Raw genomic sequence first — 70675 nt, forward strand, 5'->3', positions numbered from 1 at the left:
ATGTTTTTCGTTCGCTTTTATATTATTATTCTTACTCCGCTCCTTTGAACTGGATTTTGACCCCCTAAACATGCTCAAAAACTCACCAAAATCGGCACGTATGTCAGGTCTGGCGAAAAATTTGATAAAATCAAAAAATTAACCCCATAGGTGCCAAAATGTGCTCTCTAGTGCCACCTATGTGAAAAAAAAACCTTAATGGCCCTAGTGACCAGTAGGAATGTCGTAGAGACATGGAACCAGTGCCAAAATGTTTGTTGGATGATGCACTACAAATGATGTACTGACATCAGTGACCCAACTCCAACAGGAAGTTCGCAATATGCCTTTCAAAATAAAATTTCTGAAACTAACTCATCTGACACCGTTTGTCCTATTGACTTGTAAATAGCACCAAAAGATAGAGTGAACCCTTCTCAAAAAAGTGATCTTGCCACTTTTTCAGATCTGCCTTAGTTTGTTTGTTTGTTGTTTTTTTTTTACAAGCCCGGAAAGTTGCAATGTCTGGAACTCATTTTTCACCTTGTACTTTTTCCCCACATGTAATATATCTATCTGTTCAGGGGACTCACCACAACTCTCGCATGCTAAAATTTTTGAGATAGGATGTACGGTTATTGATTTATTACAATTTGTTTATTTTCATACTTTTTCCACTTTAGACTGCCATTTGACCCCCTTAACATGCTCCAAAACTCACCAAATTTGCCATGTATGTCATGGCCGGTGAGCACTTTCCTACAATATAAAAACTAATCCCTTGGGTACCAAAATGGGCTCTGTAGCGCCACCTATGTACTAAAAAACACACAAAAACTGTCCTTGCGGCCAGTAGGAATGTCACAGAATCATGAAACAAATGCCAAAATGTTGGTGTGATTGAGCCCGACAAATCATACACTGACACTCATGAGCTAACTCCAACAGGAAGTTGGCAATCTGCCTTTGAAAGTTACTCCGACTTCCTGCAATTACTGCTTATTCATTTAATTTTTTCAAAAAAGTTATACATCATTAAATTTCCACAAGTCTGCAGAATCGATAAGTGAAAGAATGTTAGAGATAGGACCTACGGTTATGGAATAATCACAATTTTTTGAAGAGTACTTTTATGTTCACTTTTCACTTTGAAAAAAATCCCAATGAAAGTCTTAGTGGTGCATGTTTGCAAGTGTCTGGGGATGGAGTAGTGGTGAGAGATACTGACTGTTGTACAGGAGGTTGCAGGTTCAAATCCTGGCCAATCCACCCCCCCCACCCCCCTCCCCCGCACACTTTACAACAGGTTTTGCTGCATTGTATTGTGGATATTTGACATTTTGCACACATTACAGAGTACACAGAGTACAGTTTTTCAAAATAAAAGCCTTTTTAAAAATACTACATGAGTATTAAATAACTTCTCCATTTTTTTGCCAGAAGCTCAACTGTTTCCACAGTTTTAGTTCATTAAAAATTATTATTATTATTATTATTATTATTATTATTATTATTATTATTATCACAGACACACACACACACAATAGGGTTTTCCAAAATAAAAGCCTTAAATGTGGTAAATTGTGACTTTTATGCTCAAGTGTTTATATAATTTCAATTCATTCAGACTGATTCGGTCTCTCTAACACACACACATACACACAGCAGGGTTTTTCCAAAATAAAAGCCTCATTAAAAAGTGATGGTGGTTTCAGCAGAGGGTCACTGGTGTTCTGTAGGGAGGTAAGGAGGACGGACACAAAAGGGTGGGAGCTGGTATCGAGATGGAGAGGTGTGAGTGGAGCTGAGGTGTTGACGGTCACTGGAGGCGGAACACGCTGTGCGAGGTCCCGCCCAATGCTGCTTGCAGCTTTAATTGTACTTAATTTGTTTGATTGTCTTTTATTGTAAAATGTTAAGATTAGAGGAGGAGGGACAGGTTGGGTTTAGGTTGGGGGTTAAGGGTTAGGGTTAGGTGGACAAGTAGACACAACCCTCCTGGAGGAGGGCTCTGAGGGACTGGGACTCTGAGGGACTGGGACTCTGAGGGACTGGGACTCTGAGGGACTGGGGCTCTGAGGGACTGGGACTCTGAGGGACTGGGGCTCTGAGGGACTGGGACTCTGAGGGACTGGGGCTCTGAGGGACTGGGGCTCTGAGGGACTGGGACTCAGAGGGACTGGGGCTCTGAGGGACTGGGGCTCTGAGGGACTGGGACTCTGAGGGACTGGGGCTCTGAGGGACTGGGGCTCTGAGGGACTGGGACTCAGAGGGACTGGGGCTCTGAGGGACTGGGGCTCTGAGGGACTGGGACTCTGAGGGACTGGGGCTCTGAGGGACTGGGACTCTGAGGGACTGGGGCTCTGAGGGACTGGGACTCAGAGGGACTGGGGCTCTGAAGGGCTCTGTGAGGGGGGGTTAGGGTTAGGGTTGGAGATAGGTTAACTACATCTGCATGAAGTGAACACATTTATACAAACTGTGTTAGGAACAGGGTCAGGGTTAGGAACGGGGTCAGGGTTAGGAACAGGATCAGGGTTAGGAACAGGATCAGGGTTAGGAACAGGGTTAGGGTTAGGAACAGGGTAAGGGTTAGGAACAGGGTTAGGGTTAGGAACAGGGTCAGGGTTAGGAACAGGATCAGGGTTAGGAACAGGATCAGGGTTAGGAACAGGGTTAGGGTTAGGAACAGGGTCAGGGTTAGGAACAGGGTTAGGGTTAGGAACAGGGTCAGGGTTAGGAACAGGGTTAGGAACAGGGTTAGGAACAGGGTCAGGGTTAGGAACAGGGTCAGGGTTAGGAACAGGGTGAGGAACAGGGTTAGGAACAGGGTCAGGGTTAGGAACAGGGTTAGGAACAGGGTCAGGGTTAGGAACAGGGTCAGGGTTAGGAACAGGGTGAGGAACAGGGTTAGGAACAGGGTCAGGGTTAGGAACAGGGTCAGGGTTAGGAACAGGGTCAGGGTTAGGAACAGGGTTAGGAACAGGATCAGGGTTAGGAACAGGATAAGGGTTAGGAACAGGGTTAGGGTTAGGAACAGGGTCAGGGTTAGGAACAGGGTCAGGGTTAGGAACAGGGTCAGGGTTAGGAACAGGGTCAGGGTTAGGAACAGGGTCAGGGTTAGGAACAGGGTTAGGAACAGGGTCAGGGTTAGGAACAGGGTTAGGAACAGGGTCAGGGTTAGGAACAGGGTCAGGGTTAGGAACAGGGTTAGGAACAGGGTCAGGGTTAGGAACAGGGTCAGGGTTAGGAACAGGGTGAGGAACAGGGTTAGGAACAGGGTCAGGGTTAGGAACAGGGTCAGGGTTAGGAACAGGGTGAGGAACAGGGTTAGGAACAGGATAAGGGTTAGGAACAGGGTTAGGGTTAGGAACAGGGTCAGGGTTAGGAACAGGGTCAGGGTTAGGAACAGGGTCAGGGTTAGGAACAGGGTCAGGGTTAGGAACAGGGTTAGGAACAGGGTCAGGGTTAGGAACAGGGTCAGGGTTAGGAACAGGGTTAGGAACAGGGTCAGGGTTAGGAACAGGGTCAGGGTTAGGAACAGGGTGAGGAACAGGGTTAGGAACAGGGTCAGGGTTAGGAACAGGGTCAGGGTTAGGAACAGGGTGAGGAACAGGGTCAGGGTTAGGAACAGGATCAGGGTTAGGAACAGGATCAGGGTTAGGAACAGGGTCAGGGTTAGGAACAGGGTTAGGAACAGGATCAGGGTTAGGAACAGGATAAGGGTTAGGAACAGGGTCAGGGTTAGGAACAGGGTCAGGGTTAGGAACAGGGTCAGGGTTAGGAACAGGGTTAGGAACAGGGTCAGGGTTAGGAACAGGGTCAGGGTTAGGAACAGGGTTAGGAACAGGGTCAGGGTTAGGAACAGGGTCAGGGTTAGGAACAGGGTGAGGAACAGGGTTAGGAACAGGGTCAGGGTTAGGAACAGGGTCAGGGTTAGGAACAGGGTGAGGAACAGGGTCAGGGTTAGGAACAGGATCAGGGTTAGGAACAGGATCAGGGTTAGGAACAGGGTCAGGGTTAGGAACAGGGTTAGGAACAGGATCAGGGTTAGGAACAGGATAAGGGTTAGGAACAGGGTCAGGGTTAGGAACAGGGCCAGGGTTAGGAACAGGGTCAGGGTTAGGAACAGGATAAGGGTTAGGAACAGGGTTAGGGTTAGGAACAGGGTCAGGGTTAGGAACAGGGTTAGGAACAGGATCAGGGTTAGGAACAGGATAAGGGTTAGGAACAGGGTCAGGGTTAGGAACAGGGCCAGGGTTAGGAACAGGGTCAGGGTTAGGAACAGGATAAGGGTTAGGAACAGGGTTAGGGTTAGGAACAGGGTCAGGGTTAGGAACAGGGTCAGGGTTAGGAACAGGGTTAGGAACAGGGTCAGGGTTAGAAACAGGGTTAGGAACAGGGTCAGGGTTAGGAACAGGGTCAGGGTTAGGAACAGGATCAGGGTTAGGAACAGGGTCAGGGTTAGGAACAGGGTTAGGAACAGGATCAGGGTTAGGAACAGGATAAGGGTTAGGAACAGGGTCAGGGTTAGAAACAGGGTTAGGAACAGGATCAGGGTTAGGAACAGGGTTAGGGTTAGGAACAGGGTTAGGAACAGGATCAGGGTTAGGAACAGGATCAGGGTTAGGAACAGGATAAGGGTTAGGAACAGGGTCAGGGTTAGAAACAGGGTTAGGAACAGGATCAGGGTTAGGAACAGGATAAGGGTTAGGAACAGGGTCAGGGTTAGGAACAGGATCAGGGTTAGGAACAGGGTCAGGGTTAGGAACAGGGTTAGGAACAGGATAAGGGTTAGGAACAGGGTCAGGGTTAGGAACAGGGTTAGGAACAGGATAAGGGTTAGGAACAGGGTCAGGGTTAGGAACAGGGTTAGGAACAGGATCAGGGTTAGGAACAGGGTCAGGGTTAGGAACAGGGTTAGGAACAGGATCAGGGTTAGGAACAGGATCAGGGTTAGGAACAGGGTCAGGGTTAGGAACAGGGTTAGGAACAGGATCAGGGTTAGGAACAGGGTCAGGGTTAGGAACAGGGTTAGGAACAGGATCAGGGTTAGGAACAGGATCAGGGTTAGGAACAGGGTCAGGGTTAGGAACAGGGTTAGGAACAGGATCAGGGTTAGGAACAGGATCAGGGTTAATAATACATTTTTTTTATTTATAGGTGCCTTTCTTGGCACTCAAGGACACCATACTGTAAAAACAGGAGAATATAAAACAAACAGTTAAACAGAGTCAAATAAATAAATAAATAAATAAATGGTAGAATCAGTGTGTGTTCAGATGGTTCTTGGTCCAGTCCTGATGGTTCCTCTTCTGGTTCTGGTTCTGTGCTGCTCTATTCCAGCCTTTCTCACCTGGACCCTGTCTCTGAGGCCTGAACATGTTCTCCTTCTGGACCCTCCAGGTCAGTTCTGGTTCTGGAACATAGTGGTTCTGCAGGTCCATGTGTTCCTGCTCCTTTCCCTCTGGATTCTGTTCAGATCTTTTTCTGTTCATTTGTGTGTTTTCTTCTCTTTGCATATTTTATGACCCTGTCGACTGTTTGCTCTAAAACAGGATCATCTTGTGGTCGTGCTTCAATAGTTGAACTGTTTCCACATCCTTTCATCTGAACGTTTTTTTTTTTTACTCTTCACTGTTACTTAATCTGTGTTTTTGATCTGTTTCAGCTGAAGTACAGAAGCTTCCTTCTAATTCTGCACACCTTCATATGGGCTGGGAACATTTGAGGCCGTACTCTCTGCTCTTACAAATATATATCAACTGGGAATGACTAATTCCAACCACAAATGTCATTTATATAGTTTGGAGGATAAAATGGGCATAAATAGGATGATTTGGTCAAAATACTCATGTGCCTAACAAGGTTCTAATAGTTTTGGATTTTTCATTCTAGTTTAGCTTTGACTTTTTTTCTCTAATTCAGTTCATTTTAATTCATTTTTAGAGCAAGTTTGACAGTTTTTATTAGTTTTCATTTTTTCTAAATGCTTAGTTTTAGTTTAGTTTTAGGTTTTTTTTTAATACCTTTTCTCTTCTTCTCTGTCATCGTATTCAAATAAATCCCAGACAGGACTCTCCTGCTTTCTCCCAACTTTAGTCTCCATGTTTCCAGGTAGAGTGGGGACCAGAAGACGACTGGAAACCACAAGTGAACACAAGTGACGGACCCTTAAATATCATATGGAGACAGCAGAGAAAATTGCTCAAGTGAAATAAATCGATGTAGTATCAATCCGACGTTGACAAAGACGAAAACGAGGGGAATTTTATCCATAATTTTTATCCGTTTCAGTTAGTTTTATAAACACACAATACAGTTTCAGTTGGTTATCGTTTTTTTCTTTAATTATAGTTTTTATTTATTTCAGTTAATGAAAATGTTTTTTCAATTCTAGTTTTCCTCATTTCGTTGGTTTGCGTCAACGATAATAACATTGGTGCCTAATAACTGTGCACATGGTGTATAAGCCAATATAAAAATAACAAATAAAAGTAAATCAATTGTGATGGACAGATCCTCCAAAAGAAACAAACGATAATAGTGTGATTCAAGTCATCTGTCCTGGTGCAGTGGTGCATTGTGGGTGTTGAGCCTGCAGTTGGACTGACCACAGTTGGACCTAGTAGCCAAGGTTATTATTGTCAACGAAAACTAACGAAATAACGAAAACTAGAATTGTAAAAATAAATAAAAACTATAATTAAAAGAAAAAAACATAACTAACTGAAACTGTATTGTGTGTTTACAAAACTAACTAAAACGGATAAAAATTATGGATAAAACTCCCTTCGTTTTTGTCTTTGTCAATGTTGGATTGATATGAAAGCGATTTATTTTGCTCTAGCAATTTTCTCTGCTGGCACCATATTAGAGCCTGACCGATTAATCGGCCGGCCGGTTAATCGGGCCGATTATAGCGTATCACCAATTAATCAATATCGGCCAATATATAGCCGATATATTAACTTTTCTGCTGCGCGGAGATTCTGTCGCTCACTGCTCCTATGTGTGTGTGTGTGTGTGTGTGTGTGTGCATGTACACTGCCCGGAGAATGAGAGGAACTTCAAAGCAAGTTAGTTTCACTTTCACTCCTGCTTTGACAATGACGCTATCACCCCCCCCACACACAATCACATAATCACGGAGCTACACCCCCCACCCCCACCCCCTGCTCGCGCACTTTGACAAGGATGGACTGGATATCCCCTCGCACACGACTTCCCACCCCGGCAAAAATCACGGACCACTACCACGTGCTCTGACGAAGAGGAACCGCTACCACCCCCCCCCCCCCCCCCCCCCGTCTTATGATAGTATTCATCCCTCCCACACACCCCCATGCCCGTGCACTTCCTGTCTACCTCACAGTTTCATTCTGCAGGCATGCCTGGGTATTACTAGTGTAGGGGAGACTGGGGACAGGTATAACACAGGCCAGTTTTAACTCTTGCTATTGCTCCAATCAGGAACAACTTAGGGCTCACCTAATTCACTCTGCACATGCTTAGTTTAGTCCTTAGTCCACATAAGAAGTTGTCGTGCTGTGAGGCAGACACATCCAAATTTGTGAGTGAAAACATAATTTTGTGGTCAGTCCTATTTTTTGCTCTAATTATTTTTGTGATTGCATAGTTTACATTTGAAAGTTGTGTCAATTATATTTGTGAGATAAACAAAGATTTATGCAACTGTTAATCCACCTGTTCACAATTATCTAATATGAGATTATTATACCCTGTGTAGATCAGTGTTCTTATTTCATATATCGGCCAATATATCGGTTATCGGCCAATATCGGATATCGGCTGATATAGTGGATATCGGCTTTTTTAGCCCCCAGTATCGACATCAGCATCGGCCCCAAAAGTCCCATATCGGTCGGGCTCTACACCATATATTTTATGATAGTTATGTTTTTTTTCCATTAATTATTGTTTTTATTTATTTCAGTTAACGAAAATGTTTTTTCAGTTCTAGTTTTTGTCATTTCGTTAGTTTCGTTAACGATAATAACCTTGGCTGGGACCCTCCCTCTATATCTGTCCGACTGCGGTGGACTAGATGTGACCGGTGGTATCGTCTCTATGTTGTGTTTCTTATATTATTATTATATTATATATTATATTCTTATATTAGTGGTGTGATGTAGAATGGACCCACAGGACACAATGTTGGGATTGGAGGAGGAAATAGTACTCACACTCCGTTTATTCTGGCAATGTGCAAATTCAAAGACAATTAGTCCTGACTGTGGTCCAGCCCCAAACTATAATGAAAAAGACACCAGTTAGCATGCTCTGACACCAAGGTTATTATCGTTAACGAAAACTAATGAAATGACCAAAACTAGAATTGTAAAAACATTTTCGTTAAATGAAATAAATAAAAACTATAACTTAAAAAAAAACAAAACAACGTAACTAACTGAAACTGTGTTGTGTGTTTATAAAACTAACTAAAACAGATAAAAATTATGGATAAAATTCCTGAAAACTAATGAAAACTAATAAAAACTATCAAACTTCCTCTAAAAATGAATTAAAACTAACTGAATTAGAGAAAAAAAGTCAAAACTAAACTGTTAGAACTTTGTTAGTAGCAGTAGATGAGTTCCTTCAACCACTCTGTTTCCATCCACACTCATATGTGACCAGAACTCCACATTAGACGGTTGGATTGTCGGTGGAGAGTCCTTGCCCCAAGTGGAGGAGTTCAAGTATCCCGGGGTCTTGTTCACGAGTGAGGGAAGGATGGAGCGTGAGATTGACAGACGGATCGGTGCAGCGTCTGCAGTGATGCGGTCGCTGTACCAGTCAGTTGTGGTGAAGAAGGAGCTGAGCCAAAGCTCTTGATTTACCGGTCAATCTATGTTCCTCCCCTCACCTATGGTCATGAGCTTTGGGTCATGACCGAAAGGACAAGATCCCGGATACAAGCAGTCGAAATAAGTTTCCTCCGTAAGGTGTCTGGGCGCACCCTTAGGGATAGGGGGAGGAGCTCAGTCACCAGGGAGGAGCTCGGAGTAGAGCCGCTGCTCCTCCACATCGAGAGGGACCAGCTGAGGTGGCTCGGGCATCTGTTTCGGATGCCTCCTGGACGCCTCCCTGGGGAGGTGTTCTGGGCATGTCCCACTGGGAGGAGACCTCGGGGAAGACCTAGAACACGTTTGAGAGACTATGTCTCTGGGCTGGCCTGGGAATGCCTTGGGGTCCCCCCGGAAGAGCTGGAGGAGGAGTCTGAGGAGAGGGAAGTCTGGCCGGCCCTGCTTAGACTGTTACCCCCGTGACCCGGCCTTGAAAGAAGCGGAAGATAATGGATGGATGGATGGATTTTCTACATTCAACGTTTTTGTAAATGATTGAATTGCGTCCAGAAAACAGCGGTTGGGACTCATAGTGGAATATATCTGCTCAAATTTGTGAAGGTGTGTGACGTAGAAGCCCAACCGCAGCAGAGGAGATGAGATAAGAATGAGGAGGGACTGACTGATCAAAGATAGAGACAGAGAAGAGGACGACTCAGAGAAGAGATGAGCAGAGCATTGGACTGGACATGGAGCACAGACTGATGATCATCTGTATGTCCTTCTGGATGCAAGGTACACACACACACACACACACACACACACAGCTGTAAGGCTTCACCTCTGTCTGACAGGTTTATCTCTGTGGTTACGCACCTGTCATGTGTGTGTTTGATATCAGTCATAATGTGTGCTGATGGTCATGTGACTGTCCTAATGGTAAACAGGGGCGTAGAATTGCGTATGGACACTAGGGACACGTCTCTACCAATATCCATCCACTACTGTGTACTCACTATCAGTTCAACCGCTGTCCATAGTGTTTAGTCAATGATTATGGCACACAAAGGGTTAACAGTCGGTCTCTGCTAGAAGTCCCGCCTCTAACCTAAATGTCACTCTGCAATTGGCTCTGTGGTTTTGCTAACTTACATATGATTGGCCGTCCCCGCTGTCACTCCATCTACTTGTCAAAGGAACCTGCTAGTTGGAGCGCTAACGTCAGTTGTCAGTATTTTTGTATTTGTTCTGTCTGAGTCACGTCAGCTAGACGGATTTGAATATCAGTGGAGTCATTTACATGTACTTTTGTACATGCGTATGTTTGTGTGTGCGTGTGCTCGGTAATTAGGATGTAAAGGATGTCAAAGAAAAGAAAACCGGTCATAAGACACTTCTGTAGGAGTCCCAGTGTGAGTTAGTTCAAGGGTCTAGAACTGTAGAGGCTCAACACAGATACTGAAGAAAAGACTCTATTTAATGACAAACAGAAACACTTTGAAAAGTTACTTTACTTATTATTTTAATGCATTTCTATGGAAGAGCAACTGTTTTAAAAAACACAAATAAAGAACATTTCTGGGGAAAATACAATAAAACCTCAGATTCTAGATGTGATTCTAGATGTGATTTTATCCATATTTTGGGGAATAAATTACATGCAATAATTGAAAGTAAAAGCCTTTTTTGTGCAGGCAGTAACTGTACCATGAAACTGTACGAACAGTGGATCCACAATCTGTTCATATGTCATGAATCAACATATTTATGTCAGGAGACAGAGAGGAGAGAGGAGGAGGAGGAGGAGGAGGAGGAGGAGAAAGGAGGAGAGGAGGAGGAGGTAGAGGAGGAAAGAGGAAGGAGGTAGAAGAGGAGAGGAGGAAGGAGGAGAGGAGGGAGGAGGAGGTAGAGGAGGAGGAGGTAGAGGAGGAGAGGAGGAAAGAGGAAGGAGGTAGAGGAGGAAGGAGGAGAGGAGGGAGGAGGAGGTAGAGGAGGAGAGGAGGAGAGGAGGAAGGAAGGAAGGAGGAGAGGAGGGAGGGGCGGTAGAGGAGGGGGTAGAGGAGGAGAGGGAGAGGAGGGAGGAGGTAGAGGAGGGAGGAGGGGGTAGAGGAGGAGAGGGGAAGAGGAGAGGAGGTAGAGGAGGAGAGGAGGGAGGAGGAAAGGAGAGAGGAAGTGGAGGAGAGGGGAAAGAGGAGGTAGAGGAAGAGAGGAGGGAGGAGGAAAGGAGGGAGGAAGTGGAGGAGAGGGGGAAGAGGAGAGGAGGTAGAGGAAGGAGGAGGTAGAGGAAGAGAGGAGGGAGGAGGAAAGGAGAGAGGAAGTGGAGGAGAGGGGGAAGAGGAGAGGAGGTAGACGAAGGAGGAAGAAGGAGGAAAGGAGGGAGGAAGTGGAGGAAGAGTAGAGGGAGGAGGAAGAGGAGGAGAGGAAGAGAAGGAGAAGAGGTAGAGGAGTAGAGTCTGTAAATTCTCAGGTGCAGTTCAATAATAATGCATATGTTCGTCATTAGAATAACTTTGCAGAATGCATTAAATTCTTGTTTAGTCCTTAAATATTCACATATACTTTATAAACTTGTCAATTAGCAAATTTTTCTCTGATTATTATTGTTTGTTTGTTTGATCAGCTCGACATGATGTGAAATTATGATCGCAAATGCAAAACAAAATCAACTTTCAGGAGTTCTGCCTGGGAGTACTGTAGTGTCCACACCAGTGTCAGAATCACACCTACTGCTGTGGTGTGTGTGTGTGTGTGTGTGTGTGTGTGTGTGTGTTTGATATCAGTCCTAGCATGTGCTGATGGTCATGTGACTGTCATGATGGTACCTGAGTGTCCAGCTCAGATCAGTGTGAATCCAGTCAAATGTTGCTTTGTTGAATCCTGTCTGTTCCAACAGTGACAGTGTCAGAGCTGAGTTAGAAGGAGGAGCTGACTGGGTCCGTTACTGCCTTCTGTCATAGATACCCTGGGATAAACCAGTGCACATGTGTGTGGTGTTTTCATCAGCCTCAGGTTCTGTCTTTAACTGGTCTGTGTTGGATTTATGGATCAGGATCAAACACATACATGTTGTGCTTCCTCTCAACACACACCAGTACATGAAGAGTCTGAAGCACCTTCACTGATCCACTTCCTGTTTGCCACAGCAGCTGCTGATTCCAGCTCTGTGATTGTATTTGTATTTGAACCTTCATCTGTGTCTCATGTGCTGCTTTGGTATTTAGACGCCGTTTGTCAAAGTCAAAGCACAAACACAGTTCAGACAGATTTGGATCCAACCTGATCAGCCTCAGTTTCCTGTTTGGTTCCTCATGTGGACTGTTGGAGTTCTAATCCCAGTCTTGTCCTGTTTTCATGGCTGTCCTTTTTGTTTTTCTTGCAGGGCTCCTGTCTGAAAACAACAGCACTTCAACAGGTAAGAAATGCAGGAAGGAGGGATGTGAACTGGGCTGAAGCTGAACATCCTGGTTCAGGTGGTTTTCATCTGAACAAACTGGAGCCAATGCAGAGGATTCAGGAAGGATGGGTTTACAGAAGCTCCACTGAGCACGCTCAGCTCCTGTTCCTGACATTTGGACAAGTGTGGCTTTAAAGATCCACAAGTGAAGGAAACACTGACAAACAGGAGCAGACTGAGCCATTCAATTCACTGACTGAATGAATGAGGGATGAACTGAGTCCGTTTGGACACAAAATCTGTCAGTGGGACTGAAAACACTGTTCACACATGGAAACCACATGTGCTCAGTAATCCAGTCCATGTGGTCCACATGGGCTGGGCTGGTTCTGGACTGGACTCTGACTGGTCTATCTTATTTCTACAGAGTCGGTCCACTTCAGGTGGGTGGGAGGAGCCAGTCGTTGTCATGGTGACCTGGAGATGAAACGACAGGATGGAAACTGGAAACCAGTGGAAGGGTTATACTGGTACAGGAAGTTAGGAAACAGAGTTTGTGCAGAACTGGACTGTGGATCTGCAGTTTCACTGAGAGGCAGAGACACTAGTTCAGAAATAGATAATTGGTCGATCAGATCAGACTGTGATGAATCTGAACTGAGGGACTGTTTCACATCTGATTCATTTCTTGATTCACCCCTGGAGCTGACTTGTTCAGGTAAGAGCATGAACACTGAACCCTAACCCTTCCACTGTCACTGTGGGCTCCAGACTCTGTGGACTCTCAGATCCGGGTCGGTCCAAGACTTCAACTCACATTTAATGTGAACTCACACAAACTGATCAATACAATCAATCAACCAATAATATCCACGTCCACAAACAAACAGCTGATGAACATCATGCCACACAGAAGAAACAAACACAAACACATATGAATGTGAGTCCACTACAGTCCACTACAGTCCAGTAAAATCCACTATATAGTCCAAGCCCCAGACCCTGGTCTACTCCAGTCCACTACAGTCCACTATATAGTCCAAGTCCCAGACCCTGGTCTACTCCAGTCCACTAGAGTCCAATAAAATCCACTATATAGTCCAAGCCCTAGACCTTGGTCTACTCCAGTCCACTACAGTCCAGTAAAATACATTATATAGTCCAAGCCCCCAGACCCTGGTGTACTCCAATTCACTACAATCCACTATATAGTCCAAGCCCCAGACCCTGGTCTACTCCAGTCCACTACAGTCCAATAAAATCCACTATATAGTTCAAGCCCCAGACCTTGGTCTACTCCAGTCCACTAGAGTCCCTTAGAGTCCACTTCAGACTCTAGTCTTATTCCAGTCTTTTCCATCTGTGTCCACAGACTCGGTCAGACTGGTCAATGGGTCCAGTGTGTGTTCAGGCAGACTGGAGGTCCGGTCTAACCAGTCCGGGTCCTGGTCCTCAGTGTGTGAAGGACACTTGGACCTTCGTGGTGCCCAGGTGGTCTGTAGGGAGCTGGGCTGTGGGGCTCCTGGGCTCCTCCAGGGGGCGCTCTCTGGAGCAGCGGAGGCTCCTGTGGTGCAGACGTTCACCTGTGAAGGCCATGAGTCTGCTCTGCTGGACTGTGGAAGCTCAGGGGCACAGACCTGCTCATCTGGAACAGCTGTGAACCTTACCTGCACAGGTGGGCGGAGCTTTGACTGACACCAGCTGACATCAGTTCACTCACTTTGAGCTCATTTATCTGTCACTTGTATTTGATCAGATCCTGATGATGTCAGACTGGTGGGAGGAGCCAGTCGCTGTAACGGTGAAGTACAGATCAAACATCATGGAAAATGGAGAGACGTGAGATATGGTTATTATTATTCTGACCCCTGGACCCTGAAGGCAGCAGATGTCATATGTCGTCGACTGGACTGTGGATCTGCTGTTTCTGTGAGAAGGCCTAATTCATCTGGTTCATCTGATCCTCTGTGGTCCGTCAGCCCCATCTGTCTTCTCTCTACACCTGCACTGATGGACTGTGTGAGAGAAGAGCCTTACACTGACTACACATCGACTCTCACCTGTTCAGGTAAGTCTACTGATGATGGTCCTGATTCTGTCCCAGTTCTTCCATGAGTCCATTCAGGTGTGTTTGATCTGAGCTGGGTCAAACCAGACCCAGTCAGACCAGGTCCACACATTGGACAGTTGGACTGAACCATCAAACACATGCAGCTGAATTCAGTTCCAGTCCATGAACGTGGTCACATGACTCTGCTTTCCAACAGGCTGTTGAACAGCTCAGAAGGACTGAGTCCATTAGTTTGAACTGGACTTTGTGTTGGTCCATGTGCTCTTTTTCCAGCTCTATGTGGGTCTGCTGGACTCTGAGGACACCATGGAAACATCACTGACACTAAAGCATGTCCTTAAATGCAGATGTTTGACATGAGCCACATGTTTCCAGTGGTCTGAGATGAACCAGTGCACAGGTCACTGATCAAACCCACTGCATTATGGTGCATTCACTGACCACTGGGATTCTGTGTGTCTTTGAACAGACCCCACTCACACATATTGAATGTTCAGTCTGACTTCAGAATGACTGTGTGTCCACCAGCGCTGACGTTCAACTAACTCTAACCTGTGACTGAGGATCCACAGAGTGGACCTGAGGCCTGTTTGAGTCCAGTCTGAATGTAGACAGCGCCCTCTGTTGGAATCCAGGTCAACTACAGCACACACTCACTGTGTCCTTCAGCTCCACATTCAACACTAAAGGGCCTTTTATTGGTGTGTTCTGTGTTCTGCTGTTTTCTTTGAGGACGTTGTGTCTCTGCTTGAACTGGTCCATGAGTCCAGTTTAGTTCCTGTGTCACTAATGACTGACAGGAGGCTTTGACAGAGTCCACCCTCACACCCCCGTCTGTCCAGGGGCTTTTGTGTCTTTAAACATGTGTGTGTGTTGTTGTGGGTCCACAGACTCTGTCAGACTGGTCCATGGTTCTAGTCGGTGTTCAGGCAGACTGGAGGTCCGCTCCAACCAGTCCTGGTTCTCAGTGTGTGAAGAGGATTTGGACCTGAACGACACCCAGGTGGTCTGTAGGGAGCTGGGCTGTGGGGCTCCTGGGCTCCTCCAGGGGGGGCTCTATGGAGAGGGGGAGGCTCCAGTCTGGACCAGTGAGCTCCAGTGTGAAGGAAATGAGTCTGCGATCCTGGACTGTAGAAGGTCCAGCTCAGCTGGGAAAACCTGCTCACCTGGAACAGCTGCAGGACTCACCTGTACAGGTACCAAGGGGGCGTGGCTTTCATATGACAGTGTGTTTCTGTGACTCATGTCTTTGTGTCTCTGCTCAGATCCAGGTGGGGTCAGGTTGGTGGGACAGCCGAGCCGCTGTGCTGGTACTTTGGAGATCCAACACCAGGGACACTGGAGACCAGTAGCAGACAATGATAAACGCTGGGACCTGAAGTCTGGATCTGCTGTGTGTCAGTATCTGGACTGTGGATCAGCTGTTTCAGTCAACAGAACAGATAATTCTACACGCAGACCTGTGTGGAGGGTCTCAGCTCCTTGTGTAAAGCTGACATCTGGACTGAGGGACTGTGTTGAACTACATGATGACTATAAACGCTCATCTGGTGTGGACGTGGTGTGTTCAGGTACAAACGGACACAAACTGTGTCTGAACTGAATTCTCAGTGACCAGATGGTTCTGACTCTGACGTTTAAAGTTCCATCGAATGAATCTGTTCATTTCATCAGTTGATTATTTTGTCTCAGTTCATTGTTTTTTGGGTCAAATGTGTCAAATATTGACCTTTGACCTTTGGAACGTCCAGATCCCAAATGAACGTCTTCATTTGGACCAGATGAGGCTGAAAACACAAACAGATTTCACATTAGTCTCATTTAGGACCAAAGGACCAAATGTTGACATGTGAGACTGTAAAAGCACCACGTGTGTCCTTTTTTACCCATAATGCCTTTGAAGGTCAGCTGTGCTCTAAATGAGCCATACCTCATGTTTTCATTGGTCAGTGTTCATCCCATCCCAAACTCCTGTGGATCAGATCCATCTGTGTCTCTGAGGAGGATGGATTCTCTGACTGCTTGTTTGTGCTCATGTGTGCTGCTTGGTCCAATCATGTCTCTGTGTGTGGACAGATCTGCTGCCTCAGCCCAACATCTCCCTGTCTGACGGGGTCTTTGAGGTCTACCAGCAGGGGTTCCGGGTGCTGGTGTTCTCCGACTTCACCATCACATGCTCCGTCCGACCACAGTACCCAGGAGGCTCCTTCCAGCTGATCTCTGACACTGAGAAGCTGCTGAACCTCACCCTGCCGGCTGTCAATCACTCCGCCCACTTCCTGTTGTCCTCCATGGGCTACGCCCACCGAGGGAACTACACATGTGTTTATCACGTGGACGTTTATAACCACAGCTTCACGTCGTCTCAGAGCCCCGCCCTCTATCTGACTGTGGGAGGTAGCGTCAGGACAAACACACACAAAACACCCACAATGCATTTGGGTCAAATCAGATTTTTCTATGTTGGTTCATATTCACATTAAATGTGACTGAATGTGACCCTGAAGTGACCCACATGGACAAAAGAGGTCCTGAATTGACCCACATGCACTAAAGAGGTCCTGAAGTGACCCGCATGGACTAAAGAGGTACTGATGGAATACCAGACCACACAGACACACACTGTGTTTACAGAAGGAAATATGGTTTTCCTCCGCTCTGACTGACAACTGGGACATTTGTCACATTTCAATGATGGAAAGGTCGGATAAATGTGACCTGGACGTTCAGACTGAAGTCACATTGAAAATTTGGATCTGATTTAGGACCACACATGAAAGTGGTCTGGGTCAGTTTTAGGACTACATATGACAGTGGTCCGGGTCAGATTTAGGACCGCATATGACAGTGGTCCGGGTCAGATTTAGGACCGGATGTGAAAGTGGTCCGGGTCAGATTTAGGACCGCATATGATAGTGGTCCGGGTCAGATTTAGGACCGCATATGACAGTGGTCCGGGTCAGATTTAGGACCGGATATGAAAGTGGTCCGGGTCAGATTTAGGACCGCATATGACAGTGGTCCGGGTCAGATTTAGGACCGCATATGACAGTGGTCCGGGTCAGATTTAGGACCGGATATGAAAGTGGTCCGGGTCAGATTTAGGACCGCATATGACAGTGGTCCGGGTCAGATTTAGGACCGCATATGACAGTGGTCCGGGTCAGATTTAGGACCGCATATGACAGTGGTCCGGGTCAGATTTAGGACTGCATATGACAGTGGTCCGGGTCAGATTTAGGACTGCATATGACAGTGGTCTAAATGTTCCACTGGTAGAACCTGTCCAGTCCATGTGTTGTCATGTGCAGACAGTGTTTACAGTCGATCTGACTCTAATATTCATCTGGACTTAAACCCATTCTCTGCTTAATTTTCCATTTTCACATTTGGAGCCCAGACCTGATGGTTGGTGTTGTTGTGTTTCAGACTTGGTGACAAACCTGATCATCAGGGTGGTTGTGGTCCACTTCCTCCTGATCATGGGGACCATCTCCCTCTTCTTCTACTGTCGGGTCAGTTCACTACTTTATTTAACTCACTCACACACTTCAATGCTGACATGGGACCAGGGATGGACACTGTTCATCCACCAGCAGTCCACTGTTCAGAAGAATTTGATTGACTAAATTATTAATTGTCTCTTAATCGTCCTTTTCCATGGTGGGATTTGTGCTGTCCACAGTAGGGGGACTGCCTTGAACGAAACTAGACTGTCCACACCTGTCCACACCTGTCCAGACCTCTGGTTTGTCCACACTGTGGCTGGGATATCCGGTCACTGAACCAGATCCTGGTGTTGATGAGTTTGAATGTCTTTATGGACATGGTGGAGACAAACACAGACTGACCTGTCTGTCGGTGGGAACGGTGCCCCCCCCGTGCTTTCCGAGCCGTCCCATGTCAGCATTATTTCATTGATCAGCTGGATTGGGTTCAGTGATTGAATGGACTGTACATGGACTCACACATGATGATGACATGTTTGTTCCAGGCCAGTGGGGGGCGCTTCAGACTGAAGGCACGCAACACACCATGAGAGACACCACCACGGACACATCCACACCAGTGTCCATCCTGCAGAATAGTTGTGTGTTGTTTGTGTCCCAGTCCCAGTTCTGGTCCTGGAGTCCTGCTCCAGTCTGAATGTTCAGTGTGTTTATGTTTCAGCAGTTCCTGGTTCTTCTTGGACTTGGACCTATTCAGTCCTGGGTTAGGGTTGGGGTTCTTGGACTTGGACTCAGACCTGTTCAGTCCTGGGTTATGGGAAATGCATACAAGTGTGTGTAAATAATGCTAATCCATTTGTGCACAGACTACTGATATTCTTTGACAGTGGAAGCTCTATTTTCATAAATATTGGATTTGGAATAGCACGTGGATGTGAAAACTTTTGCTGGTGGAAGGACGTGACATTACCCATGATGCTCTGGTCAGTCCCAGTACTTTATTAGGAATAAACTTCTAGACTTCCTATTGCTAATTGTGCTCTTCTTCATAAATGTTGGTATTGTGGATCTAAAACAATCCCAGCTGACACAAAAACACTAAATGTGTCAGTGGACGGATGTGACATGGTTGTTGTGGATCCCATCATACTGATGCTCTGCAGCCATGTCAGCGTTTACACCAGGGGTCACCAATCCTGGTCCTCGAGGGCCAGTATCCTGCATGTTTTAGATGTTTCCCTCTTCCAGCACACCTGACGGTCATTATCAGGCTTCTGCAGAGCTTGATGATAGGCTTATCATTTGAATCAGGTGTGTTGGAAGAGGGATACATCTAAAACATGCAGGATTCCGGCCCTCGAGGACCAGGATTGGTGACCCCTGGTTTACATTAATGATCCCTGTGCAAAAACTAGGAGCACTATTATTTATTGGATAGTTTATCATCAGACTAAAGAGGAAAGAACAATAACAATATAGAATTGTTCTTTGTGTCTAAAAATGCTTCTTATTGTAAAAGTGTTGATGTAAACAGTGCTGTGTGCCATTCTTCATGTATGTATTGGTGGAACAGAAGCAGGATGGATCAGCACCATACTCCAGATTGAACCTGTACAAATAAAACATGTGATATGGAGGAGAGAATCTGGGAAGAAAAACTGGGGAATCCAAAAGAAGAGAAGATTTGTTTTTCAGCTCAATTCAGTTCAAATAGAACTTGTGCATTTGTGACATGAAAATATAGCATTAATTGTGCTGAAATGGTTGATTTTGGAGCTGAAAACATAGTTCATATGAGCATCAACATGTTGAACAGAACTGAAATCCTGTCCATTTGAACAACTGTCATTTACCAACACAAAGTTCCTTTGGATTCACTGAGACTGATTTAATATGAACACAGACACACAGAAGAGCTCTGACCATATTTTAGCCGTTTGGTAATCCGACAATCCCAACTCGTGCTGCGCTTGAGATTCACAGAAGAGTTCTTTTACCTTTAGGTCCCTTTACTGTCCATTTGTACTAGGACGAATGGCAAATTGGGCAGCTCAGACATGTGGCAGGTCTGGGTTCAGGTAGTTCTTCATCAACTTGTTCTTTTTTCAGATAATAAGCCTGTTTGTCATGGTACCTGGTAAACCGTTCAACATGTAAATAAGAAAACCTCCCTGTTTTCTACAACTTTGCTTGTATGTTATCCAGGAGTCTGTCCTCCGAAAAAAAAGCATTTCTCTATGATGTTTTCTGAAGTCTCTACTTAAACCTTGGTTGGTGTGTAGTGATGGATGTGTTCATCAGTCTGTCTGTCATCGTATATTCTAAGTGATCAATGAATGATCAACAGGGAGGACATGTAGTGGCAAGTTACATCTATTCCATATATCTCTACATACATTCCATATGTTACATAAGGGTGGATGACTTTGTAGTTTATGAGACGGGTTAACCTTTCCAGTGTGTTGTGTCGAAGGTGGAAGGCCAGTCTGACACCTGTGTGGAATTAAAAGGATTCCTCACAGCCTCAGACCTTATCTCTGTTCTGGGACTCCCCGGCACCAGTTCGACACCAGCTCGACACAACATATTTCATTCATTCTTTTCATATAACAGACGCAGACCCAGTGTGATTCCTTGTCTTCTCCTGCAGACTGCTCTAGCCTCTGTTTGACTTTGTACCTTTTGGAGCTCCAATTAAAATTATACTTAAAAGACACTGAACGCCTGAATGACCTTTTCTTCTTTTGAGGACAAATGAGTAGAGTATTATTTTTTCCATAACAACCTACAACCAACACATCATTTCTGTACTGTCTGTGGAGACGCAAATCACCATCTTCCAAACAGTCCAGTTCAAAGTGGGACCGTTTGCTGGTGCAGTGGTCAGACCCCTGGCCACAGCACTTTCTTTCAGCGTCTGTAGCCTTTTTCCCTGCAGTTTCCACAGGTGCACCATGGAAGAGCAGCGGCAGGCGGGAGAGTGGGTGTGCCTTGGAACCAAATTAGGGCATCCAAAACTAATCCAGGTTCCCAGGTGAAGAGCTGGGTTGTTAATTGCCGTAGCTCCTGAGCGCCTAAAGTAAACACACCACAAAAGAAAGCATTTTGGCATTTAGTTTAGATTTGGTTCAAAGTAAAAAACAAAAAAGATGCTGACATTTTAAATCAGATGGTAAGATTTTACTTCAAGCCATGAAGTTACTGCAGTCTAAAATGTTTTGCATACTTTTGTAAAATCTCAGGGTAAAAGCAGACCTGTCTGTATCCTTCTGTCATTTTGGAGAACCTGAATTCTGTCCTCCTCTGCTGCATCTCTGCCTCCTCTCCCTCTCCTCTGTCTTCCTCCACCTCCTGCATTATTTCCTCCTCTTGCACCTCTGTGGACTCCACCACCTGAAACAGGACCTGCACTTTCTCTTCCTGCTCTGTGGACTCCTCCCCTGGTCCATCTCCTCCCCTGGTCTCTCTCCTCCTTCTCTCTGCTCTTTGTCTCCTGTACGCTCTCTTCCTCTTGTCCTTCTCCCTTTTTCTTTTCTTTTCCTTGGTCTGTGCCTCCTCTCTCCTGCCCAGCTCTCATCAGCCTCTCTCAGGACAACGGGCACCTCAGAACTGAGGTCTGCATCAGGCTGAAACAGTGAGAATAGTACAAGTGTTAGCCCCAAATGAACAGGAAGTAACCTGATCTGTTCAGTTTGTAAATACTCTATGCATATTCCACCTATTGCGGCAACTCAGCGTTGTTTTAGAAGCACAAGGTGGAATTCCACGGAAAATGAAGTTTTTGTCGCATCCGTAATGCCAGTGAAATGCCATGGTAAAATAGAATAGAATCTTTATCACATGACACTGACAAGCCCAGATTGTGCAAAACATGGTGTAGATATAATAAAAAATAAAAATAGGCATCTTTAATATAAATAATAGTAAAAAATTCATTCCTTTTCTGAACCCCGCTTTATCCTCACTAGGGTCACGGGGGTCTCTTGGAGCCTATCCCAGCTACATAGAGGTGAAGGCGGGGTTCACCCTGGACAAGTCTCCAGTTCATCTCAGGGCTGAACATACAGAGACAAACAACCACTGTCACATTCACACCTATGGGCAATTTAGATTAACCAATTAACCTATTAGTGCATGTGTTTGGATGGTGGGAGGAAGCCGGAGTACCAGAGAGAACCCACGCAGACACGGGGAGAACATGCAAACTCCACACAGAAAGGTCCCACCCCCCTCGACTGGTGTTGGAATCGAACCCAGGACCTTCTGTCTGTGAGGCACCAGTGCTAACCACTGCACCACCGTGTCGCCCTAGTAAAAAAAAACAACAACACAATATGCAAGGAAAGATAGAAATGCAAAAAAGACAGTGTTCCCTGATTGTGTGTTTGTGGGGAGGGGTTAGTGGTGGTGGTGGTGGTGGGGGGGGGGATAACGGGCCTTGATTGTTGGAGTGGGGGGATTAGCATTCCATGATGGTTGGACTGGTGGGGGGCTGGGGGGTAGCAGTCCCTTATATTACTGTAATTGCCATATGAGCCCCAGACAGAGGTGGACAGAAGTGGACAGAGGTGGACAGAAGTGGACAGAAGTGGACAGAGGTGGACAGAGGAGGACAGAAGTGGACAGAGATGAACAGAGGAGGACAGAGGTGGACAGAGGAGGACAGAGGAGGACAGAAGTGGACAGAGATGAACAGAGGAGGACAGATGAGGACAGAGGAGGACAGAAGTGGACAGAGGAGGACAGAGGTGGAGAGAAGTGGACAGAGGTGGACAGAAGTGGACAGAGATGAACAGAGGAGGACAGAAGTGGACAGAGATGAACAGAGGAGGACAGAGGTGGACAGAGGAGGACAGAAGTGGACAGAGATGGACAGAGGAGGACAGAGGAGGACAGAGGAGGACAGAGGTGGACAGAAGTGGACAGAGGTGGACAGATGAGGACAGAGGTGGACAGAAGTGGACAGATGAGGACAGAGGTGGACAGAAGTGGACAGAGGAGGACAGACGAGGACAGAAGTGGACAGAGATGGACAGAGGTGGACAGATGTGGACAGATGAGGACAGAGGTGGACAGAGGAGGACAGATGAGGACAGAGGTGGACAGAAGTGGACAGAGGTGGACAGAGGAGGACAGAGGTGGACAGATGAGGACAGAGGTGGACAGAGGTGGACAGATGAGGACAGAGGTGGACAGATGAGGACAGATGAGGACAGAGGAGGACAGATGAGGACAGAGGAGGACAGATGAGGACAGAGGTGGACAGAGGTGGACAGATGAGGACAGAGGTGGACAGATGAGGACAGAGGAGGACAGAGGTGGACAGATGAGGACAGAGGTGGACAGATGAGGACAGATGAGGACAGAGGAGGACAGATGAGGACAGAGGTGGACAGAGGTGGACAGATGAGGACAGAGGTGGACAGATGAGGACAGAGGAGGACAGAGGAGGACAGATGAGGACAGAGGTGGACAGATGAGGACAGAGGTGGACAGAGGTGGACAGATGAGGACAGAGGTGGACAGATGAGGACAGAGGAGGACAGATGAGGACAGAGGTGGACAGATGAGGACAGAGGTGGACAGAGGTGGACAGATGAGGACAGAGGTGGACAGATGAGGACAGAGGAGGACAGATGAGGACAGAGGAGGACAGATGAGGACAGAGGTGGACAGATGAGGACAGAGGAGGACTGAACCTCATGGAACATTTCCTGGACAGATAAAACATCAGCTAACTCCCTCCTAACAGCAGAAACACAGATCTCCGTTTGAATGCAGCCAGACTGTGGACTGGTGATGATCAGAATGTGTTCAGTGGTAGAAGTACACAAATGTGTCACATGTCCTGCTTTAAACCCAGTACTTACACCACTACCATCACCAGCTCTGGAAGGCAGCGCCTGCACTGCTCTGTAGGTGGAGCGCTCAGTCTGAATCGAAGAAAGGGGGAGGGACGGGGAGGATCCAACCATTTTTGAGACAAGGTGTGTGTGTGTGTGTGTGTGTGTGTGTGTGTGTGTGTGTGTGTGTGTGTGTGTGTGGGTAATCACTGCCCCCGCAGGCTTAGATTGTAGACACTAGGCATGATGGGTAATCACTGCCCCCGCAGGCTTAGATTGTAGACACTAGGCATGATGGGTAATCACTGCCCCCACAGGCTTAGACTGGAGACACTAGGCATGATGGGTAATCACTGCCCCCACAGGCCTGTACTGGAGGCACTAGGCATGATGGGTAATCACTGCCCCCACAGGCCTGTACTGGAGGCACTAGGCATGATGGGTAATCACTGCCCCCACAGGCCTGTACTGGAGGCACTAGGCATGATGAACAGTTTAATCCAGTTTTTTTCCAGTTTTTTTTCAGCTTGTCCTTTTTCTTCTTGGTTCAGGCCAATGATTGGACGCCTCTGAAACAGTTCCATCTGTTCCACGACCTCAGGACATGTTTTATCTCATGGTTGTTTCAGACGTGAGAAGTTGCTCATTGCCTCAGTTGGTCTTAAATTGCTTGCTGCAGCTCAAACCCATGGGTCAGTGATGTAATTGAGATCAGGTAAAGCCGGTCCAGTTGAACCTGTCAGAGACTGGGCTGAACCAACAAACACTCCTTTAATCTGAGCTCAGTTCAAAGCACAGTTGAGTTTAAACCCAGGTTTAAACCCAGTCAGTGTCCACAGTTCAAGGTGCATCTGTACGTGTGTGTGTGGTCCACATGTCCAGGGTCTAGAGGGCGTCCACTGGTATCAGTCAGTCTATGAGCTGCAGCAGATGGAGGTCTGGACCAACACAGTTGGACACATGCACTGGAGTCAAATCTGTCCAATAGGACGAGTCCACTTCAACAACATCAACCAGCACTTTCAAATCAAATTAAATTTTATTTATATAGTGCCAAATCATAACAAAAGTTATCTCATGACACTTTACACATTGAATTGGTCGAAACCAAACTCTATTTTGAAGTCAACTTCAGCTCAGAACTCAACTCATGGTATCTACAAACCTGTCCGACTAAAACCTGTGTGTCTGAGGGTCCAGAATGTCCACAGATTAAAGTCCAACCTAAACTGGTCTGTATCTGACCAGTTGGAGACATTGGTCTTGTTGTTTCATTCTGTCTGGTGTGTCCACAGAGACACATTCTGTCTGAAAAACACAAATGTCTGAACCAGGATTTTATTCGTACTAGTTCAGATCTGTCTATAGGTTCAGGGCAGGGGTCTCAGACTTGTGTCCTGGGGGCCAAATGTGGCCCACCAAAGGTTCCAGTCCGGCCCCTGGGATGAATTTACAAAGTGTCAAAGCTGTGGAACTCATTTTAGTGTCGGTTCCACATCCAGACCAATCTGATCTACAGTCAAATAATAATTTAATACCTACAAAAAAGAATGACTGCAGATTTTCTTCTTGGTTTGATGTGAAAAAATAATCTTACATTATGTCTGTAAATAATGACAACTTCAAATTTTTGTCTTTGTTTTAGTGCAAAAAATAACATTAAATCCTGAAAAAGTTTACATTTACAAACAACAAAGAGGACTGATTTATAAACAAAATGATCTGTTTTTTTACTGACACTGACTGTCTTTTGCTCTCAAATCTCTTTTTTAGTTTTGAATCTTTTCTTTTTAATCGATGAATAAAGACACAAATGTGTGTCCACAGCTGAAAGGGTTAACTGCTGTTTGACAGGTTCATCTCCATGGTTACAGACTCGTCATGCGTGCATTTGATCTCCATCCCAGTGTGTGCAGATGGTCATGTGACTCCTGATGCTAAGTGAGTGTCCAGCTCAGATCAGTGTGAATCCAGTCAAATATTGTTGGTTTGTTGAATCCTGTCTGTTCCAACAGTGACAGTGTCAGAGCTGAGTTAGAAGGAGGAGCTGACTGGGTCCGTTACTGCCTTCTGTCATAGATACCCATGGGATAAACCAGTGCACATGTGTGTGGTGCTTTCATCAGCCTCAGGTTCTGTCTTTAACTGGTCTGTGTTGGATTTCTGGATCAGGATCAAACACATCCATGTTGTGTTTCCTCTCAACACACACCAGTACATGAAGAGTCTGAAGCACCTTCACTGATCCACTTCCTGTTTGTCACAGCAGCTGCTGATTCCAGCTCTGTGATTGTATTTGTATTTGAACCTTCATCTGTGTCTCATGTGCTGCTTTGGTATTTAGACGCCGTTTGTCAAAGTCAAAGCACAAACACAGTTCAGACAGATTTGGATCCAACCTGATCAGCCTCAGTTTCCTGTTTGGTTTTACCTTTTTTTACATATTACAGATTTCTTCATTGTCATTTGACAGCACAGTGTACATACAGCACAGAGTACATCAAATGAGATTGCGTTCGATGACTAGGGACATCGGGCCGCTGCTCCTAACTGGTGCGCCACCACTGAACCCTTTTCTTCAAAATTTGCAGTGAAGAACAAGACAAAGCAAAGCACAAAGACGTGGACACATGTTGGAATGTTTTCATGGATTTGGAAGGAATACGGGGGATAGGGAAAAAAAAGGAAAAGGCAGACAGCAGATGAGATTTGGGGTTTGGGGCAAGGAAAAGGGTATGTGTGTGTGTGTGTGTGTGTGTGTGTTGTGTATTTGTGGAATGTGTGTGCAAGATAAGAGACACCAGTGGGTCATTCTGTCCTTCAGTTGGTACCAGTTCTTATCAGTTCACTCCTACTGCTGTCCTGACCATGGAAGATGTTTGGACTGCAGGGGGAGTTGATTAGAGAAGAATCTGCCGCTTCCTCAGCTCCCAGGGGAAAACAATTTATGCCATGGGGGAAACTTGATTTCTGCTTTAATTTAGTATAACTTACATTTTGTTCTACCTGGCCTCAGCATTTCTCACTTCCGAGCAGTGAGGTCTCTACACAGTTCGTCTACTTTCTCCTTCAGTCCTGCAGATTGACGGAGCCCCTCCACATTGGCTCTCAGTTCTTCTGCAGTCTGACCCGCGATGGAATCCAACTTCTTATACAAGTCCGCAGCTCATCCGTCCAGGTCTCGCCTCTGACTGCGTCACCGCCCGTTGGAATTCCTTCACATTGTCGCTCACCGCTCTGAAGTGCTTCTCAATTTCGACCGACAGCAGTGGGGTCTCTTTGCATGCTGCTGTTTTACTGATTTTGCGATAGATCAGGGCCATTCCAAGACCAATCAGAAGGTGTCCCGCTATCATAAATCCAAATAAGTAGATGTCTTTGATGTCCTCCACCGACAGAGCAGACAGACAGACCACCCTCCACTTGTCCCAAGTGTCCCAGGTGTATCCGGCTCCAAATGTTCCATCAGGGCAGGCGGGCTCCCTGGGGCCATTCTTCCTGGGTGAAAAAATCATGTCAATTGCGTTGAGTGACCAGTTGATCCACTTCCTGTTTGTCACAGCAGCTGCTGATCCCAGCTGTTTCTGCGCTGTGGTGGGGGCGGAAACCAGACCGGAAAGGCTCATGGAGGCTATTGGTCATTACATGTGTGGAGTTGAGTGGCAACTATTTTTTCAACAATTTTGGAAATGAAAGGTAGGTTAGAGATGGGGCAGGGGTTATTGAAATTGTTGGGGTCTAGACCAGGTTTTTTGAGGATGGGGGTGACGACTGCAGTTTGAATTGTGGAGGAACAGTTCCAGTAGTCAGGGAAAAGTGAGTGATGGCAGATGGAGAGAGGGAAGGCAGGATTTGACTGGAGGCGTGTGTGTGTGTGTGTGTGTGTGTGTGTGTGTGTGTGTGTGTGTGTGTGTGTGTGTGTGTGTGTGTTTGGGGGTGGGGGGGTTGAGACCAGAACAGCAGACTAGATCCAGGGTATGTCCTTTCTTATGTGTTGGAAAGTCTATGGCTTGATGAAATCCAAAACTGTCCGAACAGGAAGAGAAGTCTGTGGTGGGGTTAAGTTTCGATAGTCCATGTGGACATTGAAGTCCCCCAGCAGTATTATGTAATATACATATCTATGTATCCAAACAGTAAAAATAAAACAGGGTAACGGCTGAGACGACGAAACCTAGAGACTGGAAACAGGATCTGGGTGGAGTCGCCCAGCCAGAATTCTTTTTTAACCTGTGAACGAACACCTGGACACTGATAAAAAAAAAAAAAATAGATATTACAACAAAACAGTGGAAAACACCCAAATGATGTAAGATAAGGGAAAGGGCTCTGGGTGGAGATACCACCAAGCCCAAAAAGTATAAAAGCTGGAGACGTGAGGATGCTCTTCAGAGTTAGCCCCGGGGTTTTTCTCAAAGTGTTTCATTTGTGTTCTATGAATAAACACCTGTTTGGCTCTGAAGACTGACTGTCTCAACTTGTCCTTGACTCTACGTGTGAGTTCTCAGTATTTTGTAGGACTTAGTTTATAAGAGTCTGTGGTTCTCCGACTGATGTAGGTCTGAAGGTAGGATGGGAGCAGACCTAGAATAGACTTTTGATATATTGAGATTGATGTTATTAATGTAAATTATGAACAAAAGTGGCCCCAGGACTGACCCTTGTGGTACACCTTTTGTCACGGTGAGTAAACTGGAAGTACAGCCGTCTACCTGCACACTCTGCTTCCTGTCTGTCAGGTAATTTTGAAACCAGCCAACTGCGTGTTTCGATATTTCTGATTTAAATAATCTATGTAAAAGAATATGGTGATCCACAGTGTCCAAAGCTTTTACAAATCAGTAAAAAGGGCTGCACAGTGCAGTCTGTTATCAATAAAATCTATAAAATCATTAAAAACATTAAGTGCTGCTGTAACTGTGCTGTGTCTTTTTCTAAAACCAGATTGAAAGTCAGATAAAATACTATTCTCATTTAAAAAGTCCTTCAGCTGATCACTAACCAGAGACTCCAGAACTTTGGCCAGGGCGCAGAGCTTGGAGATGGGCCTGGAACTGTTTAAAACCATGGGGTCTCCCCCCTTGAGCAGAGGTGTAACTAGGGTAGACTTCCAGATGGAAGGTATGGTGTCAGTGACCACGGATAAGTTAAAAATATGAGTCAAGGGTGGGGCAATAAAATCAGATGCTAACTTTAAAAAGTAAGGCTCCAGTTTATCAGGGCCTGCAGCTTCTGCTGTGTCTAAGAGCCTGAGGGCTTTATGCACCTCAGAAACTAAAATGGGGTTAAAATTAAAAGAAAGTCTTGACAGAACCTGATACTCAGATTTAGTGGAAAAAGGGTTAAGAGTGGGCTTTAAATTTGTAGGGTTTAAAGACTCGAATAAATGCCCTGAGGCAATAAAATGTTCATTAAAACAAATAAGTATTTGAGCTTTATCTGAGATTTTTTCAGAGTCTTTAACAATGCATGGTGGTAGCTCAGAACCTTTACTATTTTCAGAAATGGATTTGATGGTTTTCCAGAATTTAGAGGGGTGATTTAGATTCTGTGTGGTTTGTGATAAGAAACAATAGGCTTTGGCTTTCTTGATTTTGACAGTACAAGTATTGCATAGTTGCCTAAAGGCTAACCAGTCTGAGTTTATATCTGTTTTCCTGGCTTTAGCCCAGGCCAGGTTGTGCTGGTGGAGGAGATCTGAAAGGTCTGGGGTGAACCATGCATTATTTCTGCCCTTAACTCCATACCACCTAAATGGAGCGTGCTTATTAGCAATGTTATAAAAACCATCATAGAGACACTTCCAGGCAATATCAACATCGGCTCTAAGATCAATTTTGGCCCAGTCAAAAAGAAATAAATCATGAGAGAAACCTTGCTCTGAAAAGTGCTTCATGTCACGTTTATAAATGACACGTGGCCTGGTTTGAGGTGTTTTTATATTTCTCACTGTTGCAACAACACAGTGGTCACTGACGTCGTTGGCAAATATTGAGGCAGTTGTGTATTTATGAGGAGCATTTGTTAGAATGAGATCGATTAAAGAGGATTTTTCTGGATTTTTCTGGTTTAGTCGAGTTGCACTGCCTACCAATTGGAAGATGTTCAGGGAGTCGCAGTGGGATCGAAATTCATCATTCATTCATTTAACTCTATTTAACTCAATTTAACTCTATTTAATCCTATTTAACTCTGTTTAATCCTATTTAACTCTAGTTAATCCTGATAAAATTGGTTGTTTTTTGTAAATATTCCCTCATTTTGAATTGAATTGAATTGATCAGATTCCTTTGAGGTCTGGACTTTAACTCCACAGAGTGAAGGTCATGAATCCTTCAGATGTAATGAGGCCTTTAAATGAACATCAGTCCTGCCTGGTTCAGTGACCCTGACCCTAACCCTATCCCAGACCCTAACCCTGACCTCTGTTTTCCTCTTTCAGGTGTTAGGTCCATCTCAGCCGGTGTTGGAGATGATGTCACACTGCCATGTAACACTTCAGATGTTGTGAACTTTGAAGACGTTGCTGTAGAGTGGACCAGACCAGACCTGGGTCCAGATCACTGCGTCTTCTTCTACAGAGATGATATGCCTTATCCAGATATCCAGCACTCATCCTATGAGGACCGGGTGGATCTGGTCCACAGTCAGCTGACGGGTGGAGACCTGTCAGTGGTTCTGAAGAACGTGACGACAAACGACTCTGGAACGTTTGAGTGTCGTCTGAGCCAGGCGTCTGACAACCCAACAAAGGGACCCATCAGCACCATCATCATCCTGAAGGTCTCAGATCCAGGTGAGTTCAGTGTTTCCTCTGAGTCTGATCAAACATCAGCTGATACTGTGACCTCTGACCTCTGACTGATCAAACACCTGGATGTTCTGCAGGTTCCTCTGGAAACAGGAAGGAGACAGGAGACGAGGGAGGACATGAGGACAGTGGTAACCTCGGACTCACCACTGGTCTGCCGGTCACTGTGGTCATCGGGGTCACTGTGGTCATTGGGGTCATGGGGGTCATCGGGGTGGTTCTTCTGGTGTACAGCAGAAGACGAGACATGAGACGACCAGTCAGCGGTCACAGTTGTCCTGTTGAAAGCAGTGGAGACCAGGAGGACTGATGTTCCACTGTGTGTGAGTCAGTGGAGGCCATGGTCTAAACGTGCCACGTTTTGGTTTAACATTTATTACCTCCGCCAAGGAGGTTCTGTTTTTGCTGGCGCTGGTTTGTCTGTCTGTCTGTGTGCAAGATAACGCAAAAAGTTATGGATGGATTTGGATAAAAAAAAATTCAGGAAATTTTGATACTGGCAGAAGGAACAAATGATTACATTTTGGTGGTGGTCGGGGGGGGGGGGGGGGGTCTCCAAGTGCTTTTCTAGTTTATCATTTTTTGGCGCAGCTTTAAATTATATTGAACATTAGAGTATTCCATTTCAGAGGCACAAAGCATGTCCAACACCCCCCCCCCCCCCCCCCCCCCCCCCCCCCACACACACACACACACACACACACACACACACACTCCTGGTTCTACATAACAGACGTAACGATAGTAATAAAAATAGCAAAGGTACTCATAGAATCAAACAGGTAAAATAAAAAAAAGAAAAGAATAGAAAAACAGCCTAACAATAGACCAATCTGCTTATTCACAAACACAAGATATGGACATGTAGTGTTATTAATATTATTACAGAGGACACCAGCATGTACAGCACACCAAACAGGGAAAAAAAGGTGTGTATGGGAAAACTGCACGAAAAGCATTTTTTATAGTTTAGTTCAGGGCTCTCCAACTCATTTTCTTTCAGGTTCCACATTCAGCCTGATCTGATCTGCAGTGGGCTGGACCAGTAAAATAAGAACAGAAGAACCGATAAATAATGACTTTGGTTTAGAGCAAAAAAAAAATTTTTTAAATCCACTGGTAAAATATGAAAATACTTACTTTTATAAACTATCCAAACCTGAAAAAACTGAAATTTCTTAAGAAAAATCAGTGCAATTTTAACAGTATTCTTCCTCCACTTCTCATTAGTCCATGTGCATTCTGGATCAGATCTCCAAAGACACTAAACACTGAGGAACAGGAAGAAAAGAGTTCAAACTGGACTGGATTTTCTTTAGACATTTCAGGTTGTTCATATTTTTTCAGGTTATTCACGTTTTATTGTTAAAGGATAGCTTGGAAATGTGAATCTTTTCATAATTTAATGTTATTTTTTGCACTAAAACAAAGACAAATATTTGAAATTGTCATTATTTATAGACATAGTCTATTTTTTATTTTTTTTCCATCAAACCCAGTAGTAAATCTGCAGTCGTTCTTTTGTGTGGGTTCTTCTGCTGTTATTATTGGACTGTAGATCAGATTGGTCTGGATGTGGAACCACAACTAAAATGAGTTCCACAGCCTGGACTGTGGAATTTTTGCACTTTGTAAATTCATCCCATGGGCCGCATTGGAACCTTTGGTGGGCCGCATTTGGCCCCCGGGACGCATGTTTGACACCCCTGGTTTAGAGTGTCTTTAGTGTTTTGAAGTATTTAACCTCATAGTATTTGAAATGTTGATTGCTGACCTCTCAAACTGTATTGAATCTTTACCAAATTTTTAAAAAAGCATGAGGTCGTTAAGCCTTGAGGATGGTTTTGGGGCATATGTTGATTGTCCATCCAGAGTATTTGTGTTGGACCTGATAATGCTGAGAATGCAGAAATGCTCCACGTTTTAATCCATCTGCACTTTTAACATTTCATTCATAAAAGTATTGGTCTGATCATGAACATGGAACAAAGCAGAGTCCACTGTAATAATATGAAAACACTGATTTCAACATAAACTCCCCAAACGAGCGTCCGATCAACACACAGGATGTAAACAGACTGAAACAAAAACGTGAACCACAGAGACAGAACCACTGGGGAAAAAAAATAAAAACAACCTAAATCTAGAACCAGAGCTGCTCCCATTTTAACGTCTGTTTGATTCAACATTTCTACAGTTCCTTCAACCACAGGAGTGTCTGTGTTTCCTCCAGGGTCTGTTCTCTGACTGGATGATGAGCTTGTCTGTGGACCAACCAAATAATAAACCAAGTATTTCCGATCAATGGCATTAATATTTTTAGCTCGAGCTGTAATAACAAGCATATACGCAATGAACTACATGAAAAGAGAAACATTTCCCCCAGAGGTAAAGCATTCTGGAACTCAACTTTCTCTAAAATTGAGTGGTCAAAAACATGGACAATACCAAATAAATACTGTATTACAAACAAAATTAGAATTATACATCTCCAGATTTTACATCACGTATTTCCCTCCAACGCTATTTTGTCTCAATTTTCTGACGTGGAAAAAATGTGTAACTTTTGTCATTCTTGTCGTGAAACTACTCCACACTTATTGTATGTGAACACTCTTCTAACTTCTGGTCTAAAATTGAAAAATTTATCTAATCTAAAAGTAATGAAAAAATAACTGTAACATCTCAAAATGTAATTACATATTTTGAACATGACATTCGTGATTTAGAATTTGTTGTAAATTTGATCATTTTATTTGGTAAATTTCATATACACAAAATAAATATACCAGAATACACCCACATTTTCAAATCTTTCTGATGGAATTTGAAAAATATATTAAATCATTAGAATTTATCTTTAACAAAAAAGCACTAGCACCCTGGAAATGTATAAACAGTTCTCTAAAGTAGACTGAACTCTGATATATTTGTTTATTTTTGTTTTTATACTATTGTTTGTCTATTGTACTTTGTGCCTTTATGCATTTTTTCTTACATTTATTTGTTCAAATGCTTTTTCTTTTTGACATCTTGATGTTTGTTCAAAATGTATATGTCTTATACACCCAAATATTTTCAATAAAATAAAAAACAAAAAACAAGCATTTCATCCCACCTGGTCTCAGAGCACCGATTGAATATCCCATATTTCTACATCTAGACGTCACAGTATAGGCATTCAGCTTTGGGTTCTCAGACTGAACTGCCAGGCCTCGTACCTTCTCCATTCGTCCACTGCTGTGAAAAGTCACATCATAGTAACGGGAAACAGTTCTGCTGCAAGCAGTGTCTCCTCTGGTTTGATCTTCAGGCTTTCGAAGAGAATGACATGTCCAAAGTAGACCCTTTCTGGAAACGCTGCTTCTTTGTCCTTGAACTCAAATCTCAACATGTTCTTCAAACCGGCTGGATCTCCCACTGACTGCGTCACAGCCAACATCATGTTACCAGTGCAATGGTTGAGCCTCGCCCTGGGTGAACCACCTTCTTGATCACGGTGTCTCCCCTGCCAGGTAAGTATGAGGCACAAGCGCGCCACAAAAGGGGGTGTTTTACAGACAGGCCCAGCTGACCTATGGCGCCCATCATTCCCAAAGCACAGTCTGAAAGCACCATCGGTGAAAATAGTGAAAAACACCAAGGAATTCGCCCACGAGGCTTTTCTCCTCCTCCTCCCGCACTGACTGTCGACAGTTGCGCCCTCTGATTGGCCCAGGGCCCCGGTAAAGAGACATGGTTTTCCAAAGCCTTACTTGTCTTGAAACTACCGGGCGAAATCTTACCTAGCCAGCATGGGCGGGCATTTAGATATCCCAGTGGAAACTGACGTTTAAGCCTAATCAAAAGGGACCATCCCGTTTGAGCCACCACCCTGTGGGGTGCCATTCGGGGCCGAGAAAACACACTCAGCGGTCCAGGTAAATCTCGGCCCGGGCAAAGTGAAACAGAGCGGCTCAATGTTTCAGAGACTCCCTCCCACTGTTTGTGAGTGAATTGAGAGGCAGTGGTTTAACCAAAGCCTTTTCCAAGGAGACACACACACACACACACACACTACATTCGTGTTGACATCTCGCGAGAGCAACAGCTGACTCTTACCATTTGACATGCAGAGAGAAAGTGTTGCACCGTTCCTGGAGGTACTGCAATACCAGGTCGATGCGTGGAGCGGATGGAGCAAGCCCGTATTCCAGCTCCCTGATCCAAAAAGCAATTTAATATATGGTCCCCGGATAGGGGACATATCAGATATTAAACTGATAAAAACACTTTTTTTTTTCCTAGAAATTTTATTCGATAAAAGTGTATTACAGAAATAATACAAAAAAACAAAAAAAACATCCCATTAAGGGCACATGTTGAATACAAAAATAAACCAAACATATCCAAATAAACAGCTGCTTTAACAAAACTGAAATACTGTGCCTTTTCTTAGAGAATATCTACATTTTTAAAAACAGAACAAAGAATAAATAAATAAATACAGTACAATACATGACTCTTTTCAGAAACATCGGAGGCTCTGGGAATATTATTTTCCATCTGTCTTTGATTGTATCCCATCCCCACCTTTGTACTTCAGATAAACATATCTTAATAATGTCCAGTTCAATCCATTTTACAATTCCATATTCAGTCCATTTGTAAGACTCCTTCATGAGTGATTGTCTGGCGTTCCACAGTTTTGCTTTTGTAATGGAGATCAATGTGATTAAAGGAAAGATGATTCTTCTGTATCGTCTTCATATTAAAATAAACCACTGTGTCATAATTCAGAGTCTTCAAACAGTCAAAACACTGTTTCAGTAAAACCCACACAGATGATGCAAAGTTTTATTCCCATAAAACATGACGTATGGTCTCTTCAATAGAACACCTTTCTCTGGGACAGTATTTAATATTGTGTGCATATAGGATAGATCTGACTGGAAGTTTTCTGTGTAAAACTAACCAGTTCAGATCTTTCAGCCTGGTGTCCAGTCCTTTGGTCTGAGCTCTTATCCAGCTAGCAGGAGCTATTCTGAACTCTGGTGGACTCAGTTGTTCCACCACGGTTTCATACAGCAACCGCTGTTTTTTTAACCATTCCAACATTTTTACATTCAAGCCATTTTTTGGACCAAGACACAACATACTGGAAATGTTTAGGAATTATTTCTGCCTTTGGAGTTCTATTATCCCATTTAGTTAAAAACATGAAAGGGATAGTGAGCCAGAATTTCAAAAGGACTTGACATTTATGAATATAGTTTGTGGACAACAACCAACAGATTTCAGAAAAGAATAACACATCTAGTTTCTAAGTAATATTAATCTCTCCCTCCAGCTTCTATACACTGATACACTCTGTCACATTTTATGTATTCAAAACCTCCCCAAAAGAAATTAAAGATCTGTTTCACGAGCAGTTTTCTGATGGAAAAAGGCATAGGAAATACATTCGCTGAATGTAACAAGGCTGGCAAGATGTCTGATTTAACAAATAAAGCTTTAGCAACATAAGACAGATGTCTATTCTTCCACAAACCAAGTTTTTTATCAACCAAGTTTAACTTTTTGGTCCAATTCCAAAAACTGTCTCCCTCAGGGTGACCAAAAGTGACACCCAGTACAGTCATGTGCCCCTGACATAAACTATACTCACCTATAGGATCTGTTCTCCAATGCCATTCCCCCAGATATTTGTATAATGTTTTTTTCTTATTGATTTTTGAACCTGAAGCACAGGAGAAATTTTCAAGGGTTTTAAGAACCTCTTGTGCACTGTTATCGTATGCTAAATAAAGTATTGTATCATCTGCATATTGTGATATCTTTAAAGTTTCACCTCCTGGCAGTTTTAAGCCTCGTATGTTATTACTAGCTCTAACTGAACAGGCTAATGGTTCTATGTACAGAACATACAATAATGCAGACAGTGGGCATCCCTGACGTAGCCCTCTTGTTTGTTTCATCGGTCGACTGCGGTTTCCATCAACATTCACACGACATCTTAAATTATTATACAAAATAGACATCCAATGCAAAAATTGAGATCCAAACCAAAAGCATGTAAAGTTCTCATGAGAAAGGAGTGGTTAACTCTGTCAAAAGCTTTTTCGTGGTCTAAGCTGATGCAGATAGCTGATAAATGTCTGTCTTTTAAATATGCCAGAACATTCCTGTGTAACTGAACATTCCAGGATATTTTCCTTCCTTTCACTGCGTTTGTTTGGTCTATCCCTACAATGTGAGGCATGGCGGTGGCCAGCCGGTTGGTCATGGCTTTACTCAAGATTTTATATTCCACACATGGCATTGTTAAGGGATGATAATTTGCGAGCAGTTTAGCGTCACCTGTCAAACCGCCGGCGCACCTACTCTTAGAAATCCAGCCTTTTAACTACTTATTTCTTGCCTTTCAACGCTTACTCACTTGAACCCAACCTCTTAACCGTGTCTTTTTAACTTGACGCCATCAACGAAAACCTTCATCAGGGCAGGTCAGTATTGTAAGTGGATCCTTACCTGTGGCTGTCACCGACCGCTTCCCGCACTCTGCCTCTGGTATCTCGCTGCTACCACCGTGGCGTCATCCACAACACCCGGAGATAGTTCTCTTGTCCAAGCCAACAAAACCCTGGTAAAGGCTTACCAGACAATCGCAGATCTCAAAGAGGAAATACTGCGCCTCTCCGCAGAACTAGCAGAGAAAAGTGCCCAGCTCTGTGGTTTCTCCAGCCGCCTTCCCACACTGTCCAGTCTGTTCCTGAAAAGCGCAGAGAAGCCCAAAGCCTCCTGTGATGATACGGTGTTATGGGATCCTTCCTCTGCCTGTTCTCACCCCCCGTGTTCTACACCCTGGTCTGAAGTGGTGATTCGTGGCCGCAAAAAGAACACGAGCAAAGACTCACTACCGCCGACCATCAGCACATCAAACCGCTTCGGCGTCCTGTCCGTGGAGGATGCTCCGGCTCCCCCCACCGCGGCTGGTGTGCCCCCCATCCCACCTGGCTCTGTCCGGGAACCGGCTCCTGCTGACTCCATGGCTGCCACCGAGCTGATTAAAGGCAACGGTCCTAAAGCCGGTCCTCCTGTGAAGCCTCCGTCCCAGGGTCCCCGCTCCTCGGCCCGACACCGCCTCCTCCGAGAGGCCCTCTGCCGTCACTCCAACAGTCCACCCGTGGAATGTCCACCTGAAGAGACCAGGGACCCCTCACCCTCAACATCATCTCCTCGACCACTTTTCCCTCCAACCACCGTTATCCTCGGGGACTCCATCCTCCGTCATGTCCGTTTCTTTAACACCACAACCAAGTGTTTTCCTGGTTCCACCGTCACCTCCATCCTCCATGAACTCCCTCAGCTGCTGCTCTCACTGCCGTCCACCGTTACCCGGATCATAGTTCACGTGGGCTTCAATGACACTTCTCTTCAACAGTCCGAAGTGACGAAGGTTCATTTTAAAAACCTCTTTGATAAACTGAAAGGATCCGGGAAGGCTGTTTTCATTTCCGGGCCCCTCCCCTCCTTTGCCCGTGGTGTGGGCCAGTTCAGCCGACTCCTCAGCCTGAACACCTGGCTCCAGTCCGCCTCTGCTCTGAACGGCTTCAGTTTTATTGATAACTTTAATCTGTTCTGGAACCGCCCCTCCTTCTACAAGTCCGATGGTGTCCACCCCTCTAGACTAGGCAGCACGGTCTTGGCTCAAAACATCCAACACGCTGTCCTGACCAAAACCACACCCACACCAATGTGACTATGCCCTCCCTCTTCTGCTGCAGTCACCTGCTCCCCCTGCTGGTCACATCTAATATCACCACGTTCAGAGTCTCCTATAAAATCTGTAGTGAGAATAAACACCACCCCAGCTGATCTGTCCTCCTCTCCCAGGCCCTCACTGTCCACCTGTCAACTAACCACCTCAGTGAATTCCTCTTCTCCTTCCCCATCTCCAGCAGCCTACACCTCTGCCTTGCCCTTCCCCATTCCTGTCATATCCAGGTCTCGTATGGGGTTTCACTCTGCTAAAAGGCATCGTAGGTGGTTGACACAAATCCCATTACACACAGCAGACACGAACACCATGATGTCACCACCACCTAGCCGGTTTGGATTACTAAATGCACGTTCCATTGCCAATAAATCCTTCTCCCTAAATGAGCTTTTTACCAACAGGAACTTGGATGCATTATTCCTGACGCAGACGTGGCAAAGGGATGGGGAGTTCATTCATTTAAATGAGCTGTGCCCTCCTGGCTGCTCTGCTGTTGGTCAGCCCCGCCCCTGTCGCCGGGGCGGTGGCCTTGCTGTAGTGCACCAAGACAAATACATATGCAGAGGGATGAGCACCGATGACTTTCACTCATCTGAGTCACAAATGATCAAGATTGGCTCGTCCAGTGTGTTTTACTGTTTCTTAATCTCCCGTCCCCCTGGCCCTGCTGGTGCCTTCTTAAGCGATTTCAGTGATTTCCTTACATCAATAATAAAACTGGAGAAGGTTTTAATTCTTGGGGATTTCAATCTGCACATCGACAATGACTCATCCAGCCCAGCAATGGAACTTTTAGCCATGACTGACACTTTTAACCTCAAACAACATGTATCTGGCCCCACCCACAAGAAAGGCCACACCCTGGACCTGGTTTTCTCACTGGGCTTACACGTCACAAATGTGTGTGTTGAGGATGTCCACTTGAGTGATCATTGTGGTGTGTTTTTTGACTTATGTGTGCCTCTTGAGCCCAAGCCTGCACCTAGAAGGGCCAAGAGGAGGATTATTACAGAGTCCACAGCCCAGGATTTCCGTGCCCTGTTTAACCCTAGTCTTCTTAATGAGTGTCCCGATGTTGATGAGTTCACCCAGTGCTTTGCCACACACTGCAGCTCTATTCTTGACCAGGTGGCTCCCGTGAAAACTAATGTCACTCGTAAGTGGTCTTGTCCCTGGATAAATGAAAACATCTTAAACCTAAGGAGAACTTGTCACAAAACTGAGCGTCTTTGGAAATCAACCCAGTTGGAAGTACACAGGTTACATCTGAAAGATCTCATAACCTCCTTAAATAAAAGGATTAAGGAGGCAAGATCCAGCTACTTCCACAAACTTATAGCCACAAACAAGAAAAACCCCAAAGTAATCTGTGACACAGTCCAGTCCAGTGTGTCCCCTGCTGCCCCCCCCTGTGCTCTGTAAAGCTGACAGCAGTGACTTCCTAAACTTCTTCACAGACAAGATCAGGGATATTAAACACAATATCCCACCACCCTCTGGCCGTCTGACCCGAGCCGATCCCCCTCTGCAAACCTGGTCCTCTTTCGACCCTGTGACACTGGAGGACATCTCAGCACTTTTATCCAAAACAAAACCCTCCTCCAACTCTGCAGACCTCCTCCCCCATAAGCTCCTTGTCGGTGTCTTTGACACTATTGGACCATGGGTCACAAAGTTTTTTAACCTGTCGCTCACAACTGGTTTGTTTCCCAGCTCCTTCAAACAGGCCATCATAGAACCTAAACTAAAGAAAACCACACTGGACCCCACAGACTTCAAAAGCTCCAGGCCCATTTCAAAGCTCCCCCTATTGGCCAAAATCCTTGAGAAAGCAGTGTCTAAACAACTGACAGCTTTTCTGGAGACACACCAGATCTATGACACTTTTCAGTCTGGGTTTAGACAACGCCACTCAACAGAAACCGCACTATTAAAAGTGTCTAGTGACATCCTGATGGAGGCCGACTGGGAAATCCACGGTCTTGGTCCTGCTAGATCTGTCCTCGGCCTTTGACACAGTGGACCATACCATAATGATTGAGAGACTGAGGGACCTGGTAGGGATGTCAGGTCCTGTGCTAGACTGGTTCTCCTCTTACCTGACCGGCAGAAGCTTCACTGTGTCAATAAACAACTTCCAATCTGACTCAGCGGATCTACTGTGTGGTGTGCCCCAAGGCTCTGTCCTGGGACCAGTCCTATTCTTACTCTGTCCTCCCACTTGGCCACATTATCCAACAGTACAGTGATGTCTCCTATCATCTATTCACAGATGACATCCAGATGTACTGCTCCTTTAACTCCTCTGAGCCCCACAAACTGAGTTCCTTAATCATCTGCTTGTCAGAGCTGAAGCAGTGGCTAAATGAGAACAGCCTCCAGCTGAACTCCAGTCAAACACAGACCCTCATCATTGCCCCGGATAGTGCAATCCCAGGGATCAAACATCACCTTGGAGACCTGAGTTCCTCGGTAAAGACAAAACTGAGGAATCTGGGTGTCATCTTTGACCAGGACATGTCTTTAGAATTCTACTCCAAACACCTAGTCAAAAACTGTTTCTTCCAACTCCACAACATCTCCAAACTCAGATCTGTGGTGTCCATCAATGAGCTCGAGATGATCATTCACGCTTTCGTATCTTCTCGCTTAGACTACTGCAACAGCCTGTTTACATGCTTAAACAGAAGGAGCTGGCCCGTCTACAGTTTGTCCAGAACTCTGCTGCCAGGCTCCTGACCCGCACAAACAGGAGAACCCACATCACTCCCATCCTTAAATCTCTCCACTGGCTCCTGTTCTATATCGTCTTCATTTCAAAATTCTTGTGCTACCTTTCCGGGCCCTACATGGCCAGGCCCCTGCATACATTGCTTCCCTGATCCAGCCCTACAGCTCGACTCGTAGCCTGAGGTCTTCAGGACAGCACCTGCTGATGGTTCCACGGACCTGTTTTAGCACACGCGGTGACAGGTCTTTTAAAGCTGTGGCACCACGTCTATGGAATGACCTGCCTCTACACCTACGGTCCATGGACTCTGTACAGAGCTTTAAGAAACACCTCCAAACCCTCCTGTTCAAAAAGGCTTTTTAGTTTCTCACCTGACCCAGGACCACCACAGACTGATTACACTCTATGTATTCATCATGAAGTACTCCATGTGTCCACCCCCACCTCCCCCTCTTCCCCAGTCTCTCTAAATCTCTGTTGCTCTCTCTTTCTCCTCCTTTACTCTCTCTCTTTAACCCCAACTGGTCAAGGCAGACAGCCATCCTCCAGGAGTCTGGGTCTGCTCCAGGTTTCTGCTGTTAAAGGGAACTTTTTCCTTCCACTGTCACCAATCACAAGTGTTTGCTCCTGGAGGATTCTGTTGGGTCTGTAAACTTAATTTGATTCTGATTTGAATTGATAAGCACTTTGTGACTCTGTCTGTGAAAAGTGCTCTATAAGTAAAATTTACTTACTTACTTACCTTTTTTATACAGCAGCGATATCAGCCCTTCACACATACTTTCACTCATAACACCACATGTGTAGATCTCATTAAAGACCTCTAACAGATGGGGTCCTATCAAGTCCCAAAAAGTCATAAAATTCTTTAGTGAGTCCATCTATACCCGGCACTTTTTCATCCTTCATATGTTTCAAAGCAAAATGTAATTCTTCTATATTTAAATCCTTTTCTAAGTTCTCTTTTAAATCTTCAGGTATTTGTTTATCAAGACAATCTAAAAATATACTTCCCTGGTTATGATCCACATCTTCAGTTTGAAAAAGTTTGGCATAATGTGATACAGACAAATCCAGTAACCCCTCAGGGTCTTTAACTACCGTACCATCCTCTTTTGTTAAGGCCTGAATTGTTCTTGTTTGTCGATGAGTTTGTGCTTTTTTAAAGAAAAAGGATGAACATTTCTCATGGTTTTCAAACTGCTCTCTTTGTTGTTTAAAAGTAAAACTCCTGGCGTTCTGCTCCAGTAACTCTCGCTGCTGTTGTTGCAAAATAGAGAGACGGTCCTTATCAAAAGTACTTCCTGTCATATTATATTGAACATATATTTTCTGAATTTGTCATCATAAATTATACAGTTTTATACTTCCTTTTAGCTCTCTGTTTGCAATAATACATTATGGGGTGTTTCAAGAATACTTGTAATTTTGGAAAAACTCCTTGTACCCATGGTGAATCTCAGAAATGTACAGTAATAGACATGTTCTGAACTGTTTACCTGGTGTGTTGGACATTGTCTACAATGTGCACACCTGAAAATTCGGTCAGTAATCCCTACATTTCCCTCTTCAACTCCATTTGTGTCCTGTACATAACCCGTTTTTGCCAGTTTTGTGTCAACCAAAGGGTAATCACAATGTTCAACCCTTTGCCCTGTTTAAAAAGCCAAACAACTGCTTACATATTGAATGATTTTCAATACTCTATGATATTGCCTCAGTGATAGAACAATTTAGGTCTACATTGTATGGATCTTAACATAATGACAGCAGTTTTTCAAAAACCTGTTTTCGTGACCGCTGCTCAGGTTTTTTGACCCTCTAAATTCTTTGTCCCTCAGGTGATAAGAAATAGAGGCTTTTATGGGTTTTTATGTCAGTTTCATTCAATACTCATCTGTTATCGAGAATAACTAGTTCAGCCATCAAGGAACCAACTTGTTTGTGATTGGTGGGCCTCTGTTGAGGATGTTTTCACCTGTCCCGTACATTACCAAAATTTTCACTTAATTTCAAAGTGATATCTTGAAATAAAAACAGAGAGGCAAGGCCAAAAAATACATCAGTTACAGTCCTTTACCACAGAGGAAGGTAAAGAACCACATGTGAAACTTGTCATCTTAGAACTAGGCCAGTAGTAAGTGTTGAAACACTGCACGTCAGGAATGTCCCGTACAGAAGCAGTTCAGTGTGGAACATGCCTTTTCCATCCAAGCAGGGTTTGAGATTGACTTCATAGTTTATGCCAAATACTCTTCCTACTGATGAAGACTGACCAAAATATCACTGTAAAGAAGGAATTTAGGAAGCCCATGCTGGAAATACCTTTCTGCACATCTCCAAAATCTGACAGTGCAAGAAAAAACCCTAAACTGGCCATGTCCCATACATAACCACGCTTCAAATGTTCATATCTTTTGAATACTAGAGCAACTATATTTCACTGGAAGAATGTGTTTAGTTAATCTTCACAAGAAGAAATCATTAGCACAAAGAACAATTCAGTGATCCTTATCCATCTTTAAAAAGAGTGTCCCGTGCATAACTTTTTGCCAGTGTGAGTTATTTACGGGACACCTTAATATATTTAAGCTAATCTTGACATTCTGATTTGAACTGATGGCCTTGATGGGCATCTCATGACCCATCTCATTGGTGTAGACCCAGTTTTACCCAGGATGTGTGGAATATAATTGATGTTTAAAGCTTCATATCCATGGTACCTGAAAAGTGGATTGTTTTAGCTGGGAATTTCACATCATGCATAGAAAAAAAAAAAAAAAAAAAAACTTTTTTCACTTCTTTTCTCTGACTAGAACATAACCCTAACCTAACCCTACATTTCAGGTATTTGGTGTGATGGTCAGAGTACGAAAACTGAACCCACATGCAAGACCCAGAGACAGACGTAAAAGTTCAGTGTTTATTTAACACAAAGTTAACTGACAGTTCTCTGATAGTGATATTAGACAGAATCTTGAAGACACAGAGGCCTGGGTTCTTCTCAGGGTTAGTGAAGTGGACCGGAGACAGAACCACACAGTCCGGACCGGTAAAACGCGTCAGGAGTCCGACTAGGGGAAAGCAGAGGTAAGTCAGTAGCAGAACCAGGTCATACACAGGGAGGCAGACGGAAAGGCAACAGGACATAGGGAACAGGCTAGCTCACGTACCGTGAAACAGGCGAGTAGGTTGAACACATGAAGAGTCATTGGAGGCAGAAGCACAGACAAGGGTTAGGCAAAAAAAGGCAGGAGTCAGAGAAGGCAAACCGGGTCAAAAACAGGCAGACAGACAGGATCCAAAAACGCTGGTAAGTATAGGCATGGAGGCAAATACGAACTGGCAACGAACAGGGGAAAACACAGGGCTTAAATACACAAGAGGGAGGGCAGACAATGAGACAGAGGTGGAACAAATCAGGGCGGGGACAGGTAATCAACACAGGTGACACAGATTAGGGACAGGAAGCAAAGACACCAGACATGACACATGAGGAGAATTTAACAAAATAAAACAGGAAATGACAGACAAGAGTAACAAGACAGACAAAACCAGACTAACGTCTGGTAGCAGATGTGACATTTGGAAGTTTGTTCTTTAGTTACTGTTGACACTTTGTCATGTTTTTCTGTTTCATACAAATGATACAACCCCCTTTCCACCATGCAATAGCAAATGACATTTACAAAGCATGGTTTAATCGTGTTTTACCCATTTCAGGAAGTAACAAGTTCAAAATGATGATCATGGAGGCAAAACAAACAAGTGTCCCAAACGTAACCTCCATGTCCCGTACATAACCCCTACTGTACACTCTGAATTTTTGAACATTCTCAGCCTTGATGGAAGACCAGTGATTCATGCCCTTAGTTTTACAGTGTTCCATGTCTACTCATTGTAAAGGAGCTGTTTGGTGGCATTAGCTGGTGATTTGGGGAAATGAGGACAAATGGAACCGTATCCTGAAAATCCTATTGGACGTTAAGAATGCACCAGGTTCAAAAACACACTACACTAAAATCCATTCAGATTGATTTAAAGTACCTCAGCTCACTTATGCTTGGGCAAACCTGTCAACTGGAGCCCATTTTCTTGATGAGAATTACATTTTTATCATCATTCACCTTATTTTTGTTGTGTGTGTCCTGTACATAACCACAGTGTTGTCATGGTTTTCTAATTGCTGTTATTTCATAATAAAGCATAGTATTTGAAAACGGTTTTCAGTTTTTTCTTCCTTAGGTTCCTCTCTTAGGGATCAGCTGAGTTTTGAGCAATTTCACCATGGTAAAAATTTTGGCCCTCTGGTTGACAAAAGTTGCGAGTATTCTTGAAACACCCCTTATATATTTTTTAATACGCATCTTTGTATCGTCCCACCAAACCCTCAACGTACCATACATGTATTTTAGTTTTACACAATGCTCAAAAAATATCCAAAAGTTATCTCTGAAACCTTTCTCTGTAAGTATTCCATTGTTTATTTTCCAATATCCTTTTCCATATGTTGGAGCATTTAACATAAATGTTATTCAAAGTAAATTATTGTCTGAATAGAATTTTGGGAAAACCTCAGCTGAAATAATTTTTGTACTCACTGATGTAAAGACGTAGTCTATTCTGCTGCGTATCCCTCCACTGTTACCCCAAGTAAAACCTGGATCATGTTGGTGAACTGCTTTAAATGCATCCTTGAGATTGAATTTTTGTATAAAGGATTTCAGAGGTAATCCATTGGTACCTTTATCGAGAGCTGAGTTAAAGTCGCCTGCAATAATAACAGTCCTGTTTGTCATAAACCACGGATCCAAATTTTCTAACAGTTCTCTGCGTAATACAGATTCAGTGAGAGCGTACACATTTATTATTCTTAAATTATTATCATTCCAGTTTAAATCAACAACTAATATTTTACCTTGAAAAGCAGAAAAACTGCCTACAATGTGCATTTTTTTATTACCACACAACAAACCCACACCTGAGGAGTGCACCCCACCTACGCTCCATCTAAAGTCCCCTTTAAACCATTCCTTACAAAACTTACATATGTCTGTATCATCCTTCAGATGAACTTCTTATAATAAACAAATATGAAAACTTAAAGTGGACAGATGGGAAAATACTGTGGCCCTCTTATCCCTATTCTGTAAACCCTGGATGTTCAGGGTACAAATTTTAAAGTCCATGTAATAAAATTTTAGGTATAAAAATAAGAGAAAGGAAAGAAAATATGACTTAATTTAAATAAATCCCAATGAAAGAAATTAATCCTAAAAGAAGGAGGGGTACTCAGAATGTATCAATGGTCTGAAAATAATGCTCCAAACTTAACACTTCTACAGTGAAAGTACATTTCCAGAGTTTTACTTGCCTGTCTCTTCCTGGGCAGGAACACCGTGGACGTCAAAAGGAGTCTGACAAAACAGGTCACTGAAAGAAAGTATTTGTACCTCCTCAGTCTGACTGTCAGACACCAAAGAGACTCCACTGGGTGGAGCCACTGGCTCCTCTCCAGGGGAGGAGTCTGCACTGGGGGGGGGGAGCTCCAACTCCACCTCAGGGGGTTGTGGGGTGACAATGACATCACTAGGGGGGGCCCTGGACACGTCTCCAGCAGGAACTCCGCTGGCTGGAATCTCAGCGCTGTTTCCAAATGGTGGTGGAACACTGGTGTTATGCTCCGCCTCCTCTACCAGGGGTGCGCAGCGGCTGCTGATCTGGACCGGCTCTGTGAACCCATCTTGGGGAGATGAAGGTGGGCTGATGAGTCGTCTTTTCTGATAAGAACAGACACTACACCTGATCTTAGCCAAAAGGCCGAGAAGCGATGCGGAGAGGAGGTGGATCAGCGCAGCTCATTGTCCTCGGAGTAATTCTCAGTCACAGGTTAACGGAGTGAAACAAAGGGTTAAAGGTGGACGTTTGGGTCTTTAAGGGTTAAAGGTGGACGTTTGGGTCTTTAAGGGTTAAAGGTGGACATCTGGGTCTTTAAGGGTTAAAGGTGGACGTCTGGGTCTTTAAGGGTTAAAGGTGGACATCTGGGTCTTTAAGGGTTAAAGGTGGACGTCTGGGTCTTTAAGGGTTAAAGGTGGATGTCTGGGTCTTTAAGGGTTAAAGGCGGACGTTTGGGTCTTTAAGGGTTAAAGGTGGATGTCTGGGTCTTTAAGGGTTAAAGGTGGACGTCTGGGTCTTTAAGGGTTAAAGGTGGACGTCTGGGTCTGTAAGGGTTAAAGGTGGACGTTTGGGTCTTTAAGGGTTAAAGGTGGACGTCTGGGTCTTTAAGGGTTAAAGGTGGACGTCTGGGTCTTTAAGGGTTAAAGGCGGACGTATGGGTCTTTAAGGGTTAAAGGAGGACGTCTGGGTCTTTAAGGGTTAAAGGTGGACGTCTGGGTCTTTAAGGGTTAAAGGTGGACGTCTGGGTCTTTAAGGGTTAAAGGCGGACGTTTGGGTCTTTAAGGGTTAAAGGCGGACGTCTGGGTCTTTAAGGGTTAAAGGTGGACGTCTGGGTCTTTAAGGGTTAAAGGTGGACGTCTGGGTCTTTAAGGGTTAAAGGTGGACGTCTGGGTCTTTAAGGGTTAAAGGTGGATGTCTGGGTCTTTAAGGGTTAAAGGCGGACGTTTGGGTCTTTAAGGGTTAAAGGTGGATGTCTGGGTCTTTAAGGGTTAAAGGTGGACGTCTGGGTCTTTAAGGGTTAAAGGTGGACGTCTGGGTCTGTAAGGGTTAAAGGTGGACGTTTGGGTCTTTAAGGGTTAAAGGTGGACGTCTGGGTCTTTAAGGGTTAAAGGTGGACGTCTGGGTCTTTAAGGGTTAAAGGCGGACGTTTGGGTCTTTAAGGGTTAAAGGCGGACGTCTGGGTCTTTAAGGGTTAAAGGTGGACGTCTGGGTCTTTAAGGGTTAAAGGTGGACGTCTGGGTCTTTAAGGGTTAAAGGCGGACGTTTGGGTCTTTAAGGGTTAAAGGCGGACGTCTGGGTCTTTAAGGGTTAAAGGTGGACGTCTGGGTCTTTAAGGGTTAAAGGTGGACGTCTGGGTCTTTAAGGGTTAAAGGTGGACGTCTGGGTCTTTAAGGGTTAAAGGTGGATGTTTGGGTCTGTAAGGGTTAATTGTCCTGTTTCTACATCCAGATGACATCTATGTAATAAAGACAACAATGTAATGATACAGATTACTGATGAGTACTATTCCTCCTGTGGTCCTCTACTACATGTGAAACTGTATTTGGGTTCCATCACATCTGTTCTATGTACTCTGTTACTCAACTCTACATTATTACAGTGTACTATGAACCAACTCCACTGTACTGAATGGAACTGTGGTGCCCTCTGGTGGAGAACTAAGGTAATTGAAATCAGGCACAATTAATACTATGTTAAGTTTTCCATGTATTACAGTACTACACAAGTTCTAAGTTAACATAATTGAGCACAAGTTTCTCTTTCCTTCCACATATAATGAGGGGAGAACATGAATACAGTCCCCCCTATCAGATATTTATGCAGCTGAGATCCTCACATTTATGGATTGGCAGAGGTCAGACAGCTGCAGTGCAATGGTTGAACCTCTCCCTGGGTGAACCACCTTCTTGTCTCTCCTGCCAGATAAGTATGAGTCATGAGGCCCTTTCCCACCGCAGGAACTTTTGCAGGAACTTTCTGTATTACCCTGAACTTTCAAAGTTCCTGGTGCCTTTCCACTGAAAATTACCCTGGTAACTGACCCTCCCCCGGCCCCAAATTTACCCCGAAGAAGTTCCTGGTACAGAGGTAGTACTTTTCAGATGACCAGGAACTTTAAGGGCGGGGCTGTGTTCTGGAGAAGGCTGAGTGGTGGACTAGACTGACAGCGTTTCCACATTCTGTTCACCGCCAATATTTACTCATTTCATTTCCACCAGCTTTGGATTTTGATCATTCGTAAAATGGACCAAAAGAGAAGCTACAACAAGTGGGACGGACGACGAGGAAATTCAGACGGACTTTGAAACGCCGACACAAAATGAGCGAGTAAAAGCTGTCGGAGCCAAATATAAAACACAAGCCTAAAGAAATACGAGAAAAGAAGAAGAAACTTTTGCAGGATTAAAAGAAACTAAAGGAGCACAACGGTCGCAGTGGATCTGACTGTTGAACAAACCAATGGTCTGAATATCAGAAATATTCACTGTTAGTTTGGTTCATGCTGTAACAGTATCAGCAGAACATCAGCTGTTTAGACAACAATGAAGTCCAGTTAACCTGATGCTAATGCTAATGCTAACTGGTCAACAGTCTGACACTAAACCTAAACCACAGAACTGGATGCATTCATGTTGTCGCTGTGAGATGAACACTGGTTTATTCTGTATGTTTGTGGTTTCCACCTGAACTGGACCGGACGGACTCGCCTCTTTTTCTGAACCTGTGGCTCGTTTGTGTCCTGGTCCAACATCTACTGCTGTTTCCAACGGTTAGACAGGTCACATGTCACATCACACTGGTAGGAATCTGTCATCATGTGTTCTGTTTTTCATTTTAACATTTTTATTACTTTTCCTGTAGGAAAGCGAAAAAGGGACCAGGACCATGGAGTTCCAGACCGGCTGTCCTGGACCAGCTGGACCAGACCCTGGTCCAAAAGCCTGAACCTTTCACACGTGTTTATTTCCCTTTTAATCTCAAGGCACCTTTGTTTTGTTTCAGATTTTAATAAAAAAAAAATCTAACCTAATACTGTCTGTTCATTTACAAGGCATCAAAATATGAGTATCAGTACTTTTATCAGTAATCTGCAGTTGAATTAAATGTAGACATTTAAGTAAATGTGTCTGACTTTAGGTTGAACCTGGACTAAATCTGTAAAACAATAGAAATGAAACAGAACCATCCATCACACTGAAAGTTAGATGTGATTTAGTTTAAGGAATGAGAAGTTGAAAATACATGTTCTGCCATTTTTACATGTATATTACATGTATATATACTTAGATACATACAGTATATATACATACACACACACACACACACACACATATATATATATATATATATATATATATATATATATATATATATATATATATTAGTGGTGGGCAGTGATTACAATTTTTAATCGCAATTAATCATGTGGATTTCTGCGATTAATCGCATAGTTGTTGGGGTGGGGCATCAACAGCATGTATTTCCTTTCAGTGACATTTCAGACTGAAGAACTCCGGTGATAAAAAAAATAATTGCACATGTCAGTGCTTCCAAACACCTGTGTCCTTCTCACCCCCCGTTATCTGAAGACATTTAAAATAAAAATGTCCATGTAAAAAAACCACTACTTTTACCATGTTTATGTCCCCACCTGTGTATTTACAGTTGTGAGTGACTGACAGGAGTCTTAGTCCCACTAATCAGTACTAATACTAATAAGCCCAATAATATGTGATGTTCAGTTGTTCAAAGCAAGCAAAAGAGGCCCTGAAGTGGTCAGAATAAGTTGCACTACGTATGTTTTGTCCTTTCCGTGTTACCGTAGTCAGTTCGGACATAAGAATGAACTACAGACATGTTTCTCTCACGCTGTTTGTATGGCCCCAAAACGTTTGCCTGTGAGTATTTTATGTTCAGTTGTTGTCAGAATGAATAGTATCAATATCTCTGATGTGAACCTTTGTTGCTGAATAAAACGACGTAAATCTTAATTAAGCTGTAAATGCTAATCGTTAGCGTGTCTATGGATTTTCCCATTCAAGTTAGCATCGAGATAAATTGACTGCTAATACAACATTCACATCGTAAATAAGTAAAGGTTAGTTCAAAGACTGGCATATTCTACCTAAACACAACCAATGAATTTACATAAACTTAGCATGAGCCTGCATAAAGAATTAGCAACCCATCTGCGACTGCTAACATAAACGTATTAGCTTAGACATGTTAATAACACATTGTAATAAACACATCCAAAATAACGTCATAAACATGTTTCTAACGGCACGTTTGCATGTGAAATTATTTAGCAAACAACAGAATGATTGATACGTACAGGTGTTGAACTGCAGGAGTTAAACAAAGTTTGATTCAGCATTACTCGGAAAGTTCGCTCTTTTCTCCTCTCAGCTGCACGTACACACAGCACCAGCATGTGGACTGCCAAAATAAAAGCATGAGTTTCAAAATAAGAGTCTGTATGTATAAATCAACTAAGACTTGATTGAAAGGCAGAACAATAATAAAACGGCGTTAACGTGAGATAAAAAAAATTGTCGGCGTTATTTAATGAAGGCGTTAACGCAGTAATAATGCGTTAACTTGCCCAGCCCTAATATATATATATATATATATATATATATATATATATATATATACACAGGGTGGAGAAGCAAAATGTACACTGAACATTTAGTTGTTTTTTCTCAGCAGGCACTACGTCAGTTGTTTTGAACCCAAACATATACTGATGTCATAATCATACCTAACACTATTATCCATACCTTTTCAGAAACTTTTGCCCATATGATTAATCAGGAAAGCGAAATGTCAAAGAGTGTGTGATTTGCTGAATGCACTCGTCACACCAAAGGAGATTTCAAAAATAGTTGGAGTGTCCATAAGACTGTTTCTAATGGAAAGAAGAGAATGACTATGAGCAAAACTATTACCAGAAAGTCTGGAAGATACTATTAAAGAAGAATGGGAGACAGTTGGCACCCCAATATTTGAGGAACACTTGCACAGTTTCAGGAAGCGTGTGAAGGCAGTTATTGAGAAAGAAGGAGGACACATAGAATAAAACATTTTCTATTATGGACATTTCTTGTGGCAAATAAATTCTCATGACTTTTAGTAAACTAATTGGTCATACACTGTCTTTCAATCCCTGCCTCAAAATATTGTACATTTTGCTTCCCACCCTGTATATATATATATATATATATATACATACATATATATATATATATATATATATATATATCTATATATACTATAAACTTCATCCAATAACAACATGTGCTACAGAAGCAGATGCACAGCTTCAGTTTCATGGTTTTCTCGGTGGAACTGTGAGCTCCGTCTGCTCGGTTCAAAACATTCAAACAGTCTTTTTACTCGGATACTCCCACCCTCTGATTGAGACTCAACTCATCCTTCAACCTGAGCCAAATAAAACCACACCACACTGATTACAGATCTACTCCACATAATGCGCTGGTTTTCAGTTTAGTTCCAGACATTTGTCAAACTGGAGCTTTTACAGCACATCATGTTAGCGGCACAACTGTTTCCACATCTGGTTCAGGAAACCAGGTTTAATAGAGTAAAGGGATGTCTGTTCCAAAAAAAAAAGAAAGAAAGAAAAAAGAAGGGCTGTCCGTACTGAAATCAATCAATCAATCAGTTCCTTGTCTCAATGTGACCTCCATCTGTGGAACACCACTGACTGCTCTGGTTCTTATTCACATATTATTATCATTTATTTAAAACCCAACGCCCATATTTTCCATCCAACTGAATAAGATTCAATGGTGTCAATTAAATTACATGTATTTCTGTCCATGAGTATTCCAAATAAAGGATTAGACTTAATTCAGTTCCTCAAACTCACCTGAGGCAGGGTGGACTAACTGTTCGTGTTCATTGTGCATATCTGTGTCTTCTTCTTCAGAAAAAACTTAGCCGTTATCATTAATTATGGTCGTTTGTTTTTGACAAAACTAAGTTGTTCCTAACAACTAGTGACAAGGACAAATAAACTATAACAGTTATCTTAATCAGCTGTAAGTCTGAGCTAAAAAGAGTCAACTGGCTAGCATAGCAGACAAACTTTTAAGCTAACATTAGCAAAAAAAGACCCAACGAACCAGGAAGGATGTAAAGTCCACAGCTAGCAAACAAACAGTTTATAACACATGTTCAACGCAAAGAAACACGCCAAAAAACAATGTGACCTGTACGATTCATCCCAAGCAGGTGCGTTAGCGGTTGATGAGCCAGTGATAAGTGCGTCACTTCACCTTTAACCTACGGTGTACAAACTAAGAAACGGTTACAAAGCTCTTTATAATTCTAACTTATCACTACCTGAACTGGAAGAATTTTAGTTCTTTAGGTGAAATCAAGGTAATTACAGAAGATGATAAAGCAATCTGTGATTCTCCAATTACTATTTCAGAACCAGGGATGCTATTAAAAACTGAAATTAAACAAATCCCCTGGAGTGGAGGTTTAACCTCTGAATTTTATGAACTGTTTTCAGAAGAACTTGCTCCTTTTTTGCCTTAATGTCTGTATTAAAAGTTTTTACATGAAGTTTTTCCACCCTCTTTATGCCAAGGTTTAATTACCTTAATCCCTAAGCTGCAAAAACAGATCTGATTGTTAGATAATTGGTGTTCTATCTCATTATCTGAACAATGATTATAAAATTATTGCATTATGCTTAGCTAACAAATTTTTAAAAAGTTATAAATGGTATAACTGAGAGTCTCAAAATGGCTTATGTCCAGGTAGATACATTATTGATAATATAAGACTTATTCTGGATGTCTTGGACTAGTCAGATTTAATACAAGATAAAAGTTTCCTTCTTTTCTGGACTTCGTAAGGCTTTTGATTCTATAGAGCATCAATTTATTTTAAAGCTCTTGATTTATTGGTTTTGGTGAACATTTTAAAAAATCAGCTGCCCCTTATATGCTCTGTGAACAGCTCAGCCAAATGACCCCATGGTACTACTAGAAGATTTAGAATGGAACAGGGGATCCGTCAGGGATGTTCCCGTCTCCTCTTACTTATTTCTACTTCCTGTGCAAATTCCAGCCAATTATATTAACAGTTCCTTAAAAGGAATCACCATAACAGGAAGAGTAATCTCTTTGACTCAGCTTGCAGATGATACAACTCTTTTTCTACAGGATTGAGCTCAAATTGATATTACAATTAAACTTGTAGACACATTCTCAGTTGCATCTGGTTTAAAAACTTACTTGTCCAAGTGGGATCTGTTTCCAGTCAAGCAGTCTGCAATGATGTACAAATGTGAGGAATCCCAGTGAAAAGTAAAGTTAAATACCTTGGTGTTATTATTGTTAAAGATAAACTGTCAAGAATGAATGAGAATTTAGTTCCATTAATTTCCTTAATTCAGCAGAAACTTAATTTATGAAGTCAAAGAGATTCAACACTAACTGGTAGAGTCCTGTTCTCCACAGCTGAAGGCTTATCGAAGCTTGTATATGCTAGCTCTGCACTGGAGGTCTCAAAGGGATATTTGTACCAAAATTGACAAAATTTTATTTGACTTCATCTGGAAAAAAAAAAAAGTCATCTCATTGGAAAAACTGTAATGATAAACAAGCTGAGTAATGGTGGGTTCAATGTCCTAGATTTTCATACTCTGCACTCCACATTCCAGATTAAATGGGTCAAAAGGTCCTTAACACACCAAATTCACTGTGGAACTTTATTTCTACATATGTATTTGAGGCTTTAGGACAGTGGTTCTTAACCTGGGTTCGATCGAACCCTAGGGGTTCGGTGAGTCAGTCTCAGGGGTTCGGCGGAGGTCAACACACACACTCGACTCATTAGTCAGGTGTGTGTGTCGGGCTAGGTCCGTGTATGTAAACAAACGGCTTCTGAGACTCTTTCTCTGACTGACATCCAATATACGCGGTGTATTGTTGTTGCTTATAGCACTACAACACATCCGGAAGTGTTTATAATCTGTTCCACTCGTCTGACGATGAATTATTTGAGTATTTTCCACATCGTTGTTATGACTTTCGCTACTTCCTGTTAACCACGGAGGCAGCCATGTGTAGCGTTTGTTTACATTTTTCGGTCACCCGCACTGGTCAGTTACAATCATGTGACGACCGACGCACCGTCGCAGATGGAGAAATCGTATTACGCTAAAGCCGAGCTAGTGCCGTAATAAAACAACGATCACAAAAATACTGAAGGAGTATAATGAGAACTTTTTTTTTGATACACTACATGCAATTATCTTTTTTTATGTCAAAATTGCGTGGTTCAGAAAGTTCGGAGCGAGATGGAACGAAACCCGGGTTTACCTGACGGCCTACACATACACATACACAACAGCAGAAGTCACACTGATTTGCAGTAAATATTCATTATTATTGTAGCCTGATGGAAATTAGGTGATGGGTGTGTGTTAAAATGTTAAAAATGATAAATAGCATAAATACAATAAGTTCATTATTGGAATACATAAGGTTAAAAATTAAAACCATTTCAGTGTGGTAGTATTAAAAAGGTCATGTCTTTGTGAAAAGGTATGGAATTTGTTGTAAGTTCATGCACTGTATTGGTTTTGTTCTTTGAACACAGTGATGTTAATGCACAGTTCATTTTGTGCACCAGTAAAACATATGCCTGTGTCTTGAATTTGAAAAAAAATCATATTGTATTTTTTAATAAAGAAGGGTTGGGTGAATGCACATATGAAACTGGTGGGGTTCAGCACCTCCAACAAGGTTAAGAACCACTGCTTTAGGAGGATGTAACTTTGTATTCAGATGTAACTACAATATAGAAAAGCTTCCTGTTAAACTTTCTAATGTTCATAAACAGTTCCTTTTATGTTGGTCCTTGGTATAGAAGCAGAACTTTTCCCCTCACAAATGTTTTATATGGAATAACCAGAATGTATGTTTCAAACATAAGTCATTGTTTTTGAAGAATTGGGTTGATAATGGAATACTACTTACCTGTCAGCTGTTAACAAGGAAGGTCAGTTATTTACTTATAGTGAATTTTTGTTAGAATATAAAATTCCGGGACTCCTTAGAGAATCTGCCGTTCGTGTTTGATTCTATCCCTTCAGGTTTAAAAACTTTGCTGTCTCTAATATTAGGCCTTCAACAACCATTAGCCCTCAAATTGTTCAATCAGAATTATACACAGGAAATTTACATCCATTCTTGAGTTAAAAAAAACTAGTAATAATGCATTACAGACATGATTCAAATTAATTAATTAATTAATCTGTAAGCCATCTTCCTCTTTTTTTTGAGTAATTTAATTATCTGAGGTGGAATGGGAAAAGGTCTGGTTATTACCAAGGAAGTGTTTTATTTCAAATAAAGTGACAGAGGTGTCTTTAAAACTGTTTCCATAGGTGTTATCCAGTTAATTCAGCTCTGATTAAGTAGAAGATCAGTGTCCACCCTTTTTGCTCATTTTGTCATAAATTCAGATGAAACATAAACTCATTTGTTTTGGAAATGTGCCTTTTGTCAAATATTTTGGTGTGATATCAGTGTTTATTCAATAGAAAGCTGGATATTTCTTTAACTTCAAAATTGAAGATATTTATTTGGTGTCTTTATTACTGATTTGCCTGCTCAGAAATTGTTTATTCGTAATCTCATTTCCTTATTAGCTAAATTTCATATACATACAAGCAAATCTGCCAATCAAAACCCCAGCTCTGTGGTCTTTAAATCTTGTTTGAAATCCTTTCTAGAACACACTGACCTTTTGGACTAACCCTAAAGCTGTGAAGACTAAGCCTTATGTGACCAATTTAAGTTGTAATTTATTTATTTTTATTTTATTTTTTTATTTTATTATTATTATTTTATTTATTTATTGTTTGTTTGTTTGTTTGTTGTTTTTTTCTCTTCTTGTTTATTCCTTTACTTTTATTTTATTTAATTTACTTACCTGTTTACGTAATTGTATTTAATTTCTTTCTGCCTCACCTCAAGCATTGTGTTTTTTCTCCATGCATGTTCTGGTCTATGTGTATACGGTATTTTGTAAATGAAGTATGAAAAAAAAAAAAAAAGAACTGAGAAACAGAGGATGGAAGTGAAAGGACCGCCTTACTGGCCTCTGATTGGCTAGAAAGCCTCTGCTCCGTTTGGCTGTCACCTGTCCACTCAACCTGTCAGGCAGTAGATTGCGTCAGTCACCGCTGAGAACAGGTTAATAATAATAATAATAATAATATAATAATAATAATAATAATAATATTAAGAAGAAGAAGAATGACTTATATTTGTTATGTTATTTAGAGCATGTATTTGCAGAACACACACATGGTCCAAATCCCAAACAGATGCAGTGTTTTCAGACTCAATAATGGAAATCAAACCAGTTCATCTTCATTTGTAAACAACACAAACTACTGTTGGACCTGGGTCAAAGGTCACAGGTCCATATTTGGAGAATAACCCTGATGTTCAGTGACAGCTTCAGCGTGTCTTCTGTGTCCTCCACTGCTGTTGGAGGACTGTCTGCAGCTCCTGACAGAGAAGGTCCAGAAGCTCAGACCTGTTCCAGGGCCTGGACCCTCCATGTTCCTCCACAAGATTTCCAGTGGGTTCAGGTCTGGAGGTCGGACCGGACCTGACAGGTGTTACGCCCCGGCCTAGGGTTGTACCAGGGCGAACATAATACTGCTCTACTTTTGTCCGCTCCCAAGCACACGTCAGTCAAAAAACTAACGTTCACATATTATTTTTTTTGCAACTAAAGAAGGGTTAGAGGGAGGATTCGGCCTAAAACAACAAACTAAATATCTTCTTTACTGTTCAAAACTAAATGACCTAATCCAAAACTAACCTAAACTCCCGAACCAAAACAGGAGAAAAGGTGAAAATAAAAGAGCCGACCTCCCCCACCAGAAAAAGGATCAAATTTACAAATACTATTTACAACTATATAGAAAAATTGTGAATTAGCACACGAAACACACAAAGACTGACGATCACACACAGGAGCACACGGCTGAAGGCTGGCAGGAGGCGAGAGAGAGAGAGAGAGAGAGAGAGAGAGAGAGGAGAGAGAGAGAGAGAGAGAGAGAGAGAGAGAGAGAGAGAGAGAGAGAGAGAGAGAGGAGAGAGAGAAGGAGAACGACTAGAGAGAGAGATAGAGAGAGAGAGAGAACTGGAGAGCCAGGGCCATTTTAAAGGGGCCGGACAATCACACTCCACCAATCAGCTTCCTGCAAAACAAACACAAAAAGGGCACAGCACAACCCACTAAACACAAACATATATACATATATACACATAAACATTTATACGTAAATAAACAAATTATGACCCAGGTCATAACACCAGGTTCTGCGTCTGGTGGGTCCTTCAGCCACACCTTTATGGACCCAGCTGAGGGACAGGAGCGTTGTCCCTGACACAAGAACCAGTCTGACTCACAGTTTGGGACACTGGCAGAGCACAAGTCCAGTAGTTTTCCATAGTTACTTTTGGATTACAGTTACTTTTGTGGTACTAATAGTACTGTTTTAGCCGATTGGAAGAAGATAATGACGGACACAGTAGTGGTGTTTCTACTTCTGCTTCTGAAATAGACATGGACCAGCTGTTTATTCAGTAGAAGAAGGTGTGTTGGGTTGGAATTCAACAGACACTGGAACGGAATGGAATGGAATGAATGGAATACATACATACATATACATATACACACACACTAGTAGTACCAGCGGATATCCTACTAACAGCTGTTAGTACTACTAATATAAACCTGTCCCATCTGTGGAACTACAGAATAAACACTGTCCCAGCTGTAGTTCAGACGTTCACAGCACTCACAAACATTCTATACTGCATTCTTCTTAGTGAGCATTTTGATCGTATTTTCTACAGTGATGCAAAATGTACCAAAAACAAAATATACTGTTCTTCTTCTTCCAGTTATTGTGATTATGCTTATTCTTCTTATTAATTGTTGTTGGGCTGTTTGACTCCTGACCTGCACCATACTCTAAACACACCAGTAATCAACAGTACGTGTGGGTTCAAACCCAAACTGTGGATTCAGAGTTTCAGCGGGATTCTTTCTTTTTGCCGTTCTGTACGTGTGGTTCACTCAACTCTAAATTCATATTTAACGTAATATTTCATATTATCTGTGTCTTCAGTTGTACTAATGGAGATTCTATGATGCATATGATCAACAAGCAGGTGGATCAGTAAAGTCGTATCTTATTTATCTGAAAAACTCACAAGTACCTGGTCCAGCGGGTGTACCTTTAAATTTCTTACACAATTGCTATTTTCTAAACCTTTTTTCATTTATTTATGGTGATTTTTTATAGGGTCACACAAAATAAATACAAATGATTTTATTAGAAACTCAAACACTTTATTTTTCCTCATGCATTCAGTGAATTCAACAGCATGCATTAGAATCATGTCACGTTTCCGCTGCAGACGCAGTAACAGACTGAAGCCCAACGGACACGTCTGTGTGAAAACAGTCTCAGATGATGCAGTCGGTCACCGTGGAACTTCCCTGAACACATGAACACACTGATCCCGTCTGTTCTCCAGGATACTGCACATTAGTGGAATACTCGGATACTCAGTCTAAAGTCAGAGACGATCAGGTCTGAACAAAAGGCACAGACGACAACACTGACACAGTCTAAAAACAACTGCCCCGGGTGGACATCCCAGCAGCCACCTCTTCTCTTTGAACACAGGTGTCAAACATGTGGCCCGAGGTCCAAGTCCGGCCACCAAAGGGTCCAGTCCGGCCCACCAAAGGGTCAGTCCGGCCCTGGGGATGAATTGTCAAATGCAAAAATTACACTGAAGATATGAACAGTCCTTTTAGTTCAGGTTCCACATTCAGACCAGTTCAATCTAAAGTGGGTCAGACCAGTCAAATACCGCCATGATAACATATAATAATAATAACAACTCTCAATTTTCCTTTGTAAATATTTTCATGTATTTATACTAAAACAAAGTATAATTTCAGAAAAAAATGTGAATAACCTGAACAAAATAAGACAAACATGAAACGTCTTAAGAGGTTTTTTTTTTTTCAATTTTAACAATGTTCTGTCTGTTATTAAAGTGTTTGTGTGTTTGTAGATCCACTGTGACCTGTAAGTTATAATGTACATGTGTAAATGATAAACTGAGGCTGAATTTGGTTAAAATTAACCAGTAAAAGGTAATCAAAATAATCTATAGATAATGGTAACTCTACATTTTTCTCATTTTAGTGTAAAAAATGTAAAATTACATGGAAATGTTTTCATTTACAAACTATACTAAAAATACTAAAACTAAAAATGAATGACTTGAACAAATATGAACATGAAATATGTTAAAATAAACAAGTACAATTTGAACACTGTTCTGTCTGTTATTAAATGTTTTGTGTTTGTAGATCCACTGTGATCTGTAAGTTATAATGTACATGTGGAAATGATAAACTGAGACAGAATAGTGTTAAAATTACACAGATTTTTTCAGTTTGTTCATGTTATTCGCATCTTTTTGAAAAGACAGTTTGCAGATGTAAACCTTTCAAATGTAAATCAACTTTTTTTTTGCTTTAAAACACAGAAAAGTTGGAGTTGACATTATTTATATATAATTATTATTTCAAAATTCAGAGAGTGCGCACTACTAGGAAAAGTTTTAGCATATCTGTGCGGGATGTTAAAGTACGGAACAGACTGAGGAGGAGCACAAGGAATGTGCAAACAAGCCAATTCAAAAACACTTAGAAGAACAGGTTTTTCACAGATATAGGGATGAGGGTTATTAACTGTCACCATATGTTCACTGTTCATGTATATATTTCCTTCCTTGAGTTAGGTTAGTATTTGTTTATTTATTCGCCAGCACAAACTAAGAAAGGCATTGGTAAAAGAATATATGTGTATTTGTATGTGTGTATATGTATAAATGTATGTATGTGTAATATGGATGAATGAGTGTGTGTGTGTGAATAGATACATAAATATAGAGTAATGTAAAAGGAAGACGGACATATATTCTTAATAATATTGTAGGAACAGGGCGTGGGATTAAATAAGTTGCATTTCTTCCCACCCCTTTTCGGGTAAATGTAAATGGAACTATTGTGCTGTTCTTCTGTCTAAGGTTGTTATGATTCTTGATGTTTGTATTATTATGTATGTTTTGCTAGTGCATATATGTTAAATTTCATTGCATGTTCAGAATAAATCACTAAATCACATTAAATCACATCACATTATTGGACTGGTTCGGCCCACAGCAGATCAAATTAAGATGAATGTGGAACTGAACTAAATGAGTCTGACAGCCCTGGTTTAGAACAAACCCTGGAGGAGGAAAACCCTGGTTCTTGGTACCAGAACGTGCACGTAGCCCAGCCTCCAGTTTCAGATGTGAACAGTGACAGTTTGGCTCATACCAACAGCCAAACGGACGCCTCAGGTGTCTAATGGACGTAACATCTGCCCTTCATGTGGTTCAGGTTTCATCATGAGTCCGTCCTGAAAACCAGCGGTGCTCTGGATGTGGGCCTTCAGACGATCCGCTGAAGGCCTTCAGATCTCCGCCCGGTCGACCGCCGCTGCTCCTTCAGTATCTGACGCCTTCGCTCAGACCACCGCAGAGTCCAGCTCGATGCAGCGTAAAGTGACCCTGGTTGGGTGGGACTTTTCCAGGTCTGTGTCAGTCACTGGTTCGGTTGTCCTCAGTTTGGACCAGAGTGCAGCTGCTGCTGGTCGTACTCAGATATGAGCTTCTTGATGTGAGCCAGTTTGTTGTGGAGATATTCACAGCGGATTTTGTCCTGGCTGTAGTTGGGATTGGACTAAAAATAATAAAACAACACGTAAGTAAGACGGTAAGAATATTCTAAGTACTACGGGCAACGGTGCAGAAACATTTCGGTTCGGTACATTTCGGTACATTTTCGGTACAGTGAAGGAGACCAATTCCTAAAAAAAAAAACTACTGAAAAATGCAGCATACTCTGAATTAAGTGTCACTCTACAACAAGGTTCTAATAGTTTTGGATTTTTCATTATATTTTAGTTTTTGACTTTTTTTTCTCTAATTCAGTTCGTTTTCATTTGTTTTTAGAGCAGGTTGATAGTTTTTATTAGTTTTCGTTATTTTCTAAATGCTTTGTTTTAGTTTAGTTTTGGTATTAATTTTAGTTTAGCCGTCTCTTTTCTCTTCTTCTCTGTCGTATTCAAATAAATCCCAGACAGGACTCTGCTGCTTTCTCCCAACTTTAGTCTCCATTAGGGATGTAACGATTACTGGTATAATGATAAACTGCGATAAAATCGCAGATGGTTAGTATTACCGTTTAACTTCTAATTCTCATGATAACTGTGTTTGATTACCACACTTTTAGGAGAAAAAACCCTATGGAAAGATCTGCTTTTATATCAAATATTTGAGTATAGTTTTAATTTATTACAATTTTAATTTTCTGTACCTATTATTTGGAACCAATATTCACTTTTAAAGTCTTTGAAAAGGTTCGTTAAACATCTGTGTGTTATTTTGCAATAAATTATACATTTTTCAATTCGGATTTTATATTTTTTTTTTGTGTTTTCCTGTCCTTTGTGTTTTTATAGTAGGTTAAAATGAAAAAAATAATAGACAGATGATATATGAAGTTGTGCTGAAAAAACAGATCCAAACATGGGTATAGTAAACATGTGTTTATAGTATATAAAGGCCAAATCAAAAGGACTGAAAAACAGACAGAATAGACTCAGACCACTAAGGGTTAATATTTGAATGTTTCTGACACAGAAAGGACACTGGGACTGTTATTTTATTTGGTTTTCTTGTTTTGTTTTGTTTTTTTCAAAATACAACTTGGTTAAATTATTTCAGTGTGTGTATATCAGTACTTTTTGAACATTTTGAGCACAATTTCAACAATATCACGATAATAATGAGAACTGATAATTTTGGTCACAATAACCATGATATGAAATTTTCATATGGTTACATCCCTAGTCTCCATGTTTCCAGGTAGAGTGGGGACCAGAAGACGACTCTAAACCACAAGTGACCGACTGTGAAGTGTCGTATGGTGCCACTAGCTAAAATTGCTAGAGCAAAATAAATCGCTTTCATATCAATCCGACGTAGACAGAGACGAAAACGAAGGAAATTTTATCCATAATTTTTATCCATTTAAGTTAGTTTTGTAAGCACACAATACAGTGTCAGTTAGTTATCGTTTTTCTTTTAATTATAGTTTTTATTTATTTCAGGTAACGAAAATGTTTCTTTAATTCTAGTTTTCGTCAACGATAATAACCTTGCTCTACAGCTGAAGTTTTTATTTCGCTGTGTGGGTCATGTAATGTGCAAATACATATATATAAATAAATTATGAATTGAATCGTAGACAGTTGAAATTCTGCCCTTAATTCAGTAAAATCCAACTGAATACGGCCTTAAATCTGAAAAAACAAACATTCCAATAGCATTTGTTCTGTCATTTTCTGGATCAGAAGCGCTGGCTGTTTAAACACTGCTGGGGTCTGGGGTCGGCTTAGGTTTTCTCTTGGTAACGCTCATTTTAACAGTTGGACGGTGTCCTTTTAAATACATTATGAAATTTGAAGTGTTAGCAGAAATATAAGTGATCTTCACCAAGCAATGCAGACACACCGCTCTGGTTTTGTTGACTTTTCTCTCTCCGTTGACAACCCCCCCCCGTTGACCCCCCCCCCCCCCCCTCCCCATTACACACCACCACACAAACAGATGAATTCCACAGGAGACACTGACTGTATCCAGGGGTTCAATAAATCAATCATTAAGGAATATGACATGGTTTTATCATAAAGTATATAAGAATATTTAGCTTTTACTCTTATAGACCCTATTGAAAAAGAAATTCAGGTTCTCAGGAAAATTGCTGCTTATCAATTAATCGTTAATCGATCGATAAGGTCAACCAACTAACGATTAATGAATTAATCAATTTGCACCCCTAGTGTGTTCCGCTTCAAGGTTCGAGTGGAAACTTAAGGCGAGTGTTTGCATTCTTCACCAAAACGGTTTTGTACAAACGAGTGCACCGTTACACCCCTACTAAGTACAGCTGACAGATGAGTAAATACTGAAAGAATTATTTTTTTAGGCAGACAATAAACAGATCTTTACCTTTTTAATTTTGCGATACTCTTGTACAATCTGGTTATGAACCGTCTGCAAAAGACAAAAGTTACAAGTGAAAAATGGAAAACACTTTTAATCGACAGCAATTACAGCCAAAAAAAAAAAAAAAACAGTTCTCTAGTACAACAAACAATGTAGAGCTGAGATTATTAACTAACTTTAATAAACTCGAATCTATCAAACAAAATAGTTAATGACATTTTTCCTGATGGAACCTTGGTTTCCTTCATGTCTCTGCTTTAAAAATTGGTTCCACTGTTGTGTTTCACACGGACGCTTATTGTGACGCACATGAGTCCAGGCCCCACCCCAGTTGGATGTTCGGTCCATGTTCAGTTGGTCTCAGTCAGGTGGATCCAAATGTGTTTCAGACTGAGCTGACAGATTAGAGGGTACAGATGGAACCAGAGGTTGCGCTAGACATTTTTTTGTCCGTCATTTTGACGGACAGGGTCGTAAAAATTCCGTCATAACATATTATTCTGTAATTTCAAATTTTATTTTTTTAATGATAATGAGATATATTAGTAGTATTTAATGTTCAAAAACATCTCAGTGACACAGCAGCTGTAGTTGCTGCTGCTGATAAACCAACGTGATATCACGACTCACATAATTCTATACTCCACTTTTAACTGGTGTGTTCTCTGTAGACATTCTAAACTTTCCTTGTGTTTGTTCACACAGTGTCCAATCCCATGAACTGAGGGTTCGGGTTCAGGTTCTGTGAACCACAGATCTGGAAACAAATGGACATGCCATCAAATAACACATGAAAGGTAGAAAATGCGTACATGTAAACACCAAATGCCATCAGAACTGGAGTCATTCCTTGTCTGTCCGTCATCCTTCACCGCATCAGTCCCTTTTTTTTTCACCACGTTTATCAGTCCCATCACATTTACTGGGTTTTAAAAGAACTGAGGAGACTCGGCTGTCTTCACATTTTGCGCTAGCAAAGTAGCATCTAATTTTGGCTAAAGTCAGCAAAAAACGATTACCCTCAGTATTTTAATCTGTCAAAATGACGGACGGCCATCAGAATTTTCCGTCATTTAAAAAAAAAATCTGTCAATGACGGAATATTTTCAGTTAACGCAACCTCTGGATGGAACTGGACTGGTTTGGACCAGTTTACATCTGGTGGTGTTGGTGTATTTCTCTCTCTCTATTTTTTTCTATATCCTTTTACTTGATACTTTTTGTAGTTGTTGTTTCAGCTGATTCTGGAATAAAGAACAAGTTGTTTGTCATTTTCACACGTCTGTTTCACATTTTTACTATTTTTTTTTCATTCATTCAAATAATTGGTAAATGGGATGAAGTCGATTATTTCACTGCTTTTTCCAACAGGAGGTGACCATGTTGGATCCATCTCCCTTTATTACTTGACTTTTCGACCGTTGTTAGACATTAGTCGCTTTTCCATTGACCCTCAAATTGCGTGAATATAACTTACACATAAAAATTTGCCAAATGGAAAAAAGACAGTTTCACCAAAACCTGTTTTTCCATGAAAAGTTTTTGCACTTGAAAGAGGTGGTTTGTTGGGTGTAGAAAAATTGGTATATCATGCAAAACTGCAATGGAAAGGGCACTCCTATTTTTGGGGCATTTCGCAGGAGGGCCGGCGTTACGTTCTACATGTTACATTCTACGTATTTCACCTGGGGGCGGGGTTACGTTCTACATGTTACATTCTACGTATTTCACCGGGGGCGGGGTTACGTTCTACATGTTACATTCTACGTATTTCACCCGGGGCGGGTTACGTTCTACATGTTACATTCTACGTATTTCACCCAGGGGGTATGGGTAAATATGGGTAAAGTTTAGCATGTGTCTGATGGAAAAGCCACTCGTGGAACCTGGGTGTTACCTTGTATTTATGGGACTGGCGGTGCTGCTGTTTGAGCTGCGAGTCCAGCTTCATGAACTGCTGCGTGGTGCCGTCGATGCGAGCGTGTAAGTCTCTGTATTCGCTGTACTCTTTGTTAAAGTCCATCTTGTAGCTCTGCCTCTGGGCGTGGTTGGAGATCACTGTGTACTTCCTGCAAACACAGAAAAAGGAAAACACTGCCTTCAGGAGAATGTGCTGCTGCATATAAAACATAATCAATAAACACAGATGGTAAAGAATATACGCTTACGTTAAATAATCTGCTGCATCGTTGTCTGCTTGGAGAATATTGGAGTCAAATAAAATGTCATTAGACTCTGAAAGGAAAAAAATGTACAGAAATTTAATCAAGGTAACACAAGACATACATACACATACATACATACATACATATAATACATACATACATACATATATACTGTATATCTCATTTCATTTCATGATGTCAGATTAATTTTCGTTTAGAGGAATTGACCAGTTTCATTTGAATTCTTTCAGTTTTATCTGACTGCGTTACACAGCTCCACTCCAGTGTTTCAACTCCTCAGTCATGAAACTATCTGTTGTCGTCCTTCAATTTTTGATGAAATATCCAGAAGCATACAGGCATTTCAGGATGGAATACAGTTACAATATTAATAGTGAAACAAAGACCAGGTAACAGTTCAGGTAATATTGTCCTTTTCACACAGACTCCTTGGTTTGATGCTTTTGGATTTAAACTCTGCTCAATACTTTCTAAATAAACAGCAGTACAGATTTAAAAACTACAATATTTGGTCATTGTTTAGTAAATTTGGAACAGTGAATATGGAATTGGGCTATAATTAAGAGAAGGATGATCAGATATATCTTATCTAGGCTTATTTCTTCATTTTTTGACAAACCAAATAGTACATGTTGGACATTTAATTTAAGTGAAGAGTCAGCTGTGGTATTCACAAAACTATTCAGATCAATCCAAAATGTGTGAGTAGATAGATATGTACTTTATTTATCTGGCCCGTGGGATGAATTTGCGAAATGCAAAAATCACATTGAAGTAGGGCTGCATGATTTTTGCCAAAAATAAAATCCTGATTTATTTTCTCTAAAAATAGATTTGGGGTAAAACTACAAAAGACAACAGAAGTCAGCAGGTTGTTTTCATGAGCACAACACAAGGCACTGCCCCCCCCCCGATCTGTGATGGGATCAGTGATGGGCCCACAGAAGGTCTACCAGTGTGAGTCAGTGACAGACATCAGTCATGTCTGTGTGGACCACCTAACATGAGTGGTCCCATGAGTTCTACTTGAACTGGGGGATCTGTGTGTGAAACCACAGCTTACACTGGGATCAGCACTGTGGCCCCTCCCAGATTTAAGGTCTGTGGTCATTACACAGACTAATGTGAAAGACCGCTGTCCCAGTTAGGAGGAGGAGCCTACAGTAGGCCAGAGAAGGAGTCTATGGTAGGCTGGAGGAGGAGCTATGGTGGACTGGAGGAGCCTACAGTAGGACCGGAGGAGGAGCCTACGGTAACCCAGAGGCACAAGTGAGATGAAATCGATTAGATGATTTTCCTTTTTAAAAATCGTCCTAATTAAAAAAATCCGATTTCAGTTTAAAATCGATTAATCGTGCAGCCCTACACCGAAGATATTAACAATAAATGGAGTCAAACTCATTTCAGTTCAGGTTCCACAAACAGCACAATGTGATCAGTGGGTCAGAACCAGTAAAAGGTAATCAAAATAATCTATAGATAATGGTAATTCTATATTTTTCTCGTTTAGTGTAAAAAAAGTAAAATTACATGAAAATGTTTTCATTTATGAACTATACTAAAAATACTACAACTAAAAATATAAATAACCTGAACAAATAGGAACATGAAATGTGTTAAGACAAATGGGTGCAATTTGAACAACATTCTGTCTGTTACTATATGTTTTGTGTATTTGGGGATCCACTGTGATCTGTACAGTTGTATACACACGAGTAAATAATAAACTGACGCTGAATATTCTTAGAATTGCACATATTTTTCTTTAGAAATTCTAGGTTGTTCGCGGTTGTTCATGTCATCCACATTTTTAAAGGGCAGTCTGTCTATGTCAACATTTTCAGGATGTAATTTTACCTTTTTCACACTAAATGACAGACAAATCTTTGGAGTTGACATTATTTGTGGGTTATTATGTTATTATTGGTGTGTTGACCCGTTGGATCCACAGGTTCTAGATGTGGTCATTTTTATGCTGTTGTGTATTCGTGCATGCTGTACCGCATTTGTCCAGCAGTCACCGCCAAAGTGTTCTGACCATAGTTATGTGATTTTAAGGATATTGTATTAAAAATGACTAGTATCTGCCAAAATACTAGTCCGATCAACTTACTGTTTTCACTAGTCTGTTCACTGAGAAAAAATACAAAAGTATGACAGACTGAAGCAGTCAGCTGTGTGCGGACACACACACACACCTACACACACACACACAGAGGTCACTTGGCTTTTATAAAATAGATTTTACTGGTCTGGCCCACTTCAGATCATATTTGGGCCCCTGAACTAAAATGTGTCCGGCACCCCTGGTTTAGGTCATCGGTGGATGTTTGGGTCTTTAAGGGTTAATTCTGCATCTGCTTGACAGTAACAACACATATTTTTTTTCATATAATTGTAAATAAATGTAGGCAGTAAGGGTTTAAAGGTCTCATCTTGTGCAAAGTGACATATTTCCTGTTTCCTGCAGAGAAACATCACTTATTTAGCCTGAAAATCTATTTCCTCATTCATGCCTTTCATGTGGTTTCATAGCCGTATGTGTCACTGACTACATTACCCATGATGCCCGGCCTTACCTGTGCCATCTGATGACACTTTGTTGTTGGTCCTGTATGAACTGGGATCTTTTCTGCGTTCCCTCTTGTCCTCCACGGTCTTTCTCCTTGACAAACCACACCATACAGTCACTAGTGCATCATGGGAACACAGATCTGATGCTGGTGCAGAGTGTGTGAGCTCCACCCACCTGCTCTTTGTGTTTCCTTTTCTTCCTGCTGATGGTGTGTGTGTTCAGGGCCGGTACGACCAGAGGGGGCGGGGGTCGCTCAGGGGCCCCCCTTCAGGCTCCTCCTGTGCAGACGGAGGTGGCTCCAGCCTCGTAGCGGCCTGCACCTCCTGCTGACACCCTCTGATAACGAGTCCGACAGAGTCCTGGGGTCCAGTGGCGTCCTGGGGTCCAGTGAGTCCTGGGGTCCAGTGACGTCCTCTGCTGCGGCCCATCACACCTCAGGCTCAACCTGTCACTGACTGCTTTACTGGACAGGTGAGAGATCCTGGTCTTTTTCTTGGCCACAGGGTCGGTGTACTCCTCTGGCAGGGAGGGTTTAGGGTGGTGGGCTGGGGGAGTTGGGGGTGTCCCTCAGGGGGCTGACCTGGGCCTCTGGGACAGAAAGAAGGTTCGCTGTGGCTGAAAAAGCCTCCTGCACACAAACAAAAAGGCGATACGGTAGAGTTAACGTCATCAAAGCTTTACATTTGGAGATGACTGAAATCTAAACACCTGTAGTTAGAATGGACTGAAATGGACTCTGTCATAGTTTAAAAATGTCCTCCTCCTGTCAGCACCGAGTGATAGAAAGCATTTCTTCTTAGTTGGACAGAAAGTAGACACCGAAGTAACTATGTTCACATTCAAAACTATTAGAGCTGATTCAACTTGAATCGAGGCCGGCCTCTGCGTCCGAACCGTACCGTGAACCATGACCCAAGAACCACAACAGCAGACCGTAGGTCTGCTTTGTGTAGTGGCAGTGATATGAAGAAAGGCCAAAAGAAGATGTGTGTTGACGCATCTAAAATAATGATGGTTTTGGTACGTAATATGAAGAGAGGTGATCAACACGCACATCTGCAGAATTTGATCTCGGACCGTTTCTATAGACTCTTCACATTTCTTCGTATGTCTTTAAACTCACTCTTCACATAGACCACTTCACTCCAGTGTACGCAGTATATTTATCTTTACTCCAACACTGTAGTTTAGATGTTTATTTGAATGTACTCAACGTTGCCTCAAACACTATTTCTGTTTTTGTAAATTTGTAAATAAGAAAACTGTGCACACATGCTGTGGCGTCTGTCACCACATTCAGATGGGCAGTGTAGTTACATGGACTTGTATGAATGTAAAGAAACTCGATTAATATCTGTTTATATATGTATGAGTGTAAAGCTGTTGGATCACTAAAATTATTTGTATTTGTGGATATTTGAAACAGTTGACTGTTGAGTATCTATGATTGATTATATGTTTGAAAAGTTAATTTTTTTTTTTTTTTTGCTCTTCTAAGATGACGTATATTGCAGGTCACGTGTTACTGTGATTAGACACTGCATATAAAACACCTGTGGAATGTCCTCTATATTATGTTTTTGCCGGCGTTGGTTTGTTTGCCTGTCTGTCTGTCCGTGTGCGAGATAACTCAAAGTTGTGGATGGATTTGGATGAAAATTTCAGGAAATGTTGATAATGGCACAAGGAACAAATGATTAAATTTTAGTGGTGATCGGGGGTGGGCACTGATCTGCTTGGCGGAGGTCTGCACTCTCCGAGTACTTCTAGTTCTATCTGTCTTCAGTCTGATGAAGGGCCTCGCCCCAAATGTCACGTGGTTTAATAAATGTTTTGGGAGCTCACAGGTTGTGCGGACCTTCCTTTATTTTTTGGTACATAATATACCTGAAAAATGTAAACGTTACTAATTGTAGGTGTTTCTGGTCCCACTCAGCACCAGTGTCTTTTAAGGGTCAAACCCACCAATCACAGCCTGTTTCTCATACTGTTGTCAGCTGACCATATAATAAACGATAAACTGTCACTAATAACCTGTTTAAATATTCTGATAAAGCAGCTGATAAACACACTATCTCTTGCCTCCACTTGTGTCTTCCAATACAGCGGCGTATTTGTTTTCTTCCGGTAATGATGACATCAGTCAGAACCAAAAGAGCTTTGTGTGCTGTC

At 42.5% G+C, this 70675-nt stretch overlaps 2 protein-coding genes, 2 long non-coding RNA genes and 4 pseudogenes across 4 annotated transcripts; 3 read left to right on the forward strand and 5 right to left on the reverse strand.

Moving 5' to 3' along the window:
• Positions 1-15407: 15407 nt before the first annotated feature.
• On the forward strand, positions 15408-16391 carry LOC115414131 (uncharacterized). Its single transcript, XR_003934569.1, has 3 exons — positions 15408-15450; positions 15520-15825; positions 16331-16391. It is a non-coding gene; the product is annotated as an uncharacterized LOC115414131 (long non-coding RNA).
• Positions 16392-16593: 202 nt separating this feature from the next.
• LOC115414129 (uncharacterized) lies at positions 16594-18546 on the forward strand. The gene is made up of 3 exons (XR_003934567.1): positions 16594-16651; positions 17684-17769; positions 18249-18546. It is a non-coding gene; the product is annotated as an uncharacterized LOC115414129 (long non-coding RNA).
• Positions 18547-28612: 10066 nt separating this feature from the next.
• Positions 28613-30667, forward strand: LOC115413836 (myelin-oligodendrocyte glycoprotein-like). Its single transcript, XM_030126950.1, has 3 exons — positions 28613-28667; positions 29989-30342; positions 30435-30667. The coding sequence occupies exons 1-3, from the start codon at positions 28613-28615 to the stop codon at positions 30665-30667; spliced, it is 642 nt and encodes a 213-aa protein (XP_029982810.1).
• Positions 30668-33730: 3063 nt separating this feature from the next.
• LOC115414438 (uncharacterized) lies at positions 33731-33880 on the reverse strand (annotated as a pseudogene).
• A 597-nt stretch (positions 33881-34477) lies between these two features.
• On the reverse strand, positions 34478-34653 carry LOC115414457 (uncharacterized; annotated as a pseudogene).
• Positions 34654-46600: 11947 nt separating this feature from the next.
• Positions 46601-46679, reverse strand: LOC115414460 (uncharacterized; annotated as a pseudogene).
• A 1622-nt stretch (positions 46680-48301) lies between these two features.
• LOC115414433 (uncharacterized) lies at positions 48302-48454 on the reverse strand (annotated as a pseudogene).
• Positions 48455-61244: 12790 nt separating this feature from the next.
• LOC115414123 (RNA polymerase II elongation factor ELL-like) lies at positions 61245-68571 on the reverse strand. Its single transcript, XM_030127345.1, has 5 exons — positions 68508-68571; positions 65911-65977; positions 65640-65811; positions 63746-63790; positions 61245-61412 (listed from the first exon to the last, which is right to left on the reverse strand). Exons 3-5 carry the CDS (start codon positions 65763-65765, stop codon positions 61293-61295), a joined length of 291 nt encoding a protein of 96 aa, XP_029983205.1. The 5' UTR covers positions 65766-65811; positions 65911-65977; positions 68508-68571; the 3' UTR covers positions 61245-61292.
• Between the last annotated feature and the right edge of the window lie 2104 nt (positions 68572-70675).

The sequence above is a fragment of the Sphaeramia orbicularis genome, chromosome 22 (genome assembly GCF_902148855.1).
Source record: "Sphaeramia orbicularis chromosome 22, fSphaOr1.1, whole genome shotgun sequence".
Lineage (NCBI taxonomy): Eukaryota > Metazoa > Chordata > Actinopteri > Kurtiformes > Apogonidae > Sphaeramia > Sphaeramia orbicularis.

Coding starts and splice junctions, on each gene's coding strand:
- LOC115413836 (XM_030126950.1), top strand. CDS start 28,613: ATGGGGTCTCCCCCCTTGAGCAGAGGTGTAACTAGGGTAGACTTCCAG. Junction 28,668..29,988: donor GGTAGACTTCCAGATGGAAG/GTATGGTGTCAG, acceptor TTCCTCTTTCAG/GTGTTAGGTCCATCTCAGCC. Junction 30,343..30,434: donor CCTGAAGGTCTCAGATCCAG/GTGAGTTCAGTG, acceptor GATGTTCTGCAG/GTTCCTCTGGAAACAGGAAG.
- LOC115414123 (XM_030127345.1), bottom strand. CDS start 65,765: ATGGACTTTAACAAAGAGTACAGCGAATACAGAGACTTACACGCTCGC. Junction 63,791..65,639: donor GCCAGTCCCATAAATACAAG/GTAACACCCAGG, acceptor TGTCTTTTGCAG/ACGGTTCATAACCAGATTGT. Junction 61,413..63,745: donor AGTATCGCAAAATTAAAAAG/GTAAAGATCTGT, acceptor TATTATTTTTAG/TCCAATCCCAACTACAGCCA.